The 55,779-nt window shown below is 31.3% G+C and overlaps 2 protein-coding genes and 1 long non-coding RNA gene across 3 annotated transcripts; all 3 read left to right on the forward strand.

Moving 5' to 3' along the window:
• The first annotated feature begins 9,111 nt into the window (after positions 1 to 9,111).
• On the forward strand, positions 9,112 to 12,070 carry LOC101214634 (U-box domain-containing protein 2). Its single transcript, XM_004140257.3, has 2 exons — positions 9,112 to 9,476; positions 10,848 to 12,070. Exons 1-2 carry the CDS (start codon positions 9,187 to 9,189, stop codon positions 11,701 to 11,703), a joined length of 1,146 nt encoding a protein of 381 aa, XP_004140305.1. The 5' UTR covers positions 9,112 to 9,186; the 3' UTR covers positions 11,704 to 12,070.
• A 9,106-nt stretch (positions 12,071 to 21,176) lies between these two features.
• On the forward strand, positions 21,177 to 21,845 carry LOC105435504. The gene is made up of 2 exons (XR_004216636.1): positions 21,177 to 21,405; positions 21,714 to 21,845. It is a non-coding gene; the product is annotated as an uncharacterized LOC105435504 (long non-coding RNA).
• Positions 21,846 to 26,687: 4,842 nt separating this feature from the next.
• LOC116403806 lies at positions 26,688 to 31,356 on the forward strand. Its single transcript, XM_031885380.1, has 2 exons — positions 26,688 to 27,548; positions 31,033 to 31,356. The coding sequence occupies exons 1-2, from the start codon at positions 27,212 to 27,214 to the stop codon at positions 31,077 to 31,079; spliced, it is 384 nt and encodes a 127-aa protein (XP_031741240.1). The 5' UTR covers positions 26,688 to 27,211; the 3' UTR covers positions 31,080 to 31,356.
• Positions 31,357 to 55,779: the final 24,423 nt, after the last annotated feature.

Raw genomic sequence — 55,779 nt, forward strand, 5'->3', positions numbered from 1 at the left:
AGATGTTCGGTTAGATTTAGTGTTAGAGTCGTACCATATGGGTGTCCTTCTGGATCACCACCTATTTATGCATGTATGGTTTATTTTTTATGTGTGATTCCTTCGGGTTCACTGAGAGCTCAGATGAGTCCTTACGGAACCACTAGATAGTGTACGTTTGGAAGCACAATAGTTATGTCGCACTTTCTTATAGGACTTTACGGGAAATTAACAAACACGTAGCGGGACTAATAGTGGGTCCCTTACTGAGTATAAATTTATACTCATTTTTTTTCAATGTTAATTTTTTCAGGCAAAGGTAGAGGTAGAGGCAAGCTAACAAATGACAAGAAGTGACTGTGGTTCGTCATGGGGAACATTTAAGTTTTCTTTCGCATTTTATGTTCTAGTACATAAGTTTCAATATTTTATTTTCGTACTATGAGTATTTTTAAATATTTTATTTCATTTTGAATATAACTTGAACTAGTGTTTTATTTAGTATTTTATTTATTTATTATATTCTTTCTTTATATACTTTATTATTGATTTTAATTGAATATTTGAAACATTTTATTTAAATTTAGTATTTTCTTTTATCCTAAATAAAAAGTCTATATTTATTTAAGTGGTAATGACATCAACTTAGTAGAAACGTTGGGTCGTTACATAAGGCATCTAGAAAATTGAAGTTGCATGAACGCAACAACCCAGTGCATGATTTGGAACTGGTAGCTATTGTCCATGCGTTGAATATTTGGAGACATTATTTGTTTAGGGCGAACTGTAATATTTTCCCTGACTAACAGAGTTTAGAATACATTTTTAATAATAGAAAAAAGAATTGAATTTAAGACAAAGGCGATGGGATGGAGGTCATTAAGGATTATGAATGTACCATCGCATACCACCCTAGAAAAGCTAATGAGGTGGCAGGCGCGTTAAGGAGAATGAATTCCAATAAAGAAAGTAAGGGAAGTATAGCCTTATTGAAAGAGTTGAAAGCTTGCACGACAATCTTCAATGCAAGATTAGTTGAAAATTTGATAACTCGGTTTCAAGTCAAGCCCACACTAGAAGAAGAGATAGTGGAAACACAACCCGCAGATCTTGTGTTAAGAAAGTTAACTGAAGAAGTTATATGTGATAAATGATCAGACTACATGTTCATAAGTGATGGCACAATGACTAAAGAAAGACAAGTCTATGATCCAAACAACAAGGCGTACTAAGATGTAGAGAAACTTGAAAGCATACTATTGGCGGTTAGGTATTATGTGGCGAGAAATAGTTGAATTTATGGCCAAGTGTTTGATTTTCTTAAAGTTAAACCGCAACACCAAAAGGTTGGAGGATTACTAAGCCCTTTACCTAGTCCAAAATGGAAATGGGAGCACATCACCATGGATTTCTTGTTTGGGTTGCCCACAACGCCTAGTAGTTTTAATGAAATTTTGGTGATTATAGATAAATTTACCAAAATCGCATGCTTTATCCCTATTAAAGCAACTTTTCCACTAGATAAATTGGCTAAGTTGTATGTAGATAAGATTGTAAGCCAATATGGAATCCCAGTATCTAAGTGTTAAATAGGGATTGGTGTTTTACTTCCAAATTTTTGCCAAAATTATAGATGATTTTTTTTTCACTATTGGGATCAAATTCAATTTAAATTAATCAAATTCTAAAAACATTAACGTAAAATTAATAAAAATGACTAAAATATCAAATCAAAATTATATTAATATTAATTCAAATATTAAAAAAGTACATGTTTGTAGGTTCCGAAATTACATAAAAACTAAAAACTAAAAACATTGCCTCAACATAATTGCCTATGATCATAGGAACATGAACAAAATGTGCAAAGAAGAAAGTTGAACATTATTACGAGTTGCATCGAAAGAAATATGAGGTTGCTTTAAACAGAAACGACCATTGATTTGGTGGTTCCAGAAAATTGATTGTGAAAAGAGGAGCAGAAAATGACAAGACCGAGAACTGAACAGCTAAGTCATAGAAAGTTTTCCACTTGCATATGAGATCACCAGAGCAAGTGGGAACTTTCTATGGCTTACCTGTTTGGTTTTCTCTCGTCATTTTCTACTCCTCTAATCAATTTTCTGGAGCACTAGAGCATGAGTCGTTTCTCTTTGAAGCAACCTCATATTTCTTCGACACAGCTCGTAATAATGTTTAACTTTCTTCTTTTCACATTCTACTCATGTCCCTACTCTTGGATTTGAGGTCAGTCAAAGGAAATTCTTGCACCTAAGCTCTTCTATAGTCTTCTCATATTCTTCCTTTTCTTTTTTCGTTGCTTCAATAGCAGATTGTAATTTTGAAATATGCAACAAATTTAATGTCAAACATACATACAATCTACAATATAAATACAAAATTCCAACATAGTTTTATGTCATTTTGAATAACCAGAAACAGACAAAGAACAAGTTCCCCAATACTAAAACTAATTTGAAATCTTAAATTCTCTTTATGCACGAAACGTTCCTCACCTTTCACTCTTTATAGTGAACACTTCAACAATTTTCAAAGAATCGAGAACTTTTCATTCATGAATTCCAACAGTAACAATTTCAATTACAATCTATAATAGACATGCATACAATATACAATCTACCCATACAATACACGTACAATATACAATCTATAAATTATACAAACAATATATATGTATTTAGAAATGATAAAAAAACAAAATATATACAACATTTTTACTGGTAGAGACGACGAACTAAGTGAACAACGATAGGAGGACGGATGGTGGCAGATGGCGACGACGGATGACAATCAGTAGACGAACCCTTAAAATTATGTGCTATTTGAATACATAACTCTAAAATTATGAGAGTTCTCGCGACGCACCCGTAAAACATTATGAGAAGTGAGTTCTCACGACGTCATGTGTGGCTGCATCAGTACTTCTCTAACAAAATGTTGACATCGTCGCTTATGGTGTCAGCATAAAGTTATCAAAATCAGTCATATTGTTAGACTTTCTCTCGACGTCGTCAACCCGTACATCGGCAAAAGGTTTTTGAGAAAAATTTAAATGCTAGACCTTTGCCAACGTGGTTAAAGCACGTCGGCGTAGCTGGGCAATGACAATACCATGCATGTGGACGTCGTAGTTAATCACCTCTTTAATAATATTATTACCTTTTTGCAATGTCGTGCTCTCCCCACGTCGCCATTATTGGAGAAACGACAATGCATACATGCATTGCATCGCAGAAAGTTAATATTATTATTTTAAATAAAAGGCTTCTGCAACATCGTCATGCACGACGTTGTGGAAGCCTCATGCTATTACAACATCTTCTTGTGTACGTCGGCAGTGATGTCTAATGCCAACATCCTTCTCGATGCGTGGACATAAACTTTTTTTTACGATGTCTTTTATCCCAACGCATAATTCTGCATTGGTAGATCTTTGATTTCTTGTAGTGTCACTTCGCCATGCATGACTTTTCTACATGGTTGCCTTTATTCATTATGTGCATAGGTAGCTCATTGATAGGAATAAGACTAATGGTTTATTCACAAACATAACTTACAATCATCAAACATAAACTTTACTTGAAACATAACAATAAACTTTCTTCATAAATCATGCTTTTCAAAATCAGTCCTCAACATAAACATGCATAATATATCATGATTCCATTCTAAAGAAAAAGCTTTAGAAAACTTTTCTTTTTTCTTTGAAACATCATTCACAATTTTGAATTTCCTCTTTGTCAAGAACACCTAGCAACCTAGAGATCTCTTCTTTCCTAAATTCTTCCTTTTATAGCAGAGTATCACTAATAAATTTTGCTTTTTCCTTCTTCTACCGTCCTTTCTCATTTATTTTTACTAATTTCCATAATAGATTAGTCATCCTTAAGTTCCCAAAAACTCGTCAGCTCGTGCTTAGCCACAAAATGCATGAAACTTGCTTAAGATACCTAGATTCTCGATCAAGATCGGCCCAAGATCCTCTGAGATCTTCTCGCTTCTCGATTGGACATGGCCGAAAGATTTTTCGAGTTCCCAACTTCTTATGCTTTTATTCTTCATCTAGGCCAAACAAGCACTGGATGACCCAAGATTACACTTTTGTCTTCAATCTTGCCTAGGATACCACACGATTGGCCAAAAATCCTTAATAGTTTCCTTTTCTTATTCTATTCCCGATCGAGCACTACCTCGAGATGGTCCGAAACCTATCACTAAAACCCTTATGTTTTTTTCATTTTGGCCTGCCATAGTCTCAAGATTACTCAAGGCTACCTAGGGAATATTCCCTTTCCAAGGCACTTACTTTGACTACCAACCATCTTTTCCTCAACTTTTCTTCCATAGTTTTACTTCACCTACCATAACACACTTAAAATGATACTTCTTGAGTTTAATTTTTCATCTCAACTTCACTCAAAACCTAACCTTTCAAGCTGTTTAAAAGACTGAAGTTGCTTTAGGGTTTGAGGTTTACAACTTGATAACGTGCAAGAACGATTGTTCTTGTAGCTCTTTTTATTAGAATAATGAAGTTAAAATGCATAAAGAAATTATCATAATGCATGACTTATGTTGTAAACGTATAAGTATTTAGAAATACAGCTTACATAAATGTCATTCTTGTTTTATGCTCTTATCATATTTAAACGCAGGACAAATGAAAAAGGAAGAAAGGAGCAGCTCCTACATGAAATCTCGCATAAGGGCTATGCAATGGATCTCGCTTAGCAATTAAAAACTCCAGGAAAAGCACTAAAACATTAAACGACGAAAGCTCACAAGAAAACAAGAATGATAGTTGGAACGATGTGACTTCATAGGGCCGAATGACAGCATTGACGCACTCAAAGGAATAGGAGTTTTCCGTTGAAAAGTAGTCTATATAAGCATTTCATCTCCACCAAGAGAAGAGGGTCCTTATAGGCCAAAGAAAGTTTATGTATAGAGAGAAAGAGCTTGAGCAAGCTACCTGGAGAGTATACAGCCATGACGAACAAAAATATTATTTGTTGTTGATTCCTTAACTTGTAGTAGCAATCCCCTTTCTCTTCTTTCCATTTTTGTCATTTTCATTTATATGTTATACCTCATATTGTACATATTCTTTATAAACCCATACTCATATTCTTTGATATTTTTACATAAATATAGTCGTTCAATTCATTATCTCTCCTCTTCAAGTTAACGTGTTATCAATTGTTTGAGTAGGTAATAACTATTAATAGGAAGAGTTTCTTATACATTTTAACTTGTTAATTGTACTTTTGTGAATACTTGGCCAGCATAGGTTGCTAACTACCCGAGAGGAAAAGTAGCTAGAACTTATTAATACGCATGAAGAGGAACTCTGTCTCTTTGCGAAAGTGTTTCTTACATTTGGATCCCGAAATGAGAGCAAGTGTGGATAGTGATGCTTAATCGCGAAATCCTATAAGATGCATAAGTGGTTTCTTCTAGACATAGCTCGCCTAGACATATTTGGTCATATAGATATCTGAAAAAGTAGTCATGTGTGGCATATATGCATTCCGAGAGAAGCATGCCTTAATCACAAGTGTATCTTAGTGAGTTATATCGCGTCAAGGTTATCTCCTTACTTATCCAATTGAAATCACAAAAACACTTCTACCTTTTGCCCCTAGTGCAAGTTAGATGCGGTGTTTTATCTTTCTCTTCACGTTGCCTTCCAGATTTTCGTTGTATAATTAGCTAGTTCTTACATTTATTGTTCTTTAATTCTTACAACATGTCTAAATGAAGAGTGGAACCTAGAACTAATATCTAAGACAATTCCTTGTGTTTGACCCTGGATCACCCAGGTAAACCTATTGTTTCGCTTGCACTTGGGCAAATAGTAGGAAAACTTGTACTCAAATAGGACTTAAGAATCACACAATGAAGAGGTACATTGTGAGCACCTCACATGCTATGATCATACCCCATGACCCATCACCTCGAATGAAGCACACTCTACAGAGAGTTACAGTGATCGTATTACGTGTAATGATCTTACTCGATGATGTATTACAATTATAATTGAAACTCTTAACTCCAAGCATTGAATTGAACAAATCACTTCTCTCTCCGTTAAGAAATCTCATCCTCGAAATTTAAATAGCATTCCTTAACTTTTACCAAACATACTTACACTTGTTCCATAATACTCATAACCCTTAGGTTTTCCAAAACCATGCTTTGATACCAAGTAAAGAGTTAATTTGTAGAACCCTTGACTTAAGAATTAAGAAGTGGTTTGTGTTAAAGAAGTTGTTTTATTTTATTTCGTTGCTTATGTTAGGTTTTGAATTGTATAATTGTTTAAGTTCAAAGATTCTAGTCACATCATGTACCATATCACAAAATTCAAGACGCGTGCAGAGTAAGGCATGACAAAACATGTTGCATAGGACAAAAATTCACATAAATCATTATATAATTCCTATCGCATAATCATTTTGCATGTTTAATTACATCTTTATACCCTCTTAGCTTAAGCTTTACCACACTGTTTTGCTGAGTTGCAGCTGTGTGAAGTAATTTCAACGCAACGATAATTCTCCATCAATTCCATCACGCATAACGCATCTTCTAATGTCAGAACACATAACAAGCAAAAGGCGGCACCCAACCCAAACCACATAGCAAGTATGAGGTATTCTATTCTAAATCACACAACAAGAATATGACATCTTATCCTAGATCACACATCAAGGATAAGGCATCCCACACCAGAACACGCAATAAGTGTGAGGTATCATATCGCATAGGATACCAAAGATCATTTCATCACAGTATTGCAACTCATTTTCAAATTTAATTCATTTGTAAACTAAATACTCTTTAAAATTTTGAGAACATAAGAGAAATCATGAAATTCAAGAATTTGATAAAGAAATATATATAAGGATGCAAATACAGTGGAAATTCTTTTAGTTTGAAAATATTTTAAGAAGAAATCACTCACAATCAATTAGCTTTCTTGTCTAAATCCTTAGCTGAAGCTTCCTTGCACTTTCTTGCAATTTCTTGTTGAAAATCCAAGCTTAGGCTACTTTAAAATCAATTTGTAAGTTCTTCAGCTCGTTAGGTAATTACAAGGTAAAATAATCTTTTAATCTTGTCGGATTCCTTTTATTTATAGACTTTTCCAGTGAGATTATCCATGTTGGAATGATTACCTTTGTCCGGTGGTGAGCTTCATCCAATACTAGCTCGCCATTTAGCTTAAATCACCACCTTATTCTAAATTCAGTTAACAGCAAAGTCAAATTAACTCACCAGCCTTCTTACACAAGGATGATGTCAACTACTTTATAGTCAAGGATGCTCACATTGCTTTCCATCTCATCGAGTAACTCTTCTTACCGCGTAATTGTAAACGCCTTACACATTGCTTCACAACACTTCCAGTCACCAACTTTCATTACACAACAGTCTCATCACATAGCCAGCTCTTGTCGCGTGCAATCTTATCACGTAGTTTAGACATGATCAGGGCCTTACACCTAAAGTATTGCTCGTAAAAGACAAACTAAACATAATGAAGTTTTGTCAAAAGGGGGAGTTTTTTACGTTTTTTACAAATATTATCTTTTTTAATTATTTTATATAAAAAGGGAAATATCTTCCAAATTTTTAGGGATACTTGTCGTTCCTCAGTTGGTGGCTCTTTCTCTCACAAAAAGATATTTCAATTACTTCATCAACAAGTTTATTTTCTCTCACATGAAGGTTTTTTAGAGAAGATATTTTTCATACTTCATCAACGAGACTTCTCAAGAACCTTGGCCATGAATCTTTAAACATTATTTTATTTTCCTATTCTGGTTTCAAGTTATCCAATCTCTATCTATTGAAAGGAAAATTCATTTCTTTCTCAATGTAGCAAATGCTTAGAAGAATCTTTATGAAGGTAAGTTTTTACCTTCATAAACAAGTATCTTCATGAAGAATATTTGACTTCTTCAATTATTCAAATCAGGGAGAGCTTGAAGTTATATAAGGATAAGAGATTTAAAGAAGACTTTGATGATTGAAAATGAGTTCAGGGGAGTCTGACAATCTTCATTAGATCCAAATTACAATACATGGGAAGCCTAATTGTTTTTAGTTAATAAGAAAACTAAAAAGAGTACTAAATCTAGAGGGATGTCTTCTAAATTAATGAAGTGTGTTCATTATTATTACTCGTTTAAATCTTAATAAAATATATATATTTGAGTTGTTAAAACTCTCTAGAAGTAGGTGGATTTTCACCGAACTAAGTAGTCAAAGTTACAATATTATTTTGTCTTTATGTTCCTTTAGCTATCTCACCACCTTAAAATAAACTATTTTACTTTTTCACATCTGAATTTTTGGAATAAACACAAAAATTAAAAGAAGGCAATAAAAATAATTTGGGTAGAAAACTTACAAGTAAGAGAAAAACCACAAATAACAAAAAAAAAAAAAGAATTTAATTAGAGTTAACATAGTGCTTAAACTTAAAGTATTTATAAATGAGACATTTGTAAATAAAGAAGAGTGATCAAATTTCGTAAAAAATAACCGACGTAGAGTAAAACTCGACATGTTTGAAGCTAAATCACAATAAAATATTGTTTATGATTGATAAGAAGCAGGAAATGAAGGAAGAAAAGAAAAGAAAATGGTTGTAATGAAAATTAAATTGAATACAAAAAGATTTTTGGAGGAAGAAAAAAGGGGAAGAATTGAAGTATTAATATTTGAATATCACGAAACCTAAAGCTAAACCCAAAGTCGTTTCATTTCAACTTCCAATCCGATAACGACTCTTTATATCACTTTAATAACTGCCCTTGCCCGTGCCCCTACCTCCCCTGCCCCACACTCTTAGGTATTTTACGAATTTGCCCTCTACCCAAGAAAATTCAACCGTCAAAAACATAACCTATACCCTCCTATTCTATTTTCCTCTTTAAAACAATTAATTATCAATTATTAATTAATTTTATATTTTTCTTTTTTTTTCCTTTTTCTTTTAAAAAAAAATGAAGTTAATTAATTAATTAATTAAATTTAAAAATAAAAAAAAACCACAAAACAAAAACGTTTTATCTTTCTTTTTCCTAACTGTTGCTTAAAGCCACGCTCTTCTCTTCTCTTCCTCTTAAATCTCTCTCACATCTCTCTAACTCACCACCCCCTTCTTCCTCCCTCATGGATTATTGCACCTCTCCCTCCGCCACCCACCACCGCACCTCCTCCGCCTCCTCTCCCGACGCCGCCGTTCTTAAGGCTCTCCTCCTTGTTCAATCCGACGCTCTCGATTCCAAGTTCCAAGGCGCCTCTGAAATTCGCCGACTCACCAAAACCTCCCAACGCTGCCGCCGTCACCTCTCTCAATCAATCCCCCATCTCGTCTCCATGCTCCACCGCCTTCACTCCCCTGAATCCCACCTCGAGGCCGCTCTCCTTGCTCTTCTCAACCTTGCCGTTAAGGATGAAAAGTAATTAATTCCCTCCTAGATCTCTTTTGCCTTCTATTTCACTTGATTCCTTTTCATTCTTTTTTAAATTTTGATTGACTTTACTCTTTCCGTTTACTTTAATCTTTTTTTTTTTTTTAATTAGTTTCGCTTTTTTATTTGTTTCATCAAATCAGCGATACCCCATGAGGTTTTATGGCTAGTTATATTATTTTCTTACTTTTGTTTGGCCGGTGAGAATAAGGGAATGTAAAATGTAAAAAAAGTAGACGGAGGAGGAGGAGGAGGAAGATGGGGAAGAAAATCTATCTCACAAGAAATTTAAATGTGTTGATTGGCCAATTAAATAGAGATATGCTTTCTTGGATTCCCTTAAGATGACGATTTTCTTTTATATTGACTATGTTTTTTGAATTGATAAAGAATTTGCTAGCTCTATATTTGTGTTTGTCCTGTTGGGCTTCGTTTATTCTATTGTTAATTATACTGTTGTTATTTTGTGGCTTTAGTTGTTGGAGGCTTCCCCTTTTCCCCCCCTTTTTTTTTTATTTTTGCAATGTGGTTGGCATGGCACGAGGTGGTTGAGGTCTTCAAAAGAAATGGATAATGTGTTTATTTTGTCTGTTTTCTATTTGAAATGAAAGTCTCCAGATATTTTCATTCTTCATGATTTAAGGTCCATGGGAAATATGTTGTTATTAGTATATATGATATTTCTCTTAGTTACTACTTTTTGATGTGATGTGGGATGATCTGTTTTTGAGTGATTTGAAGAAACATTATTTGAAGGTTTCGTAGAAAAGGTATTCAACGTATAGACTCAATCTTTCGAAATTGAAACATGATTTTCTTTATAACTGGTTTGTTACTCTGTTGATTTTCGTATTATCTCCTCTGCTCTTTCATTAGCTTGTTTATACCTTACAGGAACCTCCCCTCCCCATTTGACTGCACTCTTGCTAACTAAACTCATTGGCCTACATATAATTGGCTCCTCCATCCGTACATGCACGCTGACTGTATCTTGCACATGTGCTATTTCGCTGTTCTTTACTTGTTCCTTGCACATGATATTGCCCTGTCTTGTTCCTTCTATAGCAGTTTTGAAAATTTTCCTAGAAAGTTTTGGTCTAAATTTCAGTTTGTGGAACTCCTGTTCACATCATGTTTTAAACTGTTTCAGTACCATGAATGATACTGTTTGCTGAAGGAAGAATATAGCTGTAGTGATTTTTGTGTTAGGTAATGTAATGAGATTTGATTTTGTTAATTTAATGGCATCTGTTTCTTTAGTTTGTTCGTGGTAGGTTTCTGATAATTGATTCCATGTGTAACACTGACTTTTAGTACCAATCCTTCATATATTAATTTATTGTAATAATATGCCTACAGGAATAAGATCAAGATTGTAGAAGCTGGTGCCTTGGGACCAATAATTGGTTTTCTTCAGTCAGAGAGTTTGATACTACAGGAGAATGCAACTGCTTCTTTACTCACTCTATCTGCTTCTACTGTCAATAAGCCATTAATAAGTGCTGCCGGTGCCATTCCTCTCCTTGTGGAGATTCTTAGATGTGGAAGCCCACAAGCAAAGGCAGATGCTGTAATGGCCCTTTCCAATCTTTCAACACTTCCACATAATCTTAGCATCATTCTAGATTCAAACCCAGTCCCTGCAATAGTTAGTCTATTGAAAACTTGTAAAAAATCTTCAAAAACTGCTGAAAAATGCTGCTCACTGATTGAATACTTAGTTGGTTTTGATGAAGGCAGAATAGCATTGACATCTGAAGAAGGTGGAGTTCTTGCTGTTGTCGAAGTACTCGAGAATGGCTCTCTTCAAAGTCGTGATCATGCTGTTGGTGCACTATTGACAATGTGTGAGAGTGACCGGTGCAAATACAGAGAACCTATCTTGGGAGAAGGGGTAATCCCAGGCCTTCTTGAACTTACTGTCCAAGGGACACCTAAATCCCAGTCAAAGGCTAAAACCCTCCTAAGGCTATTAAGAGACTCTCCATATCCAAGATCTGAACTTCAAGCAGACACAATCGAGAACATTGTTTGTAACATTATCTCTCAAATTGATGGAGACGATGATCAATCTAGTAAAGCAAAGAAGATGCTGGCAGAGATGGTGCAAGTAAGTATGGAACAAAGCTTGAGGCATTTACAAAGAAGGGCTCTGGTATGCACACCCACTGAAATGCCTATTAATACATGCACCTCTGAAGTTTCTTCAAAGTAATAAAATTTGTACTTAGCTTTGTCCATGGAGTTTGTAACATAAACTTCTATAGTTGTTACTGTTAGAGAACAGGATCATAAAATAAGATGAATAGGAAAACAAGCCAGTCCAGGCAGGTAGTGGGAGTGTCGGGAGACTGGTAAAATGTCAATAAAACTGGGAATGGGATCTGTACGAGGCTTAAATCATACTCTTTTTTTCTTTCCTTTTTGCTTGTTTTGTATATCTTCTGTGTATTACATTAAAGAAATAGTGAAGTTTATAAGTGTTCGTCCCCTTCTGATTGTTACGTGTCCTTCTCTTATGGTACATAAATATTGAGTTGTTTGGCCCTTATTAAATCAACTTCAATAGTGTTATTACTGAAGTTTGCACATGTATCAGTGACTTTATTTTTATTTTCTCAATTTCTTGTAGAGATCTTCATCTTATAACTTTCCGCACCCAGCCTTTCTAACTCTAACATATTAACTATGTACTTCATAACTCAATTCAACATCTCTTGGACATGTTGTATGATACAATGGAGAAACTAGTGTCATTTTCTCATGGGTTTATGTGAGTTTGAATTGTCATGTCTGTGATATTTATGAATTATTAGAAGGGTACTAACTTTAGCTTCTTCATGTGCATGTACATAGCATAAAGCCAAAGTACTCGATGATCACAAGGCAAAAGAAAGGTAATCAGGAAAGAAGGATAAGGAAACTAGGAATAGGTTCTTTCCTTGGGTTACAAGTGATTTTTGTGCAACTCTTGCCTTGGATACCCTTTCTATCCATACCTTGTTTGAAGGAGAAAGAGGAAATGAATCTTCATTCTAACTTGCTATCACTACACATATGCACACACGTGTCTAAAAGTAGAAGGCACATCCCTTTTTTTAACCTCATTTACGTAAAGCTAGAATGATTGGGCAAGGACCATTTAGTCCTTCAGTAATTTCAAGAAACATAGTGCTCTCAGATTACGCTCATATCAATGAGAAAGGCTTCAAGTTGTTTTCACTCTGTGCTCAAGTTTTTCAATTTTTTTTTTATTTCGTGAGTGGGTCAACTTGCATGCTCCTCGACCAATTTAACGGGACAATTCACTCGATCTTACTAATCCTACTCGAATGCTTAACCATAAACTAAGATCAATGGCAAAGGACAATTTAGTCCTAAAGTAATTTTGATAAACATAATGCTCTCAAACTATGCTCATATCAATAAGAGGCTTAAAAGTACCTTCACTCTGCTCTCTAAGTTTCTCGAGTTTTTGAAGAATATTTGTGTTTGGTCCCTAAATTTTAAAACACATTTTTGTTAGACTTCAAAATTTTTAGAATATAAACATTTGGTTTGGATTTATTAAAAATAGATTGAAAAGATCCTTAAGGTGTTCTTTTTCTCATTTTAAATTTTAAAAACTCTTTTCGTAAATATGTTAAAAGCAACAATAAAAAAATTTCAAAGTGAGATTCTTAACATGTCCCCGGATCATGATAGTGCTTCTATGGATTAACCAACTTGATTGGATCTCAACTTCATTTGAATGTACTGTAATTTGGATTTAATAAGTTCTAATATAATATTTAATAGCATATGGTTCCATCTTAAAACCAGTAGGCAATGAAAGAATTAACTCATTTATCTTATAACAAATACGAGTCATCCGTGATTTTTCAATATCTCAACTCAACAATCACCTTTTAAAACTTATATTTTTAAAAGCTTGAAGACTAAAAAGATAATATTTAAAATTATAGAATCAAATGCATCTATTTTAAAACTTGTCTGGACTAAAAATGTATATTTAGTATATATTTTGAGAACTCAGAGACTAGACGTAAAAAAAAAAGAAATTTTCCGTAAAGGTTAATAATGTTTTAATTTTAAAGAAAATAGTTTTGAGAATTAGTTTGAAAATGCATTTAAAAATGTACTGGAAGGAGTATAAAAAATATTACCAAAATGCATAACCACATAATATAAAAGAAGAGAGAAATGAAATGAATGGAAATGTGGAACAAATTAAAAAGAAAGATGTAGATGAACCCCCAGCAACGTAAATAATATTTGACGGTCTTGGAAGAATATCTTTATTCTTTCATAGTTTCATATAAAGCAAAGTTGTAATAAATATTTGACCACACACCAACACAATAAAGTAAGTAAGTAGTAAAGCAAATATAAAGAGTTAAAAGGGATAAGAACCAATTGTGAAAACTTACACTTCCTAACTCAATATGACCTTCCTTGGGTTGGTTTCGTTACTATTCTAAATTTTAATACAATTACAATTACGCGTGTCATAACTTCCATGCACGTATGGTTAAATTCAAAAATATATATTTGTATATACTAATCATTCATTCAAACATTACTCCGTACTTAAAGTCATTACTTATTCTCTATACATCAATGATTTTTGTTATGTTTATTTTGACTTTTCAAGTGTTCAATTCTTTTTAAAAAAATATTTTATGTGTTTATGAAATAAGTTTGACTTAGTTCAAACCTTCGAAATCAAAATTTAAAAAATTAATTTTTTAGTATTTAATTTTGGATAATTTATATAAATGTAACAAATCCAAAAATATTTGTTTTATTACTTCTCCTTCTTCATATTCTCACTTCTTCTCTTTTGTTGTTTCTTTATTTCATCTTCTAGAATTTCTTCCTTCTTCATCTCTCATCTTCTTTTTCTCTTCTTGATATAATATATAAATGATATTGGTATAGGATCTAAAAGTTCATGTATCAATATCTAAACGATCAGTTGTCTATCCCTGATACATAGAGATAGACCACTATCACTACTAGATCATTATATTTAGATTTTGTACAACATCGTTTATACGGCATACACGATCGTTTAGATTGAGTACAAGGGTACAAGATTGTTTAAAGTAGATACAAGAGTGCAAAATCGTTTAGACTGGATACAAGAGTGCAAGATCGTCTAGAGCAGGTACGAGGGTACAAGATTGTTTGGATTGGGTATAAAATCATTTTTTTATACACGTGACTGGTTAATCGTAGGCTATTTTTGTTATTTCATGTTGTCGGGTGGTTGATTTTTTCCTTTTTCAAAATTGTTCTATATGATATAAATATTTTCGCGCTTTATTCTATATTTGAAAAAATCCCTTTAGCTTTTAATCACTTCCTAATTTTGAAAGCCAAAGAAAACAGGCTCCCAATCTCTCACACTATAATTATTGTATTTCTAAGAAGAAAAAAAAAACTTTTTCTATCCTTAGGAACCCTTCTTTAATCACAATATGCGAGGGTCGAGGAACCAACAAACTTATACTTTAAATTGATAGTACAAGTTCATGATATTTGAGCACTAGAGTGATAAACCGGCAATGAAATTAACTAATATCGCTTTGTTTTATTTACAAAACTATTTCTTTGATTTCTTTTTTTTGCCTTTTCTACCCTTGTTATTTCTCCTTATTTTATCTCTTTTTTTAAAAAGAAATTGTATATCATGTTAAAAGATGGATTAAATACTAATAGTGATTGTGTTATTCAATTTGGTTGCTATATTTTAAAAACATTCATCCTGATCTTATATTATCAAATGTGGTTCATTTAGTCTTTACTTTGAAAATCCTTATCCTAATTCTTATACTTTTAAAAAATGACCATTTTCACCATTTCATTTTTAAGCGGCCAAATGGTTAATGACCAAAATTAAAATTAGTAAAAGAATCAAAATGAATTAAAATGATGTAATATTTAAAAGTATATGTATAAGAAAAGTAGGAGTAATAACCATATGTAAATAAGGTTCTAAATCCATGAATAGTTGACATATCTCTTTCTTTTCGGCCTAACCCCAATTGAATCCACATACCATTTAAATCACTTAACCTATATATTTGTTGGTAGAATGAGTCCAACCAAAAGCCTGCACGTCAAGCATATATTTAACCATAAAACAACAAGTATTAAAACACCTCACAATAACAAATTAATTTGACGTACTTATCTATTTTCTTTGTTGTCAAACATAATTTTACAAAAATGCATTCTACACAGATCACACTAACACAAAAGGTTACTACGAATGGACGAAATGCATAGTTTTAAAGGGCAAAAAAAAGAGAAAAGAGATGAGTATTTTAAAGTTGATATCTACTTTTAGTTAGTGGTGATGATTAAGATATGTTGTTAGTAATACTTTGAAGGGTCCAAGCAAACCCACAATTATATACAAAAGAAAAAGGTAAGAAAAAAAAAAGAGGAAAAGAGAGGTTGAGAAATAATGTTTAATGGGTTACCAAACCAACTTTCCAAATCACCAACCAAACAAATGATTGCACATCAATTCTCTTCCCCGTGAAGCAATGCCCCTAATGCTCTCTTTTTAATTCATTTGCTTTTCATTCAACATAAAACTACTCTTAACTTTTTCCTTTTCATTACTTTTTCTATTTTTCTATTCATTATTCTTTGTTAATTCACACTTTAAAATGTATTTGTTCAAATAACTCCAAAGCTTCAATAACGAGTTAATTGTCAACATCACTGGCAAAAGTTTATCAAATATCTATGTTGATTTAATAAAGACCCAAAACTAGTAAAAAAAAATTATATTAATTAGAAGAAAAATAATACAATAAGTTTTGGTTCATCTAAAAGATAGTTCTTTATTGGGCCAGATGGAAACTTTGGTTCATTAGCCCATGGGCTCCTAACCCAAATCGTTTCAAGGCCCACTAGGCCTACACCTACCTTTTTGAGTTGACCCAACCATATATATGGAAATTGATTAGTTTAATTTAGTTTTTTTTTCAAATGATTATATTTTTAAATGTTTAATTTAAAAAATAAGTTATTTTAGAAAACCTAAAATGTTTGGAAGATACTAAAAATACATTTTGAAGTGTATTTAAAAAAAAATAAGAAAAAGAGTTTAAACAAAAATAAGTTTATTAAAAAAACATTTTTTTTTTAAGATTCACACAAGTTTAAATTGAATATAAATTTTTACAAATATTCTAAACTATAAATTATTTTGTTAGTTACGAATTCGTATAATTTTTGGACAATACTCACCTTATAATCATTATTAATTATATATTATATTTGTAATCATATTTAAATTATTTTCTTATTCAATTTTATTTTATTATGATTTTCATAACTTCCTTATATAAATGTGTATCTTTATTATGATAATATTTTGAGAATAACTCGTCGGTGTTCGCTAATATAGGGAATGAGGCTGGTCACGTGCACATGGCCTAGGGCCTTGCCCATGCTCACCTCACAGAAGGGCGTGCGCTGCGTGCTAACCTCGCAATGAGGTTGTCGCGCATGTCCTCGTCGCCTACTAACCTCTTTTCGTAAGTCACGCGCAGAGTTTGAGTGTATGCCTTGTCGCTCAGCTGTGCCATGACCTTGCCGCAAACCTCTCAACAACACATAATAAGCTCTATGACCAAAATGTCAAGCTCATCTTCCCTAGCATGCATGACATTGACCCACAACCCAGAACAACATTTTTTGTCTAGAATATATGATCCAACGTTGAAAATTCATAACTCTTTTGATAAAAATTTCTTCTAGAAAGTTGCTCTAATATGACTTAAATGTCTTATCTCAAAATTTCAGAACCAAATTAAAAAAACGAGTCTTGTAGCTTACTTGGAATGCATCTTGCTCAGATTCACTCGAGAAATGACCTTCTCACTTTCTCTTGATCAAAACGTAAACCTACTTGAATAAAAAATGCACAATATCCCTCACTCACAAACTAGACACAATTTTTGAACTTTCAAGACCAATTTGAGTAAAAATGTTCGAGTGATGTGTGAGAAACTTCTTACTGAAATTAGCTATTTATAGAAAGCCTTACATGAAATTATCTTGACACTTCAACCTTGCTTAATCCACCCTTAAACCTCCTTAAGACACCTCAAACTATCTTTCCACCTCAAAATGCATGTTAATAATACCAAGACACTTGGATTAACTTTAAACCTCTTGTTTTAAGCTTGTCACATGCATGTCCAAAACGCATAGCTAACCTCAGCTTAGTCCATCTCGCAGAGCCTTTCTTCTCGTCCATATTAACCTCTTAAGCCTTTTTGTAAAGTCATCCAAACACCCAGATAACCTCTAAATCCTTCTTCCTCGTCGACCTTAAATACCCAAAGCCCCTTACTAATCTCGAAGTCTTCTCGCATAGCAACCTTATCACCCAAAGACATCCATTTGGAGGTTCTTCAAGCCTAGTCACAAGTCAAAAATAACCTCTGAACACATGATGCATTACCTAAAACACTCAACCTTAAACGCAAGCTAAACCCTTTAAAAGTTATTTTCCTTCCCTTGGCAGCCTAACAAACATCATTTAGAGGTTATATAGCCCCTTTAACCGCCCACACTAACTTTTAAACACCCAATGTGTCATTCTTTGATACCTAGTCAATTTTTCCAACTTTTCTCTTTCTCTAAAGCTTAAACCTCAAATTCCTTGGTTTCCAAATATTTTAACTTCATTTTTCACCTAAATCTCATTTTCTCTTATCCTTAATAAATTCCAAGCACAATCTCATTTTCTCTTATCCTTAATAAATTCCAAGCACATCAACATGAATTTAACCATCGAACCAAACATGTGTTTAATCAAAAATATTTTCCAGGTACTTTTTAAATAAAGTGGCTCCATGTTCTTTGGGTTAAAAACTGCCTAATTCATAACATTTTCTTACACAAATCAGTTTTTTTTTCTTCTGAACGTTGCATTTTTATTAAAAAATGTAAGTTACATACCTTGTCCCCCACGTTTAATCATACAAAACAGTAACCTAAACAATACCTTGTTTAGGCCGTTTAATTTGAAAATGGTTAGGAGATTTTGTTTTCTATTTAACGAAATACCAAAGTTTGATGTTAGGTAAAAAATTACACACCACACATTCAAATACATTTCAATACAACTTGCCTAGATTCGCACAAGCTTAGTCTCACAATTCTCCAAATAGTACATACATAATTAACAATGCACTTTCTTGGAATGCACTTTCTTGGGGCGAGTTATATGTAGACGATTTCACTTATTGTCTCGTTTTTGTTTACATTGGGTTCTAGAAGAAGAAATATTATTTTCAAACACGGAATCATTAGAATTTTTAAAATACGCGCATGGTTGTTCTCACATACTAGCAAGACGCGTACTTCAGCCAGTTGTTAGTCGTTACTATGCAATGATATCAGAAAACATTGCTACAATACTAACTGTTTTCACTGTGTCCCAACGACAGTTGCTGATGATGTTGGACATAACTATTGAACGACAATAAGAGGATGTCACATACACATTAAAACGAACTATTGAACGACAATAACGAACTATTGAACGACAATAAGAGCATGCCACATACACATTAAGACACTAGGCATAGAATTAAGCAACTTGCATATTTCCATATGATCCATGAGCGACCTAGTATGTCGTTAAAGTGCTGGAATGGGCAAACAAAAAAACTTTTTCCATTCTATGCCACTTACTAAGGACTACTACTGGATTGGTGTTGACGGAAATCGTCGATGTCGAGGAGATAGGTGACGATCTTTCTGCACATACTAGTGCACGGAATGAAGAATCGAGTCGTCAAAAGGGATTTGGTGCAGGTCCGATGAAACAATTTCCCGATATTTCAACCTCGTATTGTTGGCTGTGCTACGCTAATTACATGACAAGTTACTGAAGAAACCACAACCAGTAACAAACGCATACGCATGCATAGATCCACGTTGGAGTTATATCGAGGTTGGCTTCTTAGATATACTTCGTAAATCTTTATCTTTATCATGAAGTCCTACTACTGCAATCTACAATTTTTTTAACTCTGCAGAATTACCGTAGGTTATTGGACAGGACTTACATAAGATGTCAACCTAGAAATTTTTATAGTACTGGATGAACTTAAGTCTACCAAACAGTATAACTTACTTCTTTTTCTAGTTTAGAGTTGAAATTTATCAAACACAAATAAACCTCGTTTTACGACTCATTTCTTTTTAGAAACACAATTAGGTGTAATTATTTAAAAGACACTACAATACTCTTAGCTAGGCTGACAAATGCCCATTATATTTTTCTTTCTGATTTCATTATGCAATTTTTCTTTACTTTGATTTATGTTCTCTTCCACAAATTTGATCATTTTCAAACTGTAATTTTCTCCTGCTCGATGCCAACCTAAGAACATATTTGGGATTGATGGTTGAAGTGATAAAAATAAAAAAAGATTTGGTAAATCTGATTTTTTCAAGTTGGTAATCATATTCATTTTCATAAATTTAAAAATGGTTTTGAATTATTATGTTTGGTTTCAAAAGTGATGTTAGCATTTGTTGTGATTCTGTGAAGCTAAATTCAGATCAACCATCAGCCCTCCTGAAAGCTCTCTGCATGCATTTAGTAAAGCAACCAAAAATGAGTTATTTTTGTTACTTTTTAACTCCTATAATGCTTGTTAGAGAGGGAGTTACTTTGTTAAAATAGAGGCAATTAAATAACAGTATTCATTATCGTAGTTTAAAAGGAAGCTTAGGAGAACAAAAAAATGAAGTAGAGAACACTTATCTGTATTTGGCTTTGAATCATCTTCATCTAAAAGAATCTGTTGAAAAAAGGTGGTTGGAGAATTTGAAAAGTGGATGTATTCTTCTCATTCTCTTCATCATCACCTTCTTCTATGACTAATCTCATTTGTTCTTCACAAATTTCTTTGCTGAAACCATCATCGTCCCTTTTCCGTCTCTTGGGCAACATGCAAAAGCAAAGAAGGAGAATCAAAATGGTAAATGGTTCTGTGTAAGACAAAGAAAAGATGTTAATAAGAGAGGGTGAAATTCGTGGAGTGTTAATGTCCACACACGCGTCCCTAAGCTCAACTTTTCAGAAAAGGAAGAATATATAGTCTACTTTTCACAAGATAATTACCAAATTACTCAAATAAAAGATATTTTCTTTGCATTTGTGTCTTTTTCAATATTTTCAGAATCTACCAATGAAAAAAAAAGATTTCATGTACTTCTTTTGTTTTAAATATTTTAGATTTCTTTTTTGTTAATTTTTGCATCTTAGGAGAATAAAAATTTGGTGTTTTAATTTTCATATATCATAAAATAAAATAAAAGACTTTCTTTTCCATTTTTGTATTGTGGGAGAATATTTTTCACATGTTTTATAAAATAAAAATAAAAGATTCCTTTTTTCTTTGTTTGAGAGAATACAAGTTTTAATGCTCAATCTCTTTTTGCACGAAAAAATTATATTTAATCTACATTATGGAAGGAATCTAATTATGTTAAATATTTTAAAATCAGTCAAATAATCCACAGTTAATTTTATTTTATTTGTTCCTTCTAAATTTGATTTAATTCTTTTTCTTCTAATTAGAGTTTAAAAAATCCATAAATTTGAGGTTGATGGACACAATTCTCACACAATACAATAGAGATAAAAAAACCTAGCCCATGAACACTTTCTCCCTACACCTCTCCCTCTACCATAAATACCTCAAAATCCTAACCCATTTTCTTTCTTTCCTCATTCACCAAACCCTAAACCATCCTATTCTTTTTTACCCATATCCTATTTCACTTCCCACCCATATTTTCTTCCTCTTTCACAACAATTTTCTTTCACATAATTCAATTTCCTCATCTTCCACTTCCGCTATTTCAAGTAAGTATTACTATTATTGTTATTGTTGATATCTAATACATGTTTCATATATATTCTTTCTGTAAAACTTGTTTGAAAATTGATTTTTATGGGTTTATTTGCATGCACAATATTAAATTTTGTGAACTTTCATTCATATTGATTTAGGTACCTCAAAATATTTTTTATGTCGTTAGAATATTATTGTTTCCTTATTTTTAGTAAATCTTGTTTTTACTATTTCATGATATTCAGTATATGATTTTGATTTTGATTTAATTTAGTATTTGATTGCATTTATCCAAGAGTAAAAACTTTTTCAATGACAGAATCTTAAGAACTCAGGAACTCGAGATGGCGCTGCTTGGACTTTCGAGGTAGAAATCAATATCTTGGAATGCCAAGATTTGATGTTAATATGTTTTCTTCTAAATCAAGTTTTAATAAGAAAAACTTTTACATATGTATTTAATTCTTATAAAGAAATATACATTGGATGAAATGATGCATTATTCAAAAGTCCTTTAAAAAGCATTTATTTCCTAAAAAAACAAAATATTTCTTAAATAATAACAAACCTATAGAAAATTGGATTCCATGCATAAAAAAAATTCAAAACATAGTTTTTCTTATAAAGATTTTCCCCTATTATTCTCAATAAATAAATGAAATTAAAAATGATACCATAAATAATCATTTTCTTAAAAAAGTTCACAATTTTTTTTCACACCTTTCTAGGGTGTTTGACACCCACGTTCGGAATCAATATCTTGGAAATTTCCTTAATTGAGTGCAGAAATTGGTAATGTGTTTTTTTTATAAAGGGTAAAATCTAAATTTATCATGTATAAAATATTTAATTAATTTTTTAAATATTTTGTACATATAATTTAATTTCTTAATTTATTGATTTTCACGATAATAATATAAAAACAAAAACGATTAACATTCAATAACAATAATTTTGATTGTAGTTGCATTAACATAAATGATCTAATTAGGATTATTACAAACTATTTATAAAATATAACAAGTTATGTAATCGGATGAAGTTTCAGTTAACCAAAATATGACCCACACGGGTGACAATTCTTTAAATAAAATAAACGTCAATAAATAGGATAAAAAATTAATTAAAAATGTCTAAAAACAAAATACTAAAAAAAGTGATACATAAACGCGAAATCAGAACTATGTCCCCATATGACATGTCACAAACCCTACCTGTCACTTGTCAACTTTTTAGATCTTCTATCATTGCTTGAAATATTAAACAGAAGAAAGAGTGAGTAGATAAAATATATCCAGTAATGGATCCACTACAAGTCTCGCTAGGTGCTCTTAACTTCCCATTAAGATTTCGTGAGGAGGTACCCAAAACTATCGTGTGCCCGATGGAACACACACAATCTAGTGATCCTAAAGGAACCCTCTCATCTATCGGTGAACCCAAAGAAACACCTATGATATCGGGCTGTTACTATTGTGTGCTCGACGAAACACATGCAAACTAGTGATCCCAAAGGAACACTCTCATCTATTAGTGATTCGAAGGAAAACCTATGACATCAGGTTGTAGTGATCTCGTCGGACCACTCATAAACATAAACAATATGACAGACTGGTGGTCTCGTCGAACTCACACAATCATAAATTTGTGAAAAGGTGGTGATCATGAGGGACACCCATATGAGTACAACCTTAATAGACAAAGTTAATAGAACACTCATCCATATATTAATCATAACATCCTTAATCACGTGATTAATATATCATGTATCATAAACATATCAGTCACATTACGCAAGCATCTTAACTATATCAATGCATAATGGAAAATACATGCAAGCTCTTAAAATTTTATTCGAATTAGGTTCAGTAGTAGAATCTCTTACTTGAGAGATTAGCTAATAAAATACTCCTTAGCTGATAATAAAAATTCTCAAACTAATTCAATCCAAAAATTGAGGTTGAAACCAATTCAACCATGATTGGAAGAATTCATCATTTAAATCTCATTTGCCGAAGGGACCTTCCCTATATGATTTAGATTTTTTATATTATTCCATATATGATTGTTTAGATTTGGATAGCCAAATCTAAACGATTTTTATCAAGATTTTTTGGTACGCGAATGTCGCCACGTGTCTGAGACGACGCGGAGCGGCCGACGTCCTCAAAAGAGTTAGCTTTAAAAGAAAATAGGAGTCGCCACCAATCTTTTTTACGATGTGCTTGGACAATGAAATAAAGTAAACAATTTAAAAAAAATGGCCTGCGAAAAATAGAGTTGAGTTCGGGAGTCATTTATGTGTGGGGAAGGTATTAGCACCACAACACCCATTTGGAAAAATGGTAGCCAAATTTTAAATCTTGAATTGAAAATATTTGTTTATTTATTATAAAACTAATGTCTTATTTCACCCCTCAGTACTCCGATATTTGAAGCAATGATCTCATAAAATAAGTGGAATAATATTCCATTAATTAGACTATATATTGAAGGAAAGTTTCTCACCTTAAGAAAATGAAAAATTATTATAATTTCTCAAAATCTATCATACGCTAGTTTTTTAATAAAGATTTTTTTAAACATTGATTAAATTCATTTTTTATTGTGATCAAATCTCGGACTTTCAAAGATATTGAGCTCTCACCTCAAGAATCTTGAAATAACGGACTCCTACAAAGTTCTAGTTTCTATCGTAGGATTTTATTTAAAGAAAACGGTTAAATTATTAGAAAATATTGATTTAAGAAATCTTATGAAATCATAGATAAAATTTTGAAGGTTTTGAAAAGCATAAATTTTTTTAATAACATTATAGACAAATTTGTTAAATGATTAAAAAGAATTTATATTTTAAAACATAAAATCATTTAAAAAGAATTTATATTTTAAAACATAAAAGAATTTTAAATTGGTAATAACCATCATTGTTATGATAGTAATGTGAATAAGTAAAGAAAAGGAAACGTAATAACAAATAAATAAAATAAGAAAAGAAAAAGAATGAATAAATAATGAAAGAAAAATGATAGAATAATCATAATAAAAATAAAACCAATAATAACAAGGAGAAGAAGAACAGAACCATAATAGTAATAAAATAAAATATACCTATAATAAAAAAATGATGATAATAATAATAATGATAAAATTTTCCCTATCCTCATTTTTTCCCTCTATATTTTAGAGAAAAGAAAATAAAGGCTAAGAGTTGAGATTTTAAAAAAAGTAATGAAATAGGGATAAATAAAAAAACCAACATTTTTCTTATGTCGTTTTCTTTCTCCCTATATTTTAGAGAGAAGAAAAGGACTAAAGAATTTCTTTTAAAATGATGATAAAAGAAAAAAAATAGTAAAAAATACTAAAATTTTCATACATTTTCTTTTCTTTCTCTTTTATCTTTTAAAAAGAGATGAAAACAAAAATAAGGATTCAAATCCTAAAAAAATTACTGTTTGTATGAGGTGCGGATCCTTTAGAGCTCTAAATAATAAAAAAAATTCTAAGCAGACTCTCTAAAGAACTTTTTTTCTCTAAGAAACTTTCTTCAAAAAATTTTTGTATGAAATTCTCCTCATTTTTTCAAATGACAAAGGTATCTATTTATAGACTCGAGGTGTACCAAGAAAAAAATAATAAAAATCAAAATCAAAATTTGATATTATTAATAAAGTAAATTTCATTTTTCTAAAATAAATAAATTAAATGTGATATCTTGAGATTTTGTGAAAAATTAATTAACAAATTAAATGGATATTAAAAGATTTTTTTTGTTTAAAATTAATTTTCTCTTTTTTCTAAAATGATATAAAATAAGTCAAAGATTTTATTAATTTATTTTTTTTCCTAAAATGATTAGAAATAAGTTTTTAAAAAATATTTTATTTAAAAATAAATAATTTCTTTGATATTAAAAGATTTCATTTAAAATAAATGGATTTGTTTTTATTTCTTAAAATAATAAAAATGAGATATTATGCTATTACTAAATTTTTACACTTTTAAAACAAATAAATAAAAAGTTTAGTCATTATTACTAATATTAGTATTTTAAAAAAATATATATGTAGGATAAAAATAGGTGGTTACAACAAACATTTTAGGTTTGACACACGATTAATTTAATTGTTTATATTTGGATATTTTGCAAGAATTTTTTGGTATGCTATTATTTATATTTGACACACGATCGTTTAAATTTGATTGTTTAAATTATGGTAGCCAAATATGAATGATTTTTTAAAAGATTTTTTTGGTACGCTATTGTTTAGATTTCACACGCTTCGTTTACATTTGACACACGATCATTTGGATTTGGCACGCGATCGTTTAGATTTGATTGTTTAAATTAAGGTAGCAAAATCGCAATGAATTTTTTTCACGATTTTAAAAAACCAAATAATAGTGTGAAAAAATAGCATGATCTTGAACCAAATAACATTTTGAAAAAAATATAAAAAAAAATTACCAAAGAAGAAAAAGATGATGGAAAGGAAAAGACAACAAACTTTCAAAAGAAGACAAAAAGATACATCAAAATAGTGCTAGTTGATTAGAGTTACTTCGGAAACAAAAAAGGTAAAATAGATTTTTTTTTATTCTATCAATTCCAATAAAATGCAACGAGATCTAGTATGAATTGGCGATCAGAACGTATATTGATAGAATTTCTAAGAGGATCTCGAAAAATCAGCGATTTCTGCTGGGTCTTTATCCTTTTTTTAGGTTCATTAGGGATTGGAAGGAAAAGAAAAATTGTAGAAGAAAGAATATGAAAAGAAATGACAAATGGAAATATTTTTAAAAAATTTGCACTAAGAGAGGAAAAAATGATAGAAGGAAAAAATATCACACAACAAAAAAAGAAAAAAATCGCAGAAGAAGAGAAGAGAATAGAAGAAAGACGATGATAAGGAATGACAAATCTATTTTTTTTTTTTAAATGGTAAATTCCATATGCTTTTTCATTTTGCATGGGTCGTAAATATTTTGCCCGTTTGTTATATTTATGATAGTTAACTATATATCAATATATATTTTTATTCTCATCCTCTTTTCCTTAATCAATTTCTTAAATTCACAAAATCTCAGGCATTTATACTCATTAATAATAGGGAAATTTTCAAAAATACCAAATTTACAAAATATTTACAACCTATAGCAAATTCTATTTCTGATAGTCATTGATATACTATAGTGATAGAAGACTATCAGTGATAGAATCCAAAATTTTGTTATAACATGTAAATATTTTAATTTATTTTGCTATTTTTTAAAAATGTCTCTTAATAATAATAATAATTTATTATTATTATTATTATTATTCTCTCACCAAAATATATAATACATATATATTTATTTAACCCATTATTCTTTCTTAATTAAATATATCATATTTTCTCGACCAATCAAATCAACCATCTCTCTCCCCATGGATTATCTTATTTTCCGAACAATGATAATTATATTCCATCATATAATTAACTTTACTTTTTCATAATTGTCAAAAATAGCAAATTTGACAAAATATTTACGAGCTATAGCAAAATTTCATATTCTATCGATAACAAACATTTAAAAATGCCCCTTAATTATTTATACAAAACCAAATAATTAATATCATATTCCACAATATCCAAATTCTTAATTAAATATATATACACTTTAATTAATTCCATACCACCAAAACCAACTTTTCCTTCCAAGATTCTAAATTAACTCAAATCCTCGGTTCTTTTACTTAACCAAATCTACTCCAATAAATCAGTTATTTAAAAGTATCATAAATTCCAACTTGAATTATCTTCTCGCACAATGCACACTTCCCTTTCACCTCTCCTGCTCTCCCTTGCGCGTCTCCTCCAGCGTCTTAGCTCTCCGTTGTCTCCTTCGTCGTCTCCGAAGTCTCTTCCTTTGTCTCAACTTTGTCCATCTTCTCTAGCATCTCAGATCCAACTTAGACCTAGTTTGTTTCGTCTGTCTCCTTCGACATCTCAGATCCAACCCGAGATGTGTCTATTTGTCACCTCTAGAGGTCGATCTCATATATCAATCCCTCCTCCATCTCCAATCTCTGACTCTTCTTTGTCTCTGAGACCTGTCCGTTCGTCTCCTTTGCAGGCCGATCTCCTATCTCCAATCTCCTCCGCAGGTACATTAGCTTTCAAGTTCTTTGATAGTTTTTAAATAAATTTTAATTGTAGCATAGTTCTATTTTGATAATTTGTTGAGTTCACTTAATAGCGTAGCTTGTGATTTTTTTAAGACAGTAGCATAAATATTATAGGTTGGCAGTAGCATAATTCTATTTTGAGTTTGTTGAGACATTAGCATAAATTTTGAAGGTTGGCAGTAGCATAATTCTATTTTGAGTTTGTTGAGACAGTGGCATAAATATTGAAATATTTACAGTATACTTTTCAGACAATAGCATAATTCTATTGACTTTATGATTTCATTGTTGGTTGTCTTGTTGTGATTCTATTGAGTTTGTGATTTGATTGTTGGTTGTCTTGACCTTAGTTTTTATATTCAAATAACAATTTTGAACTTTTGTAACCATTAAAAACTAGTAAATGAAAACAAAAAACTATACAATCCAACCTAACCCAATCCATATTTTACGAGTTGGGTTGGAAACTAAATTCGGGTTATTCGGGTTGCTAACCCAAATAACCCGAAAATATGGGTTGTTGGCTTTTTGGCCCTTAATATCAAATTAATTTATTTTAATTATTCAATTAATTTATGTTTTGATGATAACAAATCTGATTTTTTATTGACAATTTTATTAATTTGAATAGACCATATCGTAGAGCTTGGAAAAATGATTCTAACGCCTCTTGAATCACCCAAATCGAAGTTCAAATGAAGAAAATATTGCTAAAAGAAGGTTAACGGAAAAATACCCGAGATGGTGACGTGGCGACCAAGCATTCAATTTGAACCAATTAGAGAAAGCCACTTAGAGCAATGAAGGAGTAACAAATGTGGCTTTTTGTTATGTTTTATTGGCTTTTATAAAGAAAATGAATTTAAAAGGAAAATGATTTTAATATTATTATTTTTTCTTGTGTCTAACGGCTAGTTTTTTAAAAGATGGTGAAGTTGCTTTATTGATTTCTTTTTAAACAAAGTATTTTGAAAAGACATATTATTATATTATTATTTGTATTGTGTCTAACGGCTAATTAAGTTTAAATCTCAACCATTCATTTTTCTTTTACTTATATCTAATGACCCAAATGATTTTGAATTTATCTTTCCTCTCTTTTTAAATACTTCACATTTACACAAGATCAGAAAAAATCTTTACAATCCTCAAAAAATGCAAAAAACCAACATTGTTATTCTCTCTAAAGCTTCCAATTTTTATTCTTTTCATCTTATTCTTGAGAGCTTCTTATTATATTGTGAGGATTAAATTTGTGAGCTTCAAATTGTATACTCACTCTTTTAGAGAGTTTTTCTTTTGCGTGATTTAAAAACTTCAACATATTGTAACGGTTGGATCCTAACCCGTGGAAAGGATCGGGTTTGCTCTTGAACCCGAAAAAGGAGCAAGAATCGGTTCGGCTCAAATCCGTGGAAAGAGTCCAAAGAAGATTTTCAATCAAAATCCCAAGAGGTGCTTGGGAAAGTGGATGTAGGTTGAGTTTAACCGAACCACTATAAAATTACGGTGTCTTCTTCTCTAACTCTTTTCTAATTATTTTTTAATTTAATTTTAGTTACATATTCTTATTGGTTGAGTTTGATTGCATACTTCCATTCATATCTTTTTATCAATCTTGTTATTTAACAAAGTTTACAAAGTTCTTTATTTAAATTTTAGAAAATATCTAATTAGTTGATTTTACTTTTTATTTGTCAAAAAGTTTATTTAAACCCTATTCACCCCCCTCTAGGGTTGCCATACCGATCCAACATGGGTTGGGTTGAAAATGTCGCCCAACCCAACCCACCCCTAGTGGCCAATGCTTCGAAAAGTTTATCAAACATTTGTAGGAGTAAGAAACCATTGAAAATTGATTCCTCACCTGAAAATGGGCCAAGTTTAGGCAATTTTGGTGTTGGTCCCAAGAAAAGACCAATGATGATGCCCCAAAGTTCGTTTTGATTTTGGAGTCCAAAGTGGTCCTTCAACGGTTTCTTTGTTTTGATTTGGTCTTGAGCTTTAATTTTTTTATTTAGAGATTTTGGAACCAAGGACATGCATCTATATTTGTGTAAAGGTCTCCCTTACACACTTACTCAAAGCATTGGTTAGTAAGGGAGCTTTTTAGCAGAGTACTGATGTGCGAACCACAAGTATTAAAAGGTTGTCAATGCTTCTAAAGTTAATCAAATTTTGGCAAGAGTAAGAAACCATTGAAAATCAATTCCTTGCCTAAAAGTGGGCCAAGTTTAAGCAGTTTTGATGTTGGTTCCAAGAAAAGGCCAATGTCGATACCCCAAATTCATGTTTGATTTTGGGGTCCAAAGTGGTCCTCCAACAATTTATTTGTTTTGTTTCAATTCTAAGTCTTTCTGATTAAGAGATTTTGGAACTAAGGACATGCGTCTATATTCGTGGAAAGGTCCCTCACACATTCACTTGAAACATCGATAGGGAATTAAGCTTCTTAGTGTAAGGGTGCGAACCAAAAAACGATCGAGAAGTACCCAATGATTCAAAAAGTTGACCAAACTTTGGCAAGAATAAGAGACCACCGAAAATCAATGCCCCACCTAAAAATGGGTCGAGTTTAAGCCGTTCTTATGTTGATTCTAGGAAAGGCAAATAACGATGACTCAAACTCAGTTTTGATTTTGGGCTCCAAAGTGATCTTTCAACAATTTGTTTGTTTTGCTTAGTCTTAAGCCTTTCTAATTCAAGCTATTCTAGATCGAAGAACATGTGTCTATATTCGTCGAAAGGTCCCTTACAGATTCACTCAAAGCATCGTTTTGGTCGTAAGTCTTTTTTATTCAAAAATTCTAGAACCAGGACACATGTCTATGTTCGTGGAAAGGTCCCTTACACATTCACTAGAAGCATCGATTGGGAAGAGAGCTTCTTAGTGGAGTACCGATATACAAACCAAAACAATTGAAATGTGACAAATGCTTTGAAAAGTTGACCAAACTTTAGCAAGAGTAAGAAACCACCGAAAATCAATTTCTCATGTGAAAATTCATCAAATGGAATCATTTGAACTTTATTCCCATCTACTCATGTTAGAACACACTAATTTGTCAAAATTTTGAATTTTGTTTTTGTTTGTGGGATGTTATAGGGTACCTTTTACTTTTCCAACTATCTCTAAAAGGATTGTTGAATTAGTATTGAAGGAGCATGAATATTGTTAATTAATTAGTTTTCTAATGGCCGGTTTGTAGCTTTGATTTACTGTCTTTGGGGCCTTGACATTTTTGTTTAAGAATTATTTTGAAGGAAGGTGTAGTTTTTCTTGTACAACTATTCGTTGGAATATCTTATAATGACTCTATCTAGAAACTATATTGGATATAACAGCCATAATTTGAGAGTGGATTTTGTATCTTGTGGATGTTAGTTGCATATTTGATCAGTTACTACTTTCTATATTATGAATCACAAATTATAAACTCATGTTTCAAAATTACGTTTGCAGCAATGCAGGGAAGATCGAGGAACCTGAGTGAAGATGAAAACATCTAAGAGTAAACGTTCTTTTCTCGCTCATTCCCTTCTAATTTTTGTTTTATGACTTTGTTAAGTGAATTATCTCTCACTACTTGTTTGTTTTTGCTGGAACTTTCGTTTTCTAAATCTTGGTATTTACATGTTTTATGAGGCAGAATCCCTCCCTCTCCCAATGTATTCTTATGATTTTGAATACTTTGTTTGGTTAGAACATACACTAAAAGTATATGGAGGGAACTAGATACTTATATTTTGATACTAGAAATAAATTGAATGATTCATTTATATTTTATATAGATATAATAGAATTGTTAATTCTATTATTAATTTTAGACAGGTACAATATAAACTGGATTTGTTGTCAGAAAATACAGATGTGTATGATAGATGATACACTTAAATAAAAGTAAAGAAATTAATTGATTGGTACAATAATTGCAATTAAAAAAGAGGGAGAGAAATAAAAAAAAGAAATGTTAACAGTTGATAGCCATTATAATATTTAAGAAAGGACGAGAAAAGAATGCCAACATAGCACACACGGGACAAAAGAAATACCAAAATATTCATGTAGAAAAGAAGAAACACTCATACATATCTACCAGAATATATTATTCCTTACGAGCATTTTATTTAAAATAGAGATCAAAACACCAACCTTTTCCAACACAATTAATTATGAACCTAAGTCTCCAAGCATTTGATATATTTAAGTTTACTTTAAACCTATCCCACTCTCAAATTATAGACTATACAACACTCAAATACCCCTCTATCTCTTTACCAATATCTATTCATAGTTGCATGTTCATGTCTTTATCTATCATATCTAGTAAAACTTTATTATATTTATAAATATTTTTTGACATTTTATTCATTTATTGTATAAAACAATTTTGAAAATACAAAAAACCGGATAAAAAAGTAAAATACTAAAAATGTCCATTTGTTGGCGTTCAATGCGAGTAAATTGGGGATTTGAATCCAGGACCTCTTGTCCACAAGAAGATACGGGTGTCAGTTGAGCTAAGTTCATATTGACTTTTTTAAAGATTTTTTTGGTACACAATCGTTTACATTTGAAACACGAGCATTTAGATTTGGTTATTTTTGTACAATATTGTTTTCATTTGACAATCCAATATCCCAACGATTTTTTTTCACGATCTTTTCTTTTATCTTTGGCACACGATCTTCAAAAACCAAATAACAGTTTAAAAAAAAACAGCACGATCTTGATCCAAATAACCGTTTGAAAAAATATAAAAAAATTACCGAAAAAAGAAAAAGACGATGAAAAGCAAAAGAAAAAAATTATAGAAGAAAAGAAAGACCCTCGGAAGAAAAAGAAAAATTGCAAAAAAAAAAACAGAATATGAAAAAGAATGGCAAATGGAAATATTTAAAAAAATTACAGAAAAACAGAAAAAGACGGTGGAGAGATAAAATATAGCAGAATAGGAAAAAAATTACATATAAAAAGAGAAGAAAGACGAGAATAAGGAAGGAAAAACCTGAATTTTTTTTTAAAAAATGGTAAATTCCATAGTTTTTTTCAATTTGTGACATGGGTTGTAAATATTGTGTTGGCGTGTAATTGGTCAGATTTAACTTTTTCAAAATCAATTTAATATGGTTTGATGGCACTTTTAATGACTATAACTCATAAACTCTTAAACTAGTGGGTTAGTTAGTAATTTAACATTGTATCATATAGGAAATAATGTTTTGAACCCTTGTGATATCATCTTCTCTCACATATTCTATATTAAATTAACCATATATCTTAAATAATGACAATAATATATTTAATTTAGGATAAATGTTTTGAATGGAAAAACGCTTTTATCGATATATCTATCATTGATATAGATTCTGAAACTTTGTTAAATTTGTAAATATTTGATTTATTTTCTAGCTATACGAAGAAAACAACCCACAAATGTAATATAAATCTATATATCATGGATATTTAAACTTATTGTTAGCTATCCCTTTAAGTTTTCTAGTCTAAACTATACGTGAGGGAGTGTTGAAGTATTAAATTTACCATACCCTTTAAGTTTTTGCTTTTGGTTTCATATAAATTTACCATACATTTTCTTTTCTAGATTATTCAATCTATGGGCAAAATTTATAGAGGTGTCACTGTTTGGTGATATCTATCTTCCCTCGTAAATTTATATAATCATTTGATTTATTAACGAATATATGGAAGTTTGATGGTATTTGCTCGTGATGGTGTGATTGAATAATTTTGGTGGAGTTGAATAAGTTAAGGTGTGGGAAAAAGGAATTGTGCGTTATGAGTGGGATTGGGCCATGTGAGTAAGCATGTGAGGGTTTAATTAGTGAAGGGCTTTAATTGCATGAATGAAGACAGCTCTAATCGACCACACATTTTTGGTTATTACTACCAAATAATTTTTAAAAATATTTAGAAAAGTCAAAGTCATAAACAACTAAATAAATAAAAATAAAAATGAGAGAATCTGTGTTTTGGATCCCTACCTTTAGTTAACGTGTCTCACATCTGTGTTTGCATGCATGATTTTAATGCACACAATGTGCACGCCTAGCTCTATGTATTTAAAGTTTTAAACGCTTCACTCCTTCCTGAGTGCCTTACCACTAATCACGTCTTCTTATACACACTACTCACTTCTATTTCTCAAACCATATGGTTATAATTTCGAACTTTTTTATACTGCTTATATCCAATATTATTATTTTTTATAATAACAATCTTTTAAATTTTAATTTAAAATTCATTGATATTTAAATTTACTTTTTAAAGTCAAACATATCCAAGTTCCCATCTCACACATTTACTGTACCAAAAGAAAATGATGTTTACAAATATTATGTTACTCATTATTTGATCAAATTAATATATTATCATGTGGTGAAGAACTGTGTGAATGAAAGGAGTTTATATGTAGAAAGCCTTTCCAAATAAACCATATGATTAGAATACATTTTGCATTTATTTTAAAGAATTTTACTGTGATTATGAGTTTCTTTTTTTGAAAAAAAAATGTTTGTAATGCTAATTTTACGACTCCATTTGCTTTTTTATTTTTTATTTCGTTGGTTTTACTCACTTACTTGATTCAACATACCCTCACTTATGTTCAAACAGAAAAATATAAAAGTTATTCTTCAACTCTAATATTTTTTATAGTTGTCAAGGATTCCACGTTATAGTGAAAAAATCAAAAGACCTCACATTAATAAGGTAGATGAGTTACTCTTCTAATTGTCAATTAGTTTTAAGATGAAAATCCACACTATCCAATACGGTATCACATTGAAAAAGTCAAAAGATCTCACATTCTTAATAAGATAGATGGGTCTTCTTTCATTGTCAATTAGTTTTAAGATGGAAGCTCAAATATGTCTAGCCATTCAACGTTAGACTATTGAAATGAAAAATTCGACCACACTTTCTTTTCAATCCCAACATTTTTTTTTGTACATTATTCCATTTATGATTATAGTAAACATCTCTCGTATTTGCTAACTCCTCTTTAGTGGTACAACAAAGGTTAATGATAATACATATGTAAGAAATATACAAGGTTTATAGACATATTTGTAACATCCTAGATCGAGGATTTACACTTGCTTTCAAAGTTTAGATTGGTGATTGCCTCGACACTTCTTTGCATCCTCTATGACCTTACAACGTCATCATGTTGCTTGTTTTGAAGGCTTCTCAAAAGCAAAATACTATTCCTAAAAACCAACCCTAGTCCTTTCAACATACTTTATCCTTCACTCACATGCATTTTAGAAAAAATCTTAGAAGATCATCCAATATAAGATTGTTTCATGCTAAGCATGTTTAGCTTTAAAGTTCTCGTGATTGAGCAAAAAAAAAAAAAAAACAAAAAAACAAAAAAACTTTATGCATGTAGGTAGTAACTTTTCAATTCTTTTAAGTCTTTCTTAACTATATTTTCATGTTCTTAGGATCTCTCTTATTCAAATGTCCCCTTCTAAGCATAGATCGTTACAATGTTTCATACTAAAATAAACTATATTGTACGCTAGATTTATTATTGTAGGAAATATATGTATTTGTTTTAGCTCATATGAGGCAATAAATCTTAAAAAACATTTTATGGAAACTTAATTTGATTGGTCATGTTGGGAGACAAGAAAAAGGAGAGTGACTTTGATCATGTTGTCATTCTTATTTTTTAAATCACTTATTAACAAAAAAAAAAAAAAAAAAAAAAAAAAAAACTAAGCTTATAGATGAAGGTAAATTTCATATAATATGTAACTTTTCTTCTTACTTGTGGACTTGAAATATGAAAAACGTTATACTAGTGAAAATGAAAATTAATTCAGAAGGAAACAACAATGCACGTATTGAACACTCCTTTCACTTATGGGCTCAATATATGAAGAAAACACCACAAGTGAAAATCATTTTTAATTGAGAAAGAAACAACAATGTTCTAGCAGTTTAAACATAGGACCTTGATGGACACTATAAAAAATTCCAGATCTCCCATTGCACAACATCGTCGCGAGATATACGAAAAAACATCGAAAAGTATCTTTCGACACATAAATGCACATTAAAATCAGGGTTGGGCGAAGTGCCTTAAGAAAGGCCTTCTGATGACGTCGAGAAATCCAACATCGGGGGATCCTGACAACTCTCGATGCTACATATTAGTGTGTTAGGAGTTCTATTGTTTTTTTTTTTTTATATAAAAAAAGATCTTTTGATATTACTTTACACCCACTCCCTTCCATATGTTTAGGTCAGTGGTTTGATAGTGGATCTGTGAAAAATGGAAATTATAAAAAAAAATCAATATAAAAAAGAGTATGTTCCATACCAAATTAACTTAGAGAATATTTTACAAGCAAGACAAAGTGGTAAAATTGATTATTTACTCTCACGCAGACATAAAAGTCACTTATTGTATATATAACTTCCTACCAAACAAACTGAAGCATGCATTTAAAAAAACGTCATACCGTAATTTAAACAAGGAAAAGCCTACACGTCAAACTGAAAAAATAATATTCTTAGATTAACGATAGGAGAGGAGTTTGTCATATAGTCTTGTGAGATGAACAGACCAAAACGTTATATATATATATACACACATATATATGTATATATGTATATATATATATATACACATGTTGTCTGTGACTGACAATCCATATTTATTTATATCTTCTTTGAGTCAAACTAAGAGTAAGGATCCAACTGATTTGCCTAATACTTGTTGAAACCTATAAAAGACCAAAGTGCTTTAGAATAAAGCTAGCATATTATCAAAGGGTGTCACTCCCCACCTCATACGCATCCTTACTCGCCATGTGGACTTTGAGCATTTATGACACGTTAAACACCAAAAGCACTCAGCTTGAGGTCCTTAAGCTTTTGCTTAATCGTCTGGCTTCTTAAACTTAACTTTAAAAGAATATACTTTAGGTGATATAAACACTTAACACATCAGAAGTAATAAAACTTAAACTTTAATTACTTAAGTGATGTGTTTTACAATCAACTTTACAACACTTGACAAAATACATAAACAACACTTAAGCTTGAACTAAACACCTTGGTAGCCTCTTCTCAGCTTTTCCTTACTTGGCCTTAACACCTAAAACCTGAGAGGTAAAACTTTAAGACATAAGTCAAAAGACTCAGTACGGTTTTTTTTTTAAAAAAAAACCTTTCAATGAAATTCCTTTCACAAGAATTATTTGTTAACATCAAATTGCATAAACATATCATATCACATAAACATACATTTCAAACAAACACACATTAGTCAATAAACATTCATTTCGCCCAGAAGCTAAATCATTCACTAAGAAAGGACTCATCCTCCTGCGTTTAGATTATTGCGACGACCTCTTAATCAACTGCATCTGAGAACATCCCGATTTATTCCTTGTTGCTTGAGCCGAAGCACAATACACATCTTTTATGCATTGTCCTGCCTCATTCCACCATGCACGCCTTTTATACATAGCTGCCTTTACTGTCTTTATGTGCACATAATAGTTAGCTTAATGATAGAAAAAATACTAATGGTTTGAACATCATTTCTACATTCATTTGAATCAATATAAAAACATAGCATAAATTTTTCATATAAACCTCTTTGGAAACCTTTGTATTGATTCATCATTTCAAATCAGTAAGACTTTTAAGAAAACTGTTCAAATGTATGAAATACTTTGAGAAAAACACTCAAAACTTGGAAACTTAATAACCTTAATCTCCACTTTCTTCTAATCTTCTTCTTCTCGCATAATCCTTCCACATCAACTCAAACATGTAGGTTTCCTTTTCAAAATTTTCAAAGTAATTTCCTTCAATAATTTGACCTCAACCTCTATTTATACTAGTCCTAAAAAGGATTAGTCATGCTCAAACTCTTAATAGTTCACCGGTTCCTACTCTTAGTAGTGCACATATAAACTTAAGGTTTAACTTAATTAATCATCCTTAGCTTAAACTTTTACATGTGGACCATTAAGTAAACTTAGGAAATTTCCCATAAGTAATCTCTCTTCAACACCTAGTTCCAACCCTTGAAGACCCTTAATTGCTTAGTTGTACTACAACGTCAAAAATCCTTTCGTGTAACATTTCCTCGCGCACTACTCAAATACCAACCTCTTATTTTGTAGACTATTCAAAAAGCCTTATTCATAACACTTAGTTAACTTTTACTCCTTAACTTGGATACGCGTCTCACAAAGGGCATGGAAGAAGGCCTGCAAAATATAAAATATCAATTGTTAGAAACTGGATAGAGATGCATATAAGCATATATAAAAGAAGTTTGGTTCATCTTTTCGGTTTCATACCTTTGCTTATTAAAATAGGCTCCATCACATATGCTTGCTTACTTCGTTGGCCAAAGTCGTTCATCTCTGAATATCTGAAATGAGAAAAACAAATGTAAAGTGTTACATCAAACTCAATCAAAATCAACACCATAATATCCACAAGAATGAGCCAAGGCGCACTCTTTAAGTTTTTAAACCTTGTCATCTACTCAGAAAAGAGTGAATAGACAATATATCCAAAATTACCTACGTGGCTTATTTTGTCATTGTCCAACATCAGTACTTTCGAGTTCTGCAAAGGAGAAAGATCAATTGTGCAATAAATATATTTTTATCATAACTACATTTTTTTCATCTAAGAAATATACAAAATCAATCATATTCGAGTAAAAATAAGACAATTTTACCATTCCGTGAAGGCTTTTACTCGTTACTGGATTTGTTTGTGTTATTATTTTTTTTTCTTTTGCTGCAAAGAGTAGAAATAAATCAAGATCTATGATCAATATAAAAACATGTGTCAAAGTGGATTTATAAAATATATTAAGAAAGAAGTACCAAGTAATACCTCTAGTATGTATGTGTGTGTATATATATAAAAGGGCACCACTTATCTATCCTCAAAATAACTCTTAACACAGAGCATATTGATAGTAAAATCTCTACTAGCTTTCATATAACACAGTGAGAGTGCAAGTGTGATAATCTAAAATCAGTATCTAAACTAAAGCACACCTCAATAAGGTATATTGAGGCAAACAACATGATGCACTGACACAAATAGAACATCTAGAATTATCAAAACAAGTACAATATATACTGTAATACACAAATCCAAAAAAATGAGTCTTGTTGAAGAGGAATCTTATTCGAAAAGGATTATTTGGCTAAGTATGGATAAAGGACATTCTACGAAGGAAGCAATTGGGAAAAAGGTGATGCAAAGAGGAACACTCATGTCTAAGTACTATTCCCTTAGAGTTGAGCAACACGATGAGACTAACAGGCAAAGAAGAAGTACTTGTTGGCACTAAGGACTGAGCACCCTGTATAGTAACGCGAGGAGAGGTGTTACGCTTGAGTTTTGTTGCAATGGAAAATGTGATTTGGTTGGATGATCGTGTGAATGACTAAATGACCGTCTAAGAGATAGTAAATGTTCTATTGTTTTCCAAGGAGAAAGTTGGACAATAAAGAGTTGAGCATTCCAAGAAGATAAGGTTAGTGTTTCACGAGAAATTTTAAATCACGAGTGACAGCTGACAACATGTTAAACTTGGATTGGTCGCATGGTCTGATAACGTGTAGCTTGACATGTGTAAAGCATGGAGATGACTCATCAATTTGAAAGGTCACAATAAATAGGGTAGAAAAGATCGAAATAAAAGAGCATGTGATGTTAAACATTCTGATAAATTGTTGAGAGAAAGTACTAAGTGTTGAAAGTCAATCGAGGGAATCATTCGTTAAGAAAAGAAAGCTAAAAGAAAATGGAAAAAGAAAGTTGAGGCTAAGTATTTCTGTGAGTGATCCTTATAAGTAAATGAATGTTTGAGAATGATCTTTTATAAATGAAAGAAATGTTTGTGTTTATGATCTCTTATAAATAAAATAAATGTTTTGTGATTGTATTGAAAGCATTCCTTCGTAATCTTATGTTTGATGCTTATCCCATAAGATTGTTACTAATGTGATGTTGTGTATTGAAAGAAAAGCTTTTGAGCTAACACTTCTTATTTGTTGTCTATGATGATTGTATGATGTGTGGTGTTGTATGATCTAGTGAAAATTCCAAGTTTAACGCAAGACGCTAGTGAATGAGAATCTCAAGTCTAGGCAGGTAAATGTTTGTGAAGTGAATCCCAAGCCTAGGCAAGGAATGGATCGCAAGATGCTAGTGAATGTGAATCTCAAGTCTAGGCGATGAGACTCTAGCAAAGTGAATTATAGGTCCAGGCGATTAGATGTGATGGTAGAATCCCAAGTCTTGACGATGAGCGGTGAATGTCTTGATGAAATAGAATGAAACGCATGGAATTTATTTTGATTTTTGTGGTTATAAATTGATGCAATGAGAAATTATGTTTATAAAAATAAAATTGATATAATGGAAAATGTTTTATTCTCGGAAAAGTTATTTTCAACTCATCATCACCAAGTCTTTAACTTATGTTTTAAGTTTTCCCTTCTCCGGGTTATTAGGCGTTGAAGCCAAGTAAAGAAAGGTTTTCAGACATGGACACTAAATTAGAGGAAGATGAGTTGTTATGTAAACTTGTGTGGCGAGCAAGCCGTGTTCTTCTATTTCATGTTTAGAGAGTTTGTAGGCAATTCTTATACTCCCAAAGATCGAGCGATGCAGCGAAATTTTAAAGAGAGGCCAAGGGCAACATTGCAATTTTGTGAAGCCCAAGCTAGACAATGAGTGGAAGAATTGAGCTAGGCATGAAGAGCCTAAAGTTACATTTTAAGTCTTGTTGTAATTATAAAGTTGAATTCAATTTGTACTTGGTGTAAAGTGTTAAATTAACAAAGAGAATAAGTTGTGTTTATTCCACTGTTTTATTATTTGTGCTTATCGCTTCGTATTGTTGAGTTAAATGTTAAACATTAAGTGATGGAGCAAAGTATAAAAGTTAAGTCTTTCCGTTGCAATGAATTATGAAGGTCCTTGAAGTCTAAAGTTGAAGCTTTGCGATAAGACAAGTTGAAGAAGTTAATCAACTTACTAGGCATTCAACATGTCATCTTGCGGTGAGATACACGTGAAGTGTCAAGGTGGCACGGTTCAATCTAGTCGCATGAAGTGCCATTTGGAGTGGGACATGATATATACTAACCTCAACATTCCTATAGATGATGTTTGTTCTTAAGGTCGAGAATGATAAGATAAAACGTTACACTTGCAATTGTAAAGAACTCATATTGGTAAAATATAAATATCAGTAGACCACATATGAACTTCTACATAGTTAATATCAATTTGCAAGTATAATAGTTGATATGAATTGTCAAGGAATGACAAATCTTGGAATTAAAATTGAAAGAATTCAAGCTCATGCAATGGGGTGTGTAATCAAAGTAAGAAAGTAAAATCAAATCGAGTAAATATTATATATATATACACACTAAGATTGTGGCATTGATCAAGAGCTAGGAATGTCTTTTTTTCTCAAAATGATTCATTAGTTGAAATTTTAATTGAAAATCAAAGAAAGATCTAAAGGAAATGAAATGCTAATGATCAAATAAAAATTTATCAACCATTCATCCTCGAAAGAATATGCTTAATGTCATTAGAAATTAAAGATGATTATATTTATATTCATGCAATCTAAGTAGCTAATTCAATTAAGCAAAAATTGATTACAAAAGTAAGAAAGAAATTTCAACTAAAAATTGAATTAAGAAAGCAATTTAGATATGGTTCTCTAGAACCACACACCATTCCCAAATAAAGTATCTTAGTTCATCATCTTTGAAATATCTTCAAAGAGAATTGCAAAAAAAAAAAAAAAAAAAAGTAGACATTCCTTCGAGAAATGTGAGAGAGAATTTTATTGAGATACAAGAGAATTAACTTAAGTACGATAAATTTCAAAAAATGAAATGGGTTAAATATGCATACATCTAAGATCAGTTGGGAGGCAAAAATGGCTATATTTAAAGTTCGTATCACTTCAGTGTTTGCTATGGTGCTATGATGCCGATTTTCTGCTTATGAAACTGTCATTGATCTTGTTTTGGCTCGTCTTCCCTCATTTTAGCTTCAAATTAAATTGAGTCATTCTTTAAATGATAGATTTAATAAGTGATGCTATCTCGAGATTCTTAAAGTAGAAAAACTAGTTCATTTTTAGTTCTATCATATCCACTAAACCAACATATTCTAATACCATCTTAAATCATTTATGGACCCAAAAACATAAGTTCGTAAATTTAATATGCTATTCAACACTATTAATATAATTTTTTGAGTATGTTAGGAATGACATAAAGCACAGTATTTTCTTAATTATCTTTTGTGTTTAAATCAAATAATTGTTTCTACATATATATATATATTAAAATTTTTGTTTTCATGAAATAAGATTGTTTTCAAATATAACAAAATGAGTCAATTTATTTATAAATATAGTAAAATGTTAATGTCTATATGTGAAAAGATACTCATAGAAGACCATTATTAATGATAGACAACAACATACGTATACTAATATCTATCATTGTCTACCAATATAGTTTGTTGAGTGTCTTATAGTATCTCTATCAATAATATTAATGATAGATACGAATAAACATCTATAATTTTGTACCAATTAATAAACAATAAAAAAATATTATATTTGAAAACACTTTCAACTGCTTTAATTATATATCCTCAAGAGTATCTAATTTACAAGTAAGTTTAGATGTCAATTTTTATTGAAATTTCCATTATAGTTCAACTAACTAAAATACAACTATATTTTAAAAAAATACCACATTTTCTTGTTGTAGTTATATGTCTAGTATTTTTAATAAATAATCTAGAGCACACAAATTAAAGTATGAATTTAAGTTCAAAGCATATACCAATTTAATAATTTATTTAAAAGTTAATAGATTACGAACAAAAGGAGTATTCTAATTTTATCAGGATGTTTATTCTAGTGATTGTATATCAAAGCCGTAAGAGTTTAGTATTTAGTAATCAAATACCAATTTACTTTGTATTACAACTAAAAAAAAAAAAATTAGGTTAAAGTAGGATAACAATTTATTAATAATTCTAAACTAATACCTACAACAAAATAATCTAATAAATATAAAATGGTTTAATGCTTCTGTTTGATACATAATATTTACGTATTGATAATGCATATTCTTATTTAGGGCTTTATTTGAAACATAATATTTCCTTACGTCTCAAATATTACTTTTCACAATTAATTTACAATGTGTTCGCACGATATTTTCGAAAAAAACAATTAATTTACAATGTGTTCGCACGATATTTTCGAAAAAAATTTGATTCGTGGTGTTGAACTTGAGTTGTTGTATTTTTGTTGATTTGAGGCGATGTGGTTCGATCTCTAGAATTTGATCATCTGATTCTCTCTCTATTGGATGTTTACGCTTGATTTGAAAGAGTGAAGCACGTAATGCTCTTGAAGTCGGAGTCTTGAAAGAAAATTTGTATTTTTAAAAAAGATTCAATCTTCGAGGAAAGTTGGGGTCTTCGAAGAAAGCTTTGTATCTTCAAAGAAGTTTCAATCTTCCAGAGAAGTTGGAGTCTTGGAAGAAAGCTTGTATATTCAAAGGAGCTTCAATAATCTTCGAGGATGGTCGATATTCAAAAGAGCTTCAATAATCTTCGAGGATAGTCGACTTCAAGAGTTAGTTTTCTAGCTCTTGGGAGAATTTTCTCTAGACCTTCTGGAGTAAAAAATTTTCAACTTCTCTATTTATAGAGTTCTCTCGTGGACTTTATCGGCTCAAACCTAGTTGGTCCATGGACTAGACCAATAGGCTCAACCACATGGATTTGGGTCATATTTACTATTTGGAATCAATTAAGTTTATTTTTGGACTGAATTGAACTTAGTCCAAGTAAATAATATTTAATTGGACCAAAATAATTAATTTGATCCAACGGTTATGATGGAAATAGGTGACATTATCAGAATTGACCAATTTATATTTTTAATTTGAATTTGAGATACATATCAAATTTTTAATTAATTCCAAATTCAATTATTTGTACTTATTACCAATAATTTAATAAATAATGTGGCCATTTGTGATTGGTCTCAAAATTTTCTATTCAATTTTCATTTGAATTCTTCATAAAATTTCAAAGCAAAATAACTTTTAAAAAGTATTTTTTTTCTTTTAATTTCAATACTCGATTTAATATTTAAAAAAATAAAACATTCAGATAACTAAAAATAGAAAGCAACTGATCAACTAGGAATATAAGCCGTGCCTGGTAGGTTTAGGGTTTAGGGTTTTTAGTAATATATTCACTACCCTATAATAATACATAATATATGTTTTTAGTATTTGATATTTGGAATTAATTTATTTCCTGAGTTCGAGGTGATTCAAGTAGAAATCTATTTTGAAATAATGTTAGAATAGCGACAAAAATATAGAGTAAGAGAGAAAGAATTGGTAAAATTAGGGTAGTGAAATAGTAATGAATAGATTCCACATCACCACCTTCACGCATGTGTTGCTGTCCTGCTCTACCTCCCGTCTTCGAAAAAAAATATTTTTTCTTATTGTTTTTAATATATATCTGAAGTGTAAGAATATGAGTTGAACCTAAATAACTCGAACTATCCAACCAATGTTATAAGGATTGGCTTGGGTTAGACTAAAATATTGGTTGGGTCAGGTTGGGTTAAAAAAAAATTGATTTTTTCAGGTTGAGTTGGGTCTCGAATTTGAGGGTTGAAAAATCTGGTTCAACCCAACCCAACCCGAATTAATATAATATATATACATATATAAATATATTAATTAATAAAAAAAAGTAAATTAGGTATACAAACTTTGAATTTATTGTATGAAATTTTGAATTATATATGTTTGAAATTTAAATGTCACAATTTTGAACTTTTATAACCATTAAAAACTATAGTTTGGGTGGAGAATGTCTCCCAACCCAACTCGATTTCACCCCTAATATATATAGGTGAATCGTAAAAAATAACAAATTTGACAAAATACTTACAACATATAACAAAATTTAAGATTGTATCGATGATAGAAACTAATATGCTTCTATTAGCGTCATTGATAAACAGTAATAGAAGTATATCAATTTCTAGCGTTGATAAAGTCTAAAATTTTGCTATAACTTGTAAATATTCTAATTTATTTTGCTCTTATTGAAAATCCTTGTATATATTATATCTTTCTTCTTTTTCTTCTTCTATTTTCACTGCACGATCGCTTAGATTTGGTACAAAATTATGTACCAAGATCGTTTAGATTGGATACAAAATCTTTTTTTCGCGCGTCTATAACCAATTAATCGAGGGCTATTTTTGTTATTTCACATTGTGGGCTTGTAGGTGTTTTCCTTTTCCAAAATTGTTCTATGTGGTGAAATACTTGTGTTTTGTTCTATTTTTTAAACAACCCCTAAATTTATATGATTTTATTGTTAAATAAATATATAAAAATGTTAAAGACAAATAAATAAACCAAAAAAGTAAATATAAAATAAAATATTGAATTTGTGGACCAAGTCAACGACATTTGTCTTAACATTTGATTAAATTCACATGCACGTTGACATGACTGACCGCCTAGGTTGTGACTAGATTAAGAGAAGTTGCGTATTGGGTACTATTATTAAGGTAGTGTGTAATAACTTGTTGTTGAACAAATGATTTGCTCCTTGTTAACTATAAATCCAATAAACTAAGATTTCTTGACTTTGATATGAATGCTTGAATTTGATGTAGTGGCATAAAAGTGAATCAATCATATGGAGACATGCAAATAGGAACGTCTTGAATCATTCAAGGAGACATAGGAGTGGGAACGTCCTATACAAAGAGTTTGCATAAGATCATACCATGAGGTAGTCACACTTTTACATTATAACATCATTTACGATATAAAACTTATAACTATTTTGATTTTAACGACCTAGGTAACTTTAATCTTAATCCTAAGCTAACTTTGAACTCCTATTTATTAGAGATTATCCTAAGCTAACTTATAACAATGCTGACCTAATAAATTGTTGGGATTTATATCCTAAAACTCGTAGATTGTAAATATAATCTATTGACCATTGTTAATAAATTGTTATTTTTATAATTTCAATAAATGTTATTGATTATATTATTAGTTTTGTCTTAATAACCCAAATCCAATAAACTAACATCCGAAGTTGTGTGATGAGTCTTGAACAGTATGTAGAGACATACATGGATCATTGTTCGAGATCGGCTTAAAGGGTCAGTAGTATATATGGTTATGGTTGAATACCTTATCCTAATAACACTATGGATCCGGCCCACTTTGTATTTGATACAAATGGAATGATCTAACGTGCTTGTGTAGTTGACATGCATGTGAGGGTATCCTATGCAATGAGTTTACATAAGATTAGACCGCGAAATAGTAACCACTAGATGTAACTTTGTTGACTAGTTAGGTTTTTATTTCATTAGGATGACCTAAGTAACTTAGTCTTAATCTTGTGTGTATTATGAACTCCTGTTTGCAAGAGATTGTCCTTTGATTTGTACGAGTGAGAATGGCCAAATCACCAACTCAATAAGCTTATCATTTTGGGGACAAAATCGAGTTGAGAGCTGCAAACATAATTACACAATATGAAATTCACTTCTTCCCTACTTTAGGTAAGTAGATGAGTATTCCCTTAAATGATGTCTCCAAGACTTGAACAAATGACTCTACCATCTTTATGACACAAAAGTGGTTTATGTTTATTAATAGGACCATAAACAATTTGTGCATTAGAGGAGCACTGGTATTTAAGGATTAGAGGTAAACTGGGAGTAAAACGATAATTTGACCCAATTGGTGTTACGAACACTTGTAAATTAATATTTGAGCTCATTCAAATATTTTATTCTCTCATAAATTAAATTTGAATCATATCCAAAATTAAATTTATACAAATTAAATTTATATAATAAAGTTAAATTAAAAGTATAGACTTTATATTGTAATGTATCACCATACATTATATTAATTCTCATAGTAAATTTGAACATTTCAAACCACAACCAATATAAATAAATTTCATTACTCTTTACAAGCTAGAAATGGGACCTTATAAACCTACCGGCTAAAAGCCTACAACGATACGATATTAATTGGCTAAACTCATTAACCACATTAATCAATATTAGTTAACTCTGTGTACACTCCACTAAAGACTTCTCACTATAGATATTTTTCTATATCCATGGATATAAACCAATAACAGTAAGTTGTCCTTCACAAGTGTTCGTAACATCAGCTAGATCAAATTACCATTTTATCCCTACTTCTGTCCTTAAATACCCGTGCTCCTTTAATGAGCAACCAATTTATGATCCAACCACTAAATAGAAACATCTCTCCTACCATAGAGAGGGTAAGACCCTTTGTTCAAGTCCCGAAGACACCAATAAGAAAACAATCATCTACTTACCCTAAAGTTGGGAATGAGTGAATTTCATCTTGTGTGATTATGTTTTCAGCTCCCCACTTGGTTTTATCCCAAAAATAATAAGCATATTGAGTTGGTAATCTAGCCACTCTCACTCGTATAAATCAAAGGACAATTCCTCGCGGACAGGAGTTCATGATGCACTTAGGATTAAAACTAAATCACCTAGGTCATCCTAAGAAAATAGAAACCTAACTAGTGAATGGAGTTACATCTAGTGGTTATTATTTCGTGGTCTAGTCTTACGCAAACTCATTGCATAGGATACCCTCACTCGAATGTTGCCTACACGAATGCATTGGATCATTGCGTTTGTATCAAATACGAAGTGAGTTGTATTCATACTATTCAAGATTCATCAAATAGCTTAGGATGTTAGTTTATTGGATTTATGTTATTAAGAAAAAAAAAACTAACGATGAAATCAATATCACTTATTGAAACTATAAGAATAAACACTTTATTAATAACAATCAATGCACTATATCTACTATCTACGAGTTTTAGGACAGAAAACTCAACACTTAAAACAAGTGAAAGATTAACCTAGAAAGTTTTGCATAAAAAGCAAAATGACGTTGTTGGTATTTTACCATTTAAGGATTAACAACAAGGCATACTAGAATGAGATATCCTCTAATTATCAACATATCAATGACTACTTTGCACAATAAAAGAATAGCATGCTCATCTACTTACATGATCATCAACTTTTGTTTGAATTTGTTTTTTCATATTTCTACTCTAATAAATGCATTTTTCTTATGATTTTTCTGTAGTATTTTCTCTCTCCTCTAGATTGTCTTTTATGCTTTCAAGTGTTGGGGGTCTTATTGCATCATCTAAAAGCACTATAAATTTCGTTTCTAATCCACATTCAAATGTCATTGCAACACCTTGTTCTTCTTCTTCTTCTTCTTTTTTTTTTTTTTGTAGAAAGTTTTCATTTTTTTAAGCAAGGTTTCTTTTATAGCAATCTTCAATTCATTTGCATAATCTTTCGTCTAGAACTCCAAATTTTAGTGTTACTTCACTTTCAGTCTTGATAACCATATTAGCCTTATATTCCTTACAAAGCTCTTCACTGTTTTTTGACACTTGTGCCTCTTCTCGAGCATGTCACTACTACAAAAACAGGTTCTCTTGACGTTTTTAAACTGTCAAGAATCACTATTCTTGACGGTTTTAAAACCGTCGTTGAAGCCAGCGTCAAGAAAGCCAAAGTTCTTGACGGTTGATAGAAACGTCAAGAATATTGAACGTTGACGTTTTACAAACGTCAAATATACAAATGTTCATGACAGTTAAAAACCGTCAAGAGTATGAATGTTTGTGACAGTTTAAAACCGTCAAGAGATAAATGTTCGTGACATTTAATAACCGTCAAGAAATTGATTGTTTATGGCATTAAAAACCGTCAAGGATGCACTTGTTTATGACATTTTAAAACCGTCAAGTATGTTATGAATTTTTTTATAAAAAAAAATTGTAATTCAATTATATTTTTGTTACAGTAATTCAATAATTTTATTTTAACACAAAGCTAGTCACATATAAAGAAGAAATTTCATATATAACAATAACATAGTTAACATTTTTACAAAGAAACTAAGTACACGAAATGTATCAAATTTTCCCAAAGGGATAAATACAAGTAAATAGAAACTAAACCTTGGAAATATATTTTTACAAAGAAACTAAGTACAAGGTATTGTCGTGGATAACGAAATTACAACAAGTCTTGTCACTAATCAAATATCAATCACTTGCTTGGTAGCTTCATCACTATAGTAAATCAATCGGATATTAGTGCAAAACCTTGGTAATCTGAAATGTGTAGATGTTCCACTTCCACACCATTAGTGTCCTCCGTTTCATGATCTTCTTCAAACCGCCAGAATCTGCATCTCCTTCAAGTCCATTAGGGTACTATTTATTCTTTTCAACATATTCTAAACATGTAATAGAGAAAAACTGACATAAAGAAATGGATACAATTATACCGAGTAAAATAAAATACCATGTCAATGCTTGTGAAATAGTTGAAGCAGCTTAAAAGATCACCATCAAATCAGTAAACTTAAAAATCCAAATCAGTAGAGAATTAAATGTTATGATTGAGTCCAAGTTTAACAGCAAAACAATGCAACTACAAGGGAAAAATGTAATTTTCCAAAACTCTGCAAGTGTCGTCACATATTAGGGAAAAAAAATGTCTAAAGTTACCTATCTATAAAAAAATTTGATATAAAAGATAGAAGAATACCAAATAAGAATATCATACCATGAACAAGTCCTATCTTTTCACATACAAATGCATCTCCAATTTGGTAATATGAAGTACCAAGAAAATCAACATCCAACAAAAGAGAAGAGAACAATATGAACGTCACCAGCAAGAGTAATAGCATTATGAAAAAGAAAATATGCTCAACTAACAAAGTAGTCTCTACACAAAAAAGACCGTTGATACATAACATCTCTATATCTAAATATGTCTCAAGCGAAGGAAAATCAATGCATGAAAGTTCCTACAACAAAGAAAAAAACATAAGTTTTTGAAAATGTATTTAACATCTAAATATCCCATTTATTTTAGGTTTCTAAACAATCTAAGTAGGAAGATACACAAGAACGGGAAGAAAAAAGGAAAAAAATAGAATGAAACTTCACACCTTTTAGCTTCTTTTTACATAGAGTCTCCCATAGTTTCTCTTAGTTTAGGTAAACAAACATATTTTAAATTGAAAAAATCGATTAAATATCGAGACTAAAGAATAATTTATTCTTACTTCAAGATTTCAAATTCTCAATAATCTAATTAACCAAACTAAAATATGCACGTTAAACACAAGAATACACAAGAATGCTCAAACTTTACAAAAAATTCATTCAAATTCCAACTATATTCAAATGTAAAAAATACAAAACTATTAAAAGATAACTCCTCTAAGAAACAACATTCTGAAGGAGCTAATGCAATTATTTCAACCGGAGACACCAAAGAATAAGGTATAGCCATCATTAGTGAGTTTGATAGCAGAAGAGGTAGAGAAGAAGATAAAAGAAGAAATAACAGAGGTTTATGTTTCAGTGGTTCCTCCTGATTATGCCATAACTTCTAATCTTAGATTTAACTGTGTTTGGCTATTCGTTGATTCTTCTGGCAAAGTTATACAAACACCTTCTATTGGTTAAAAGCTTGGATTTGTTTGGAGTGACTTTTCAAATATTCAAGAATGCTTCTTTTGTAACACTAACTAATTAAGAACTCATCTTTTTTCTTTTTAGTAATTTTCAGTATTTGTAAAGTATTATTCCAAACAGGCTGTTAGATTAAGATCATTTGAGTGCAATAATGTTTACCATACACACTTGTAACTGTAACTAATTAGTACATGCACAGGCATAACTAATTTCAACATAATTCCAGTGCATAAATTGGAATCTGCTCCAGTTTTGAAAGAAATAATCAAATAAAATTAATGAACACAAGCAAGCAGAGTATAAAATAGAAACGCCCACTTAACAACCTACCGCCATGTGATACTTCCTTTGTGAACAACCTAACTATAGCACGGAAATGCCATATTCTAGAAAAAAAATTGAGTGCCAGTTGAACATAAATCATACAATACCTAATGTCGTTGTCGCTATTACTCGATTTGCATTCTCCATTCGTGGTGGCGATATTCTTTAGGCTTTCACGTCTCCATTCATTCGAAACTCCGCAGTTTTTCTTGTTGAACAATAAATATAACGCGCATTGATCCACCATTTTTTCTGAGTACAGATGCAGCGACCTCAATGAGATCGCCAATACGATGATGAGGGGTGTTGTTTCTTGTCCTTCTTGTTGGGGTCATCTTGCTCGTGGTTGCCATGAGATTTTAGCCCAGATCAAATAAAAGCATACCATTGAGCAACGATAACATAAAGGCACCAACAAAACGGTCGAATGGTGGAAGTGTTGCTAGGTTCTTGAACGACAACAGAAGTGAAGGGAGAACGTTTTCGATCCAGAGAGGTTGAACGTTTTCGCGAAAGGGGCAAAAATCTAGGGCTTTCAAATGGAATTAACGTAATATTTTCTTATATATATATATATATATATATATATATATATATATATATATATATATATATATATATTATATTTAATAACACTTTGGATCATGTAGGCCGGAGAGGGAAAGGATTTCGACGACGTCTAAAGGCTCCCTTCACGCGCAACTAATTAGGGTTTTACAAAAGAGAAAATGGACTTAAATGAAACGACGTCGTTTTACGACTAAATTCTTGACGATTTTAAAACGTCAAGGATTTTTTTATAAATTTCTTGACGTTTTTAAAACGTCGAGTAAAATTTTAAATTCTTGACGTTTAAGAAACGTCAAGCATGTCGAATTCATACACTTCTTGACATTTTAAGAACGTCAAAAAATTAATAAATATTTCTTGATGTTTTAAAAACGTCAAGAAAAAATTTATTTTTTCTTGACGTTTAATAAACGTCAAGAATGATGTTTCAGAAAAATTATTGACGTTTTTTATTAAAAATTAAATCTTTCTTGACGTTTTTCGAAAAAAACGTCAAGAAAGAAAAACAACAACCGTCAAGAAAGCCCATTTTTCTAGTAGTGTGTCTATGATACAATTTCAACATTGATTCGAAGCTTTCAACATGAAGTCTTAGAAAACTTTCTTAATAGGCCTATGCTTATTTGGAAAAGGATTGAACAACTTTTGACTACCTTCTTGTTTTATATAAAACAAAGAGTCAGGATTATAAGGACAATTGTTAAACACATATTTTTCTCTATAATAAACACAAGACGTAGACAAATAAGAACATTTTTCACCAAATGATCTTTGCAACAATTATGTAACACCTCAGACCCAAGATTCGAAATTCGGTTCCCCGACATACCCCTGCATACCCTACGACCTGACAACATCATTCTTACTTGTCTTAAAGGCTTATTAGAGTTAAAGTTATCTCCACAAACCAACACAAGTCCTTTCAACATGTTTTGTCCTCACTTGTACACATCTAGGAAAATTCTCAAGAGATCACCCAACATAGAATTTTTTTTGAGTTAAGCACGCTTAACTTTGGAGTTCTTATAATTGAACCATAGAAAATGAAGGTGCACTGCTTTTTACAATTCAAATTTAGTCTTGGATATTTTTGCGTGTGTTCTAGTATATATATACTCTACATGGCGAGTCATGGTTATTGCATGTGAGAGATGCTGACTATGTCTCTGAACCTTACGTAATTACTAAATCCTCGTTGATTACAAGTTTTCATATTGTTTGCCCAAGTGTAGGCTAAAGAATAGGTTCTTGGATGATCCATTGTGGAACATAGAGAATTGATACCAAACATTAGTTATAAGGCTTACTTTTTCATCTAGGCAGTATACAGTAGCTATACAGTATAAAGCAAAGTATGTGTCTAGGCTAAATCTATAATTTATACTAGAGATTCTGTAAAAGGTGATAAGTATGGCGAGAAGATGGAGGAAATGAACTAACTTGTGTTGAGAAAATGTGAAGGAAAATCTTCATATTGTAAGTGGTTAAATTATGCGATAAGCTATGATGCGATAGAGTTCAATTAATAGACCTTTGATTAAGGCGAGCACCTCTTAGTGCCTTAAACACCACAATTACTTGCCTTTTGAGATGTAAATGACAAAGCTTCATTAAGCGAAATCTACCTAGGAGTTGTTACTTATAAGACTTATAGTACTTCTCTTTTAAAGGTGACAACCTCTCGGCGTCAAGTACTCATACTTGTTCTTCTTTTGGGACACAAGCGATGGAAGTTTACTGGTCAATGTGGAGTTTTTCTCCAAACTCCTCCATACGCGCATTAGTCATGTCTTTGCTACTTACTCTTTCAAGTAGTTGGCTACACGCGCTGGCCATGCAATCGATTATAGCTCAGCTAACGCGGTAAGCCTTATAAGTTAGACTACTTATCAAGAACTTATTATCACCAACTTAAACTATGTATAACTCTTTGACAGATGAACAATAGAGTGATGATGGATTGAAAGTGGATAAATATGCAATGTATAAAAGGATGTAGGCCTTAGGCCACTATACAATATGAACAATACACATTACAATGAAATATACAAATGAAAAGTAAAAAGAGTGAGAAATATTACAAGTTAGGAAAAATGGAAATGGTGGAGAGTCTTCTCTAATCTCTCTTTAAGCTCACACTTATAGACTAACTGGAGAAGAAGAAAGAAACTCTTACAAACGATGGAAAGGCTAGTTCTTTTTGCCAACTCTTTAGGTCTTGGCCGGACCATTCAAACATCTGGCCTCTTCAAGGTTGGTCCTCTTGCTTGGTAGAGATGTAGTTTTATAGGCTACTTTCAAATGGTTTATTCTTCTAATCATGTCAGTGTCACTTACAACCTTTGTCAAGTTACATCAACTCCAACTACCATTCTTGTTTGCTAGTGAACCATCTTCACGTGATGATGTGGTTCCTCGCCTAGGAAGTTTATTTCCCAACAAGGTTCTTCTTGTCTAACCTTTGTACACACTCCTCTGCGATTCACTATGTCTTCTTTTCTATATAATCTTGAGTTAAAACCCCAAAAACTAGGATAAAACAAGTGTGTAGAGACTTGTGCCAGTTGTATTCTCTAATAGTTATGAATTTGTGATAGAAGCTATACATTTTGGCACATTTATTATGCATTTTGGTTCCATTGTTCTACCTAAAAGATCATGATAACTCATGCACCTTATTGGTATAGATAGTATCTTTTAATTCTTTTAAGTCTTTCTTGACCTTACTTTCATGTCCTCATGATTCATCTCATTCAGATTTGATATTAATTCATTCATGTCCCCCTCCTAAACTCAAGGCATTACATGCCCACCAGCTTCCACTTAGTTTGTTCCCAAACAACATCTTACTAGAAGAGGTTCCTCTCTAATAGCATTTATAATGCCGCAAGCCCAAAATTCGAAGTTCGAATCTCTGACATTACTTCCCCTACACTCCCTACAACTTGGCAATGTTATTCTTATTTGTCTTAAAGGCTTATTAGAGTGAAAGTTGTCCTCACAAACCAACATGAGTCTTTTCAACATGTTTTGTCCTTGCATCATAAGAAATTCTTAACCAACATAGAATTGTTTTGAGCTAAGCACGTTTTTCTATGATTGAGCCACTAAAAAGGAAGGTGCACCTTGTTGGTATAGGTAGTAACTTTTAATTCTTTTAAGTTTTTCTTAACCTTATTTTCATGTTCTCAGGATCCATCTCATTCAGATGTGATATTGGTTCATTCATGTCCCCCTCCTAAACTCAAGGGTTTACAAATTATAACAAAATGTTTCAAAAAGTTCAGCAATACGGAAGTACTATTTCTTTCATGTGTAACTTTTTCAATGTGTTTGCCAATTCTACAAATTGTGCATTCACTATTGCAATGACATGGAGGTCAATTTTGTGGAACAATTTTAACAACCAAAATGTAAGAAAATTTAGTCTCTTTTGTTTAGGCACTAAGCTCAACCTACCGAAGAAAAGCAAACCAAGATTGGAGTTTTAAAAAAAGAAATTTAGGATGCAATCAAATCATAATTTCTATTATAAAAAAAGTAAAATTGAAATAGTTCTCAACAACAACGTCAAAGACTTGGTTGACCAAATATGTATGAGAATGAGAATAGATAGGGTCTAAGTGCAAGCGTTCACTGTCAATGAAGTAATAAAATCTTGAAATAGAGTCGAATTTCAATATTCTTAATTTTTATGCAATTCAATTTTTATAAGAATTAACATTTTAATGCAAATCAAGGGGTAACCAAGAGGAGTTATGTGGTGAATGAACAAGAATTTACGTAAAGAAAAACAATAAACAACAGTAATTGAACATGGGTTAAAAATGCTTCGACCTTTTGGGCTCTACAGCAAAAGTGATGTTGATGCGTAGGACATTAAGATAGTGAAAGTATGTGTGGCCAGAAATCTACACCTACTTGGCCTTGTACCAAGTTTCTTTACGAGTTCTAAATGATTACTACCTAATTTTTCTATAGGTAACTAAATCTTAGATTAATTAAACCTTAGCTTATTTACCTACGTTCCTTATTTTCGAGGTGACATGACTTTTCTTTTTCCTGAGCTTAATTAAGTCTCATATCCCTTTGAGAAGTTTTTTGCAAACTAGCCTTCTTAGAACTAGAGTTTCACTAGTCTACTAAATTAAGTGATCAAGTTAATTTACCAAAACTTTCATTATAATCAACAAAGAGAATGCAAAAACAACAAAGTGGTGCGCGCGCACAACAACTCTTAAACCATAAACATCTTAAGACATTCACATTGTTGAACCCGTAAGAGAGGTTTTGCTCATGATATGGTTAACAAAATAAACTTCTTTATTAAATAAAAAATCATTGCTACAATAGAGTTTATTTATAAAAGAAAATGACAAAAAGAATTACGAGTAAATAAAAGAAAAAGAATGTTAGAAGTTTGCAATTCTAATGAAATTGAGAAATATGTTCAAGTTCCATATCTTTCCCAAGGATAATCTCCTTTTTTCCAAGGTGTAAATCATTCAATTCCTTGAAACTCACTTCCGTGGGACGAGAATTCCTAGAGACAAAACACCTTAGAGAAACCTCCATTCATAAGGCTCT

This window comes from Cucumis sativus, chromosome 5 (assembly GCF_000004075.3).
Source record: "Cucumis sativus cultivar 9930 chromosome 5, Cucumber_9930_V3, whole genome shotgun sequence".
Lineage (NCBI taxonomy): Eukaryota > Viridiplantae > Streptophyta > Magnoliopsida > Cucurbitales > Cucurbitaceae > Cucumis > Cucumis sativus.

Excerpts from the sequence above, each read along its gene's own strand:
- LOC101214634 (XM_004140257.3), top strand. The coding sequence starts at position 9,187 with ATGGATTATTGCACCTCTCCCTCCGCCACCCACCACCGCACCTCCTCC. Across the intron at positions 9,477-10,847 it reads CTTGCCGTTAAGGATGAAAA|GAATAAGATCAAGATTGTAG; the intron begins GTAATTAATTCC and ends ATATGCCTACAG.
- LOC116403806 (XM_031885380.1), top strand. The coding sequence starts at position 27,212 with ATGCACACTTCCCTTTCACCTCTCCTGCTCTCCCTTGCGCGTCTCCTC. Across the intron at positions 27,549-31,032 it reads ATCTCCAATCTCCTCCGCAG|CAATGCAGGGAAGATCGAGG; the intron begins GTACATTAGCTT and ends TTACGTTTGCAG.